Source organism: Lepeophtheirus salmonis, chromosome 1 (genome assembly GCF_016086655.4).
Source record: "Lepeophtheirus salmonis chromosome 1, UVic_Lsal_1.4, whole genome shotgun sequence".
Lineage (NCBI taxonomy): Eukaryota > Metazoa > Arthropoda > Copepoda > Siphonostomatoida > Caligidae > Lepeophtheirus > Lepeophtheirus salmonis.
Window position 1 is genome coordinate 6,951,085 of NC_052131.2, and position 72,089 is coordinate 7,023,173.

General features: G+C 30.3%; 5 protein-coding genes across 6 annotated transcripts; 1 reads left to right on the forward strand and 4 right to left on the reverse strand.

Moving 5' to 3' along the window:
- Nucleotides 1–18,948: 18,948 nt before the first annotated feature.
- On the reverse strand, nucleotides 18,949–22,276 carry LOC121115599 (cyclin-dependent kinase 9). Of its 2 annotated transcripts, none has more exons than XM_040709679.2 (3): nucleotides 19,675–22,276; nucleotides 19,378–19,605; nucleotides 18,949–19,317 (listed from the first exon to the last, which is right to left on the reverse strand). In XM_040709679.2, the coding sequence occupies exons 1-2, from the start codon at nucleotides 20,699–20,701 to the stop codon at nucleotides 19,451–19,453; spliced, it is 1,182 nt and encodes a 393-aa protein (XP_040565613.1). In that variant the 5' UTR covers nucleotides 20,702–22,276; the 3' UTR covers nucleotides 18,949–19,317; nucleotides 19,378–19,450. The 2 variants fall into 2 exon arrangements, with proteins under 2 accessions (XP_040565613.1, XP_071743716.1); XM_071887615.1 differs by having other exon boundaries at nucleotides 19,374–19,605; nucleotides 19,675–20,857.
- Nucleotides 20,701–22,686, reverse strand: LOC121115591 (cyclin-dependent kinase 9). The gene is made up of 2 exons (XM_040709671.2): nucleotides 22,346–22,686; nucleotides 20,701–22,276 (listed from the first exon to the last, which is right to left on the reverse strand). Exons 1-2 carry the CDS (start codon nucleotides 22,606–22,608, stop codon nucleotides 21,331–21,333), a joined length of 1,209 nt encoding a protein of 402 aa, XP_040565605.1. The 5' UTR covers nucleotides 22,609–22,686; the 3' UTR covers nucleotides 20,701–21,330.
- Nucleotides 22,687–27,304: 4,618 nt separating this feature from the next.
- LOC121115608 (cullin-1) lies at nucleotides 27,305–31,237 on the forward strand. Its single transcript, XM_071887616.1, is given in 12 exon segments — nucleotides 27,305–27,334; nucleotides 27,399–27,758; nucleotides 27,898–28,007; nucleotides 28,073–28,281; nucleotides 28,345–28,793; nucleotides 28,863–29,126; nucleotides 29,182–29,451; nucleotides 29,519–29,608; nucleotides 29,610–29,698; nucleotides 29,760–30,039; nucleotides 30,041–30,259; nucleotides 30,926–31,237. Coding segments are annotated over 12 exon segments (2,436 nt in total). The 5' UTR covers nucleotides 27,305–27,319; the 3' UTR covers nucleotides 31,007–31,237.
- A 4,190-nt stretch (nucleotides 31,238–35,427) lies between these two features.
- On the reverse strand, nucleotides 35,428–37,706 carry LOC121115617 (THAP domain-containing protein 1-like). The gene is given in 3 exon segments (XM_071887622.1): nucleotides 35,428–36,325; nucleotides 36,391–37,140; nucleotides 37,142–37,706. Coding segments are annotated over 2 exon segments (849 nt in total). The 5' UTR covers nucleotides 37,496–37,706; the 3' UTR covers nucleotides 35,428–36,325; nucleotides 36,391–36,645.
- Nucleotides 37,707–65,679: 27,973 nt separating this feature from the next.
- LOC121115622 (trypsin) lies at nucleotides 65,680–66,794 on the reverse strand. The gene is made up of 4 exons (XM_040709705.2): nucleotides 66,506–66,794; nucleotides 66,217–66,425; nucleotides 66,016–66,158; nucleotides 65,680–65,958 (listed from the first exon to the last, which is right to left on the reverse strand). Exons 1-4 carry the CDS (start codon nucleotides 66,698–66,700, stop codon nucleotides 65,732–65,734), a joined length of 774 nt encoding a protein of 257 aa, XP_040565639.1. The 5' UTR covers nucleotides 66,701–66,794; the 3' UTR covers nucleotides 65,680–65,731.
- Between the last annotated feature and the right edge of the window lie 5,295 nt (nucleotides 66,795–72,089).

Consider the following 72,089-nt stretch of genomic DNA (forward strand, 5'->3'; position numbering starts at 1 on the left):
ACTTTGGAATGTATGCGACCGTACAAGTCATACCGTGTCGAGGGGTTTCATAACGCTCTCAATAAATGTGTTGGATGCTCCCATCCCAATATTTGGAAACTGATAGATGTTGTGAAAAATGAAGAAATGCTATCAACATCCAAAATTATCCAACACCAAAGAGGTGACATTTTTAAAAAGAATAATAAGTATGCCAAAATTGACAGCAGGTTTTTAAAGATTTTTAATAGATATTCAACAATTCAAAATAAAATTTTATATTTAATGTCTTTGGCGTATAATTTACATTTATTTTAATAGTTACGCATCATCTTCAAGAAAATATTATTGTAAATAATTTACTTAAAGTGTATTATATATAGTACTTATATGAGGAACCCAGATAATAAAAATATAATATTTTTCAAAAACATAAATTTATTACCAAAATCGATAACTTCTATATCTATATAGGTTTAAACTAAAATACCACCTGTACATCCCTGAGGAGTTACAAAAATCGATTATAAAAATGAATAGAGAGATAATATAATGGAAATAGTCAACCAGGTTCTAGAAAAAATTTCTACAGGAAAAAATTGGTCACAACGGAAAAATTGCCTTCACCGAAAAATTATTAACGCCTTGATCTCGTCAAAACCATGAAGGAGATCATCACCCCTCTCGATGAAAGAAGAACCCCTCATATGGGAAAATGATTAAGATTGGGTCAGTCTTTCGATAATATTCCTGGCTAATACCAGAGGCGTGACAATGAATTTTAAAGATGGGGTCAGGAAAAATTTGGGGTGGTAAATTAAGGTTAGTTCATAACAAAGAAGTGTTTATTTTTCCATTGGTGAGGAGGGGAGGGGCAAGCAAATTTCAAGTATTCAGTATCTTAAAGGACTTCCTCATCATCAAAATAAGCAAGGCAATAGAGGAAACCAGAAGGTCATAATTTTTTTTCATCAAAATGTTCTTAACATATGGTGGCATCAGAAAGATTGAGCAAAAAGTTGGTCCGCAATAATTTGCAAATTAACACTCTTCCCCATAAAAAAAGACCTTTTTCCACTGAATAAAAAAAGACAAAATAATTCCAAATTCGAGGTATTAAATTTCGTAGCTTTTGGTAATAGACCGACGGTGTTGTAAATAAAGATCACTTATTAGGCACAAACAAAAATATAATTAGAATAAAAACAAATTTAATATATTTTTTGGAAGACAATGAAAATATAATTTAATACGAAATAAAAATACATGGAAATTAATTTTTTGATTTCAACATATATTGAAAGGTGCTGTGAGAAAGAAATTGTGTGGCTGAAGGATAGATATATAATACAAGGAGAAACAAGCTTCTGTATGTCTCTATTTCGATTGGAATAAAATATTTAACGCAAACTCAAAATACATTTTAGATAAATTTCCATAGCTCAATAGTTTGGCCTCAATACCATTATTTAATTGTAAATGAATAAAAAATTTAAATATTCTGGATTATATTTTGGAGGGTTCTTTGAAAGTATTTAGGTTTACATATTTGAGTAGGCTCTTGAAGATCTATTAATCGTCGTCGGCTGTATAGAGACACCTGTAGCCGTCGGCGGAACTCAAATGTAATGTTCGAAGGACTCCTTAGGAACCTTTGAAACGTCGGCAGGTTTTTGAACCTCTATCTTTTTGTTCAGTCACTGGCGGATCACGATTGTCTGGCTTATATTTATGGTTATTTAGTGGAGTTGTTAGGGGTCTACAAAGTGTAGGCAGTAAATTTTGGACCCCAATAACGCCCTATGGCCCCTGGGGGAGCCTGATTGTCTGAGGTATTTTAAGGGTTATTCAGAGGGACACTTGGGTGTCTCTAAAGTGTCGGCGGTGGGTGTTGAGTCCCAATATTGTTCAGCAGTCCCTTGCGGAGCCCCATTGTCTGTAGTATAATAAGGGTTATTCGGAGGGGTCTTTAGGGGCCTATGAAGCGTTGGAAGGGGTTTTTGAAACCAAATATTGCCGATTGTCTCAAAGGTGGTGAACGTAGTTTTTACCCTGCTCCAAGTATAATTTGCATTGAAGGCTTCCTTTTATGTATGTTTTATTATATATTTGGGGGCATATTTCCTGCGGGCAATTATCCTACAGGCACATTTCCACTGAGGCTAATTTTCCGGTAGGCAACTTTCCTCTGAGTGAAATTTTCCGAGGGCATCTTTCCGGAGAGCTTTTTTCCTGCAGGCAATTTTCCTTGTACCAAACCTACTATTTAGATAGTCGTTCTTAATAGTTTCTGTTTGTTTGATTTTTAAAAATTTGTTTTTTAATTTAGTAATGAGTATTTTTTATACTTTTATAATAAATTTTTTAAAAGTTGAGATATATAGTTGAAATTTCTTGTTGGTTATGTTTGATAGTTATTGTATAATACATATTTTTTTATAATTGAATTTTTATTATTATTATATAAAACAATACATAAATTACTACTTTCAAGATATTATAAAATTTTATAAGACCAGCATAGTTTTTAGTTATGAATAAAAATTGAGCTTCATTTTCTAACCAATTAACTTGAATTCCTTTTGCAACACAATTCAAATGTAACTATTCATTCAATTCAGATAAAGATAAAACATGATTATCGTCCAAAAAAATTCAAACATTCGATCAAGTTTATGAATTGTTTTCTTCCTTTGTACTTCAGCAAAAGAAAATTTTGGTGTTCTGCTAAATCATGGAAGTATTATGAAGATTGATTTACTAAACTACATCTTCTTTCAGCGAAAGTTTTTCGATAGATTTTTCCAAACATATATATTCTGAGCAAAAATATTCGTTTTTGAAATTAAGGGGACTAATAAGTTTCTTTTTACTATCAATTAATTTTACATCTAAAAATATTACAAAAATTGATGGTCTGAGGTATTTTAAGATGTATTTAAAAAAAATATTAGTAAAATATGATTTTTAAATCATTTTCTTAAAGCAAATAAGTTGTTTTTAAGTTCAAAGTCTAATAGAATTTCATTACAGTTCATATGTCTCTTGAATTTTAAGTGAAGTTATTTCAAGTAAATTTAGTTTTTTGAGTACAATTCGATTCTATATTTGAATGTAATTCTATTTATTAAAAAATTAAGAGAAGTATGAAAATATAATTAATAAGCATCTATGTAATTTTGAGGTATGATGTATGATGAGGAATAGAAAATTCATTCTTTAGAAACGAACAAGCTAAAAAATATATCAGATTTACATCGCTAATTACGTTCCTCAGGAGGGTTACAATATATTTAATAACATTTTTTTCACTGGATAAACAGTTTTTCACTTATAGTAATTTTTCTAATTAAATAAAAGAAAAAGGTTGAATGAGGATCATCTCATTGTGCCATATCGTTAACTTAAAGAATATCACCGATTGAAATGTAAGAAGTTCAATTAGTTAAATTGAATAGAATTTTCATTGTATTGTATTGTTGTGCTTAAGTATAGCTCCATTTAATATATTCAAAACCTAAGTATATATTATTTCGGATATTTGAATATATACATATAGGTATATACTTATATGCACATAACTATATAATACATACAAATTTTATTTACTTATTGTGGGAAATGGAATAAAATAGTAACCATAATAAGTATTAAACATTCAATTACTATTCAGTGTTTATCACTTTGAGAGTAAAATAAGTTTATTCTCTCGGAATGTATTTCTTCGTGAATTTAAAAATACCTCATTTATAATAATAACTAAGATGGGCGCGGCAAAACGTTTTTAAAAGTATAAAAGACCAAAACTATAAGCCAATTGGCCATAGTAACACTATTTTTTGTTATTTTGGAGCGTTGAATATGATTTACTCCGATTCTTTTATTGAATCACACAACCTTTCGTCTGATTGGAAACAGAAAAAAGACCTAAAATCAGTTTGTAGTCAGCCAATTCTTTCCAACTATATAATTATTATTCTATAATTGTTCACAGCTTAGTTAGGGCTTGATAGAATTAAACTAATCAACGTTCAGAACGCAGACTAGGGGAAAAGAATCAGAAACATAAACAGATTGCAACATAATACAGTGTTCTGCCTTTTGTTTGTAAAACCTATAAACTACGATGTTTTTCAGTTTTTCGCCTCGTCTCTACAGAATAAATGATGTTTCCCAGATTTGCTTGCTTCGATAAATTAGTCATGAAAAAAACAAAGTAACTTGACTTAATCCCCACTAACTATCTACTTAGTTAATTTAAATAGTTTTTACAATCACAAAGAACGGTGTTTGTTTACATGAAGATAATAGGTTCTACAAACAGAGTGTAGTGTTTAGTGATGAAAATCCTGTGTACAATGGCCATGTTAAAAAAACGAAAATCAACATTGTAACCCTGACAATTTGAAGAATGTTTTGGAGGAGAGAAAGAATAATGCACATCAAGGTATTAAACCAAATAGCACATCGAGGTCCAACATCATCGATAGCTGAAAAATATAATGTTCAAAATTTACTTTTTTTGTTGCCTAGAGGAATCCTTTTCTGTTCTCTCGTCAAGCAGTTAAGTCATTTATTTATATTTATTTCGTTATGTTATTTTGTATACTTTTTGTGAGAATAGTTATTTGACAATGTGCAAAGAAGAAAGCAACTAGAAGTTGTCCGATCCGGGGAAAAGCAATAAGTTAAGTCGGAACGATGGTGAAGGAGAAGTCTCCTGAAACAAGTACTTCCTCCTGAACCAGCCAAGCTAATTTGTTGCCCTTGCTCCTTCCTCTCGTACTTGAACAGCTGAAGTCATTATCGGAGAAACAAGGAGAAAAAATAATAGAGGTTTTCTTCCGTTAGAAGCACATTGGCGGGTTTGAAATCAGCAAAATTCTTCCTGAAAAAGGATTTTATCAAACTCTTTCAGGAATAAATGTTCTCTCTGGGGAATTTATTGTCTAATAACAACTTCAAACCATTCATAAGGACAAGCTCTATCTTGGCAAAGAGTCTCATGATGCCTTGTAGTAAATACAGAGTTTAGGAGACTAGAGCGATATTTTTTTTTGTTTGAGACCCTATCAAAAATTCAAAGAGCTAACAGGCTAAGTCTTTGACCTATCATGAGCATTAGAACTATTCAAAAATTTACTTTTTTTTTTTTTTTTTTAAGGTAAGTATATAATCTTTCGAAAATTATCATCTCTTTTCCGCAAAAGATGGCTAAATATAAGAGAAAATAACACTGATAGATGAGAGTATACAATTTTAGTACTGTGGTCTAGCGCACCCAGATGTTTCTCTTTACCTTAAAATAAAGTTATTATTATTTTGATACATTCCTATGTTTATTATTTATTTTATTAGTATTTCGATTAAACAAAGTTTTCACAAGAGAATTAGATATACCATTGTATATTCTTGTGCAACATTTCCGCCTCCAGGTTTTGGAGGAGTTCCATTCTTAATAGGAGGCCTTTAAGAAAGAGGAATTGAGTTTGGGCAATCCAATTGAGGATATATATTGTTAATTTAACTATGCTATCACTTAAGTTCAACAATTTAAATATTGAGCTTAGTTATTCCTTTTATTTAAGTGCCCTCACCTATCAGAAGAACGTATTTGTATTTCTGTCCAATGGTTGAGATAGTGGAACCTGGTTTACACTTTTTCTAATTTATATAATCTATGTATAAGCTTTGTATTTTCCCTTTTATAAATCTAACTGAAGGTTTCTCTGAAAGAGTGGGGCGAACTCTAACACTAGTCTCACAATTTTGATTAACCCAGTTATTTGTTGAAGGTCTCAGATCGACATCTCTTGTCTTTGGGGAATTTAGTGGCAAGATCTCGGATTATGAAACATTTTTACCCGCAATATACTTTCCTTCCGTTATTACTTAGCTCTTTTTTCATTGTGTGATAGTTTCTTTATCTGAGGTTATAATGCTATCTTGCTTTTTAATCTAGTGTAAGTAATTATGACAATCATTGTCCAAAGACTCAACTTGGACTGCTCTCATCATATCCAAATCCAAGTGAGTCATTGAAAGGCTACCAAATTCATTTCTTCTTCTGTTGCAAATTGAGCTTTCATGGCATAGGTATGATTAGTTTCCGTTTTAAACTCAGAGATTATCGTTGGAACAGCATCAGGCTTTCGAAGGTTTTTTGGCCTTTGATGATGTTCTAGGATTAAAAAAAAATTTAATCAAAATATATTCATATACAGAATGTTTAGCAGGTTTCCGATTAGGAAGATACATAAAGTTTGAAATACATTTTTTTTGGACTTCTTTTGGACTTTAGGGAATGGAAAAATTTAAAAAAAAGCTCGTTTTCTTCAAGTTTTTGGAAATTGGACTAGGTTCTATTTTTGCATCCTCGGACGCAACAATAACCTATTATTTGGCAGAGTAATATATTTGAAATTTGCTTTAATCAGGGTAGGGCAACAAAACGTGGACTGATAATTAATGTAATTTTTCTCATTACTATGAAAAGGAGTAGTGATTATGTTTTCATATTGTGTTTCCCCCGTCCTTTTTATATAGACAAACTTTACTAACCATTTAGTCATTTAATCATCATGAGCGAGCAAAAAGGCAGCGTATCTCGGATCTCCTTAATTGTGGAGTTGATGTGAAGAAGATTAAGGACATTGTCAAGGGTTCTAGGAGCCTGGCTTTGAATTGGCCAGGATGGAAAAAAAATGAAAAAACTTCCGAAAAAATATTAAAGATATTGACCATACTATTCCCTCAGGCTAACGGTCACGATGCACTACTTGGTTTAATGTTTTAATGCTCATGAAGTTTAATTAGATCAGCTATAATCAGTTGTGACAAGGGAGGAAGGAGAGAAAGGAATAAACTGAATTACACCAAGGTAAATCCTCAATTATAATCTGAGTCTAATAAGGACTTATATAACCCCGCAACAAATCCTAAGGGTTAGAAGGTTCCGTCTTTTATGAGCACACACTAATGTGCAATCAAGTTTTGAATATGATTTAATATAAATATTTAGGAACTACTCAGGAATTAAATAATAATAATAACTTCTAAGGAAAAGAAAAATCATTCTTTTAAAAAAAAAAACGAGCCAGCTAAAAAATTCACCGGATTTACATCAATACAAGTTTAACTGTTTGTGTTACTGAGGTAACGCCGCATACTCTCTAACGTACTAAGCAAACTCCATGAATTCACCCTTTTAACTGTTGTGACGTGACAAGGTGAAGTTCCACACCATAGAAAACTATGCAAAGAAGTGTATAAAATTGGTCCTAGAAAGCCTGAGCGGTTTTTTTTAGTTGTCAATTTATTTTATATTGCTGTAATCATTATTATTTAATTCTTGAAGACATAACTTGCTGACAATAATTACTTCATACAAAGACAACATGAGATCGGAACGACTTTATATCCTATAAAAAAGTATCACCACATTGTAATAATACTTTTCATTATAATGTATATATTATTGCAGGATTTGCAGAAATACTTCATAGCGAAGTATAAATTACCAGTTATGCTAATGATAGAAAATTTATTTTTTTTCTCCTTTTTCTAAATACTTTTTATTAATTTTAGCCTTTCTATTCATCAATGATTTTTCCCAAGCTGATACCAGCAAAAAAAGAGGCTCGAGTGTTTACATGTCCCTAAATAAGAAAAATTATGAATTAAAGAGTTTCCAAAAGAGCTCAAGAAAAAAAGAAAGATTAGCATTGAATAGTTTCATTGAAGTTGTGCATGAATTTTTAGGTAATACAAAAAAGGAAAACTATGTTGATCTTGTGAAGGCTATGTTGGCCAAGTACAAAAAGATGGGTTGTAAGATGACCCACAAGCTCCATATATTGGATTCTCATTTTGAAAATTTATAAAGAAAATATGATGATGTATTAATTTTTTTTTTTAAACCATATGGATTTCCCTGATTGTGTTCCAATAATTTTGCCATGGACATAACAAAATGAATCTGTGCACATTTTAGATGCCATGTTTATCTAGTATATAATTATTTACAGTGGGTGAATAGTAATCAATTAATTTGAATATGAATAAATCTATGAGCTTGTTTTAATCTCCTTGCATCTAAATTATTAATTATAGTTAGTTATAAACTCATAAGCAATTTACTTTTTTTCCCTAGAATATTATTTTAATCTATATTCAATACAACCTAACCAGCTTATTTTATTAAATTTCTTAATTAATATTTAAAAAAACTAAATTTACCAAAAATCGACCTTATTTAAAGGCTTTTTTAAATTGAAAAATAAGGTATATTCTATAACTTCAGCAATAATGTGAAGCACTTAAAGAAAAAATAAAAGATATTAGCTTTTAAGTAATTCTATGTACTGCATAAACTGAAGAGTAATTTCTTCACCAAATGTCCCAAAAAGATGGATATGGCCAAACAAGAAGTGGAAAGATGACTCTGAAGGTCTGAAAATGACCTTGAACTACCGGAGTGCAAAAAAGATATTTCAAATATACAATGTTGTGCTTCCCAGTAGTGCCAGCAGCGAGCGTTTGTTCTCCAAGCCCAAACAGATCCTGGGGGACAAGACAGAGGCTGAGAGACAACAACTTAGAGGAGCAGCTCCTGATAACGTCAAATAAAGAGCTAGAAGAAAAATAATTAATGTAGATATTTTATTATTCGGCGGCAGACTATATTTTAGTTTTTTTTACCATATATTTTATTATTTGCCTATATTTTAGTTTATTTTATACATATGTTTTATTATTCGCCTATATTTAGTTTTTTCTACATATACTATCTTTTATAATTATAATAAAATGTTGTAAATAAATACATTTGAAAAAGGTGTATAAATCGATAATGTAAGTTAAAAAGTTATATATATATGCAGGTACATATATAGGTTTAAAGAAATTTTATATTTGAATTTGATCGCAATTAAATTGATCGGATCGCTAATCACAAATGGCCCAGTAAATTTCTGATTGCAATTTTGGATGGGATCGCAATTTTTTTTCTGATCGCTCACAAGCCTCCCAAAATGACGGAGGTCGTATGAATAGAGAAAAAAATTCAATTTTATTCATCCTCCTCTTCTACATGGAGATTTGGATACACAGCTTCTTAAACTCATCCCTCTACCAGAGCTGCATTTAATGTTGGGAATGGATAATCAAATCTCTGATGGACTGAATCTTGATGGGGGTAACAATGAAGTATATAAATGGGATGCAAATCACAATATAGTTAGTACTGGATATCGAGGCCGTAGCATGGAATGGAACCAATGTAAGAAACTCTTGAACTGTTTGGATAAACTGCAAGAAGATTTACCTGTTACTTTGCATTCTTTTTCTCATACTCTTTATGTCTTTAATAATGTCAGAAAAGATTGTTTAAGGAAAGATTTCTCGTCCATTCCAGAGTCTGATATTGTAGAATATACGTGTTTTGTAAAAAATCGCCTGTTTTGCCCAGTAAGTCGGTTCAATACATCATATTGAAAATTCTAGCAAGCCCGATTACATGATGGTCTTGCCTTGTATTTCTATTAACCTTGATACAATACATACGTCTTACGTATATAGCTTCTTATCGAATTTGTAAACAAAATAGAGAATATAATCTACATGAAGTAAATACACTTTGAAGCTATGTATACTTTTAAATTAGATTTTTTAATGACTTATGAAACAAAAAATTGGTCAAATTATAAAAATGTCAATAATTCCTTTGGATATAGGTTTTGGATTTTAGTTTTTTTTAAATTTGGAACCCTAAAACTATAAAGATTTCATAAATACTAGCAGATTTTATGAAGATTTTTTTAACCTAATTTTCCTTTAAACGCACCATGTTAACCCTATAACAATTTTAATTAAAAAGGAGGATGTCATAATTTATAAAAAATCCCTGACGTTCAATAAAATTAAATAAACTATGATATTACCAATAATAATTATTCTATATTTTATTGCTCCTTTATTTATAAAAATAATAGAACCTTAACTGCAATATATTAAGGATACATGGAGAAATACATGTATTAGTAAGCAAACAATGGAAGGAGAACTGGATAATTATTTGGCCGTTTCATCATTAAATAGGTTATTCACAACATGTTTTAAAAGTTGAGAGGGTTTCAATCACTTTTTTTAAATGTGGCGAAGTCTACTATTGAAAGGGAAAATATAAATATATTGAAATTAAGAAATTGGGGGATCTATTTACAAGGTAGGAATATTCCACATATATATTGGGCTTCGATCATCTCTAGACTTGTCGAAACAGGATCAGCATTATCTGAAAGATGATAATTTTCTACGCTACAGTACTGAATGCATAAATTCTTCCGATATTTATCAAATGTCTTTCATTCTAAATTTGATTTTATGATTTCCTGAGACATTTTTTTTTTCTCATGGCCTTTAATCGGCATTCATATATTTTCAGATTTTAAACAAAAAAGAGAGAGAGAGACACACACAACATGAAAACATATAAATAAATAATGAGGAGGCACACTATCTTCTTTGTAATAATGACAACTATATGAAAAAAATACTAGGTATTATAAATATTTCAAAACACTCAGCTTTACGATGTTTAAAACTCTTCCAGTGGCTTTCTCTTTCCTTGACCTTAGGACGTACAAAATATACTGTGCTTTTGTATGGACAACATTAACTTTTTGATTGTATGTCTCACTAAAAAGGTAAATAAGTCATCACTCTAGAGCTTGCACCCGAAAGAGGCATCCAAATACGAAAGGACACCTCTATATATTATATTTAAAACATGACATTCCCACAAGAAATTATGGGTAGTCTCTATTAAACAGCAAAAAGGGCAATAAAAAAAATGCTTAAAAAAATATGCCAAAAATCTCGAGTCAGAAGATCACAAGAATTAATTAGACGTCTAAATACTTTGGAGAACATTGCTAATGAAGAAAGGTATATACATGAAGAAAAAAACTTGAAAAAGTTAAAAGAAAAATACTTATTTTACACAGAGTAAGGCTAAAACTTAACAACGTTGAGGACTAAGGCCAAGAAGACCCTTTTGATGCAATACTCTTTATTTTGTGCGTCGACCTTTTAGTACAAATTATCCATCAAAATGAAGAAAAAAAATCATTATTTTTAATTCAAATGTTTTTAATAAAAGAGTTTTAAGTCCATAGAAAGAACATTTTAAGACCACTGGAAAAATAAAACTGCATGGGTCATGGATAGGAGAAAAAAATGTTGAAATCAATCAGGATGACATCCTTTCTAAATTGATGAATGCTGTAAAGGTTTTTTAGTTCGTTTAATTCAAATATGTGGGATAAAGTAATAGCGAATGCCCATATTTTATACATATTTTACTTGTTACTCCTTTACAAGCTGATATTTTGAACGAAAATTTGTGATATTGAAAGTAATTTTTTTTTAATTAAGTAAAAAAAGAAATTTATCCACAAGAAGACTCCACAACTACCTACCATGGTACCTATGGTGGCCTATCAGTTATTCATTTTTCAGCTCTATGGAGGTCATTGAATCTCTATTGGTTCGGTCAACTTTGGAATAATGATCATTTATGGAGCATTCATGTCAAGAAGTTTCTTATGAAACAAGGCCAAAATTATGAAAGTAATCCCTGCAATGGAGTGTCCAAAATGTTGATGACACTCTATACTTACTCTTCAAGACTAGAAGGATTCTGCAAAGGCTCAAAAGAAATTATACGGCGATACGGGAGATGCCTATAGAAGTTAGACGCCATGATATGTGTATTGTTGCTGACGCTGCTAGATACCCATCTTTTGTAAACAAAATAGTTTTACGACACTATTATTCTATATTTCCCAAGAAAATTGAAGTTCAAAGACCAATTTTCCAATTCAGATTAAGGTTAACTATGATTTCAGTATTATTGTAAAAAAAAGTGTACTCAATCCCCTACACCAGTGGTTCTCAACCTTTTTCAGCCCATGGACCAATTTCTCATTAAAAAATTCCATGTACCAAAATTCTAAAAAGAATAACATTTTTTTGATCTACATCGCCACGTGCCGCCTACTGGTGTTGTGGTTTCTTTTATTATTAGAATATTATTTTTTAATTTACACAGAAAATACCCCCCTCCCTGTCATAGAGAGGTTTTATTTGGGCTTCTTTCCATTCATACAATTTTTTTATAAATCCCGGTGTATTTAAAAAATAAAAAGACTTTACTTTTTTTACTACCAGAGGAAGTATAATCGTTAACCCCTGAGACCAAATCACATTTATAATAAATATAGATAAAATGCACTAAATATATAGAAAAATTGTACAAAGATACAAAGAAATTTATTGATAAATATAATGAAGTTTTTAGATGATGAATAAAGAGTCAGATTCTAAACAGTAAACATTTTTCTTTTTAATTAATTAAAATTTAAAAAAAGTTGATTTGATTTAACTTATAAGGATTTTTAATCTTTTTAATGCATTTATTTAACTATAGGGGCACTGTAATACCATGTTTACAATGTTTATTAGTAATTACCATATCTGTGTATAATTTATCTATGCCGAAGACATGAATAAAAACCTGTAAATATAATATATATAAATGAAAAGTAAATGAAACTATTTCTAATAATTATAACACTGTTGTTTGACTATTTTTAAAAAGCCATTTTTTCAAACTGTAAGAATGTCAGAACGAACTCTTAAAAAGTTAAAAATGAAGAAATTCCAATGAAGATTTTATCATGTTTGGCTTAGTATCTGTAGACTCAAAACCTAAGTGCCTTGACTGTTGTGCCATCTTGACAAATGATTCAATGAAGAAAGTCAAGCTAGAGCACCACCAGAAATCAAAGCATCCATTTTCTGTTGGTAAAGATAGGGAATTTTTTGAGAATAAAAACAAGGTACAGCTAGTCAAACTATTTGACTTTGTAAAGAACATCAATAGTGTAAAAGGAAAGAAACTCAACCCTGGTTATTTTTCTCTGAAATTATTGCCAAGGTTGGAGCACCTCTGGTTCACGGTAAGAAGCTTGTCAAGCCTACTATACTAGCTTGTGTAAATTAAATTCTAGGAAAAGATGCAGCATCTACTCTGAGTAAAACTCCCCTTTCAAATGATACTATTACAAGAAGACAGGATGAAATGCTAATTATTAAGTTTGCCTGATACTACTCGTGGAGAAGATATATTGAATGATCATAAAAACATTCCATTGACTAATTTGATCCACATTGCTTCAGATGGGGCTGCTGCAATGACTGGAAAGGTGAAAAACTTTGTTTCAAGAATGAAGTAGGTTGCTCCTCACATCTTTCATATTAATTGTCTTAACCACATATAGCATTTGGTTGCTAATAATATTGGAGGAGACATGGAAGAACCACTCAATAATACCATACATGCAATTAACTTTGTCAAAGCAAATTCAGTTAATGATAGTTTATTGCGGAAATTCTGTGAAGATGAAAATTTCAAGACCCTATTGCTTCACACAGAAGTAAGATGGTTGTCAAAAGGCCTGAGCCTTGAAATACTAGTGAATTTGTGGAAACCAATAATCAACTTTCTCAATTTCAAGTCGGAAATGATTGATTTTAACTCCAAGAAGCTAGCAATTAAAGCTAAGACAATTTTGGAAGGCTCTCTATGTTCAAATCAATGATATTTTATCTCAGTGATATCTTTAAAACAGTAAATCAGCTTAATTTGAACCTACAAGGTAGAAGATCAGACTTAGTTGCTCAGAAGATAAAAGGATATATGGCAAAATTGAATTATTGGAAAAAAGAGTTTGTGAAAAAAAATCTTACATCATTTGAAAATTTCATCACCAGTACTCCTTCATCAGAATGCATTCCTGCATCATTTGCCCATCATGAAGGTCTTATTGTGGATTTTGAGAGAAGATACCATGACCTATTAAAGATGGATTATCCACTTTCGTTTGTAGTCTTAGAAAATTATGAGCCAGCAGATGAAAATGGCGAGTTGGCTGATATGTTGTTGGACTTAAAAGAGATTGTAAAACTCAAAAGAAGAGTTAACAAAGAAGGAGTCATTGACACACATATTAATAAAGGACTCGCACCCAAATGTTGTTTTTTTTCGGCATTTTTGGATATTTTTAGTAAAAAAAGAAATAAATTGGCAGAGGAACTATCAGACTATGCGACTGAATGAGTTCATCAAAATTGATTATGATATCTTGTGTCAGAAACACCAGGATCAAGGTAGTCACTAATCTCTCACCTACACTGGAAAATCAATAAATGAGTAAAATATAAATTTGTAAATATTATGTATGTATGTGATGTTAATGTTTATTGTGAAACAAAAATATTATAAACATTTACGTTATGATAGTGTTTTACCATGTTAAAATAAAAATGTGTTTTTTCTATTAAAAACTAATAAATGTAATTTATTCAGTTACCTTTTGAGAAAGAAATAAAAATCAATCAATTTAATTGTTTTATTACTTTCTTTATTTTGCATTAACTATAATTAAGTGTGTTATAGTAAATCTTTAAATGTAATTACGTTCTTATGATAGTAATAATGTTTATATATCCTTCTATTTATCAGTCTTTCAGAGTGAACTATTTGGTAATATGTACAATATGTTGTTTAGTTACACTTTTGTGAGATAGCACAAAATTATCTGTGGACCACAATAATTAATATTATTATTATTAAACCACGTTGAGAACCACTGACCTACACTAAATCCTTCTATTGAATATCTGAAACGAAGACAAACTAAAATGATTTACTGAGACAATGACTAAATGCGAGGTGTGACTATATAAAATTAATACGACAATATTGTTATTTCTCAAAATATGTTTATGATCCACATCAGAGAGCACTATATACAATGCGCCTTGTTAGTTATTTATCACAATTTAAATATTATAAAAGAAAATAGAAAAATGCAGTGAACAGAAATATTTGCCCCTATTAAAATAATCATTATAATATTAATTAATAATCAATCGCAAATCCTTTTTGGGTGAGCACAGCGTTAAGTCTCTTTATGAGTTGAAGCACCAGATGGGCACATGTATTCACAAAAAGGTATGGACCACTCCTCCTTTGCAAATGTTTCCAATTCAGTTAAATCTTTAGGGCTCCTAGCATGGACACGTAACTTCAATTATCTCCACATACTTTCAATAAGGTTCAGATCTGGATTATGTGCTGGCCAGTCCATGACCTTAACCCCATTGTCTTGGGACCCCTTTGTCACAATATTGGCCTTATGTTTTGGATTATTGTCTTGCGGGAATAACCAATGTGGACCAAGTTTAAGTTTGGTTGCACAATCCTTTAGATTGATGACCCTAATATTAATGTAATTTTTCTTTTTCGTGATCACATGTACTCCAGCGAGGTTGTCAGCGCCATTAGCAGAGAAGCATCCCCATAGCATAATGCTAACACCTCCATGCTTTACAGTATGCAAAGATATTTTTAGTTTAAATGCACCGAAGAATCATTTTCCTAAAGTCAGCACCCTTGTCTATGTGTTCTTTGGCATACTTCAAGCGAACCTTGACATGTCTGGTTCTCAATATTGATGTCTTTCTTAGCCGATAACCTCTTAATCCATTTTTGTGAAAGGTGCGCTTCAAAGTTGATCGACTGACGTTGACATCCAAACCTTCCAATTCTTACTAGGATTATTGATTATAGCCTTTACTACATTGCGTTCTAGTTTCGCAGAAATCCTGGACTTACAACCACGACCATCAACAGAATAATGAGCTTCATTCTTTGGAATAATGCTTCGGCAGTGCTTCTGGGCACATTAAATCTTTTTGAAATGCACTTTTACCCCAGCCCCGACTTGTGGGTCTCAACTATCCTTGTCCATAAATCCAAACTAAGTTCGTTGGATTTACCCATGAGCTAAGTAGCCTGTGATTATAGTGATATGATCTGCGAAAGATGTCATTCCTTTTAAAGGACAAAGAAAGTTCTAAAAAATTTCATACCATCCAATAACTCTCTTCCTCCTTAGTGAAGGTTCTAAAACGTTTTTAGAGTAATCATAAAGAAGGAATTATATTACTTTTTTTTTCAACATTCTTTATTTGCCTTATATATTATATAGAACATACATATAAATAAACTGGAGCAATATATATAAACCGGAGCAATTTTACTTTTAAGGGGGCCGAATAATTTTGAAAGATAATCTTTGGAAAATTGTTAAATATTTCTTAATGAAGCAAGCCAAAATGAGATATGCTCAATTATTAATTTTATTATCGTAAGAAATTCTATGAATTAGTTACTAAATAAATTACTATTGTGTACTCAAATATATTCCAAAAATACACGAAAAACTTTAAGGGGGCAAATAATTTTGTTCTTAACTGTATTTTTCTAAATTGATTCAAAATCAAAAAAGTTATAGGCAAAATAAGAAATAGGTGAAAAATGCAATTTCGTTATTTATTTTTTTCAGTTTAAAAAAAAATGTATTTCCAATACAAAAAAATTCATAAACAAAATGAAGGTTGTAGAAATTTGTCTGGAAATTCATTTGCATATAAATTTGACAAATAAAACAAGAATATTGGTAAACTGAAATATCTGTCAGTTTCTGAAAAAAATTCAATTTTTTCCTATTTGTTTCATTTTTTTCCATGAAGCGTCAATTTTCCCACTTAAAAATAAATGCCACAAAACGATGCATTTTGTACTTAATAGTATTTACTATATATTCCATACTGGTATTTTCAATTTCCAGAACATTTTATTACAAAATTTTTAGCAATATTTGCAAAAATGAACCAGTTATCGAGGCTTATTTTTTCGACGACATTATTCTGAATAAATTTTTATTTTTGAAAGTACGAACAAAATCTTGGTAGTTTTGTGTTTATCTTTACAATGCCAATAAATTCTAATAACTATTGTTTTACAAAAATAGTGCAAAACAGTATTTCGATTTGGAAATTTTTCGACAAAATAAAAGATGGACTTCTCTTCTAAACAAATTTTTTCATGCATATATGTTGGTACGTTATTTGAAGTTTATAACACATTATTAAAAAAAATCATAACAATAAATTTCATATAAATTCATAATATACAAGAGCTATATTATTATGCTCGTCCCCACTGAAGGGGTCTAAGCATAAAGAAGAAATGGAACGGCATAGCTCAATGGACAACACGTTCGAGAGAAGTATTTTGAACTCAATATGCATAGGTTCGCACCCCAGTCGTACCTAGAGAAGGAAATATACTTTTCAAGTATATGGACTTCAAAGAAGAATCCTTGGTCAAATGGAGTAAAGGTAATACTATAATGGTTACTTAAAGTTAATCAGTGCAACTCCGCCTGACCAATTAAATGAACATTAAAAAAAATGGCATTGACCATTGTCAATGTGATTTCCCACTACCTCCTTGGCCTGAGCAACCCTGGTTTGAACCCTTTGCTAGTAATATAAAAATTTCAAAGATATTTTTGCTTCAGTATCAATAAGAATACGTTTTTTGTATGTTATGAAGATGTTTTCAAATTTGCTGCACGGATCTTGTGTTCAAATAGACTAAAAAAACAAATAAGCATTGAAAGTGTGCCGATTGCATGTGAAAAAAAGGTGTACTTTTTTGCGAAAATAATTATCCCACGAATATCATAACAGTATAGCTTTTATTAAGTCATCAGATAAATTTTCTGATGTCCCTTAGATATGGAGTGATGCTAGGGGCAAACCCTGTAAAAATGATTATAACCATCCAAAATCATAAAGATATTTTTCATATTACCCTAGCAAACATAATAGTCAAGACTAGAATGAATTATTTTTAGGCATATTGAATCGCTTTTGCTAAGAATGACCCTAACAGTTAACTCTTAATTAACCACAAATAATTTTACTATCATAAAAATAGAAGAGTTTAAGAATTTAAGCTAATACAGACATGAGTTCAGAAGATTTTTTAATTAATTATTTCAATCTTCATAGACACAAGAGGACTCGTTCCATAACCGTAGTGAGTGAAGGATTCTAAAAAAACGAACATTCATTCGGAACAAATCCTTTTCTTTTTCTCTGTCTTTGTTTCTATCTCTTTTCTTCTTCTCTTCCTTTGTTTCTATCTCTTCTAGCTGGGGCATTCGAATACTTTATTTTATTCTTTTATTATGGAATCAATTCAAAAATGAGTTTTTTCCTTGAAATATTGTGACCTTATCTTAAATTGAAAACGTTATAGTGTTTTTGGGAATTTTCTTTTTTTTTAAATTAAAATTCATACTTTCAGCTATCGAATGCAATATTTTTAAACTTTTTGAATGTATTCGTCTGGAAGCTATGAGTCTCTTAATAAAAAGCACCTATTTTCCACTTTAAACAAAGATAACTCGAGTTAAAAGTATGATGCAGACATTTTAAAAATGGTTTTAGAATTTTTTAACATTCGGCTTTAAAATAATTTATCCCTATCTTCAACACCAAAGGCTTAAAACAGCTTTGAACCTTAAAAATAAAAAAAAATATTTGTCCTTTTTCTGAAGATAATAAGAGGATCAAACTCTATTAAATAGAACATATACTGTTTTTGTACCATTTTTGCTGCTGGATAGTGTTATTATCAAAATAATAATTCCAATTTTTTAACTACAATGAAATTATTATAATTTCTTAGTTATCACCTTTCAACAGAAATATTATCTCAGAATAAGGCAAGGTCCATAAATGCATTGCATGTTTTTAATTGTTTTTATTAACCTATATACGATAGGCGGAGTTTAAAATTTATACTAAGGGTAGGTGGTGAGGGGATTACTTTTATTTACCTATTATTAATATGCATATATAATCAATCTTGAGAATCAAAGGGAGAAAGGGATCCCTTGTCCCACTGTAAACATTGCCTATGCTTTTTTTCAAATATTAAATGTGTTATAGATCGATACGCTAGAATAAGAAAACAACTACTACTTAGACAACAAACATAAGTATATTTAACTTGTAAAATAAATCATTTACAAAGATATAATATCTTCTTCAATGGCTATGAATATATATATTTGTGAATAACTTATAAACTTATATGTTGTAAGGATGGGTTAGCCCCTCCTCTATTCCAAATTATTCATATCCTATACAAATGAGGTGAACTGTATCAACTCGTATGACAAATTTAGCAAATGTATTCATTATAATTAGATAATCAATATAATTTTAGAACGAAATATATGCGATTCATAAGTAGAACAAAATTTATGAAAAAATATTCAGCTTCGTATTTTTTTCCTATTTATATTACTTGTATTTTATTCCAATCTTTTCCGAATCATTTCGAAGGATCTGAAAAATAAATCGAGAATAAGCAAATTATAAGCTATATACTATTTTATTATTACATACTCTACTACAGATTGAATTTAATTTTTATTTATTAATATATTGCTCGCACGATAGAAGATAATTAACCTTAATATTAATAAACCATATCTTTATATCCTTCATTGTGAGGTGGTCTCTGAGCAGCAGCGGCCTGTTGCATTTGCTGAGCATGAATATTACCACCTCGACGAGGAGCTAGATATTCAAACATGGAAGACGAATGATTTGATAGTGTACGTTCCAGACTACCTATAAGTTAAAACCAAAATATAATATTAATATAAATAACCCATTTATAAAAAAGGCCAGCAATCTTACAAGGCATAGGATCTGTCCAAAAAAAATCATGATTTAACGCAGAGTCTGAATCAATTCTTAGGGACGGATCTAATCCAAGAAGTTTATCAATCAAATCGCATGCATAAGGATCCTTGACATAAGGTTTTAGCCTTTCTTTTACTCTTCTTTTAGAGCCCTTGGGAAGTTCCATTTTGTTATGTAGCTCTAAATTTTCGATCCCCCTCCAGACCTCAGGAGTCAAAGCGCCACAAAGTTGAGCAATGAGCGTCAATTGATGTTGTTCCGTATTACCTTGCATAATAGGAGATCGAGTCCACATTTCCGCCATAATACATCCAGCACCCCAAAGATCAACAGGAGGACCATAGTTCCTTTCCCCTAATAAAAGTTCTGGAGGTCTGTACCACAATGTAACAACTCTATTAGTGTAACGATTGGGTTGACCGTTTTTATTTATACTAATTGCTCTAGCGAGACCAAAATCTGCCAATTTCAAACATCCTTGACGAGTGATAAGAATATTGGCTGCTTTCATATCTCTATGAATAATTTTATTATTATGAATGTAGAAAAGTCCTTCAAAGATTTGTTGCATCACTTTTTTAATTTCACCAAGAGAGAATTGAACATTGACATTGGATAGGAGACCAGCAAGATCATGCTCACAAAATTCAAAAACAAGGTAGAATGTAGTTTTGTTATGGCGGCTGTACTGTCGACATATTTCATGAAGATTGACAATATTGTCATGTTTTAAAAGTTGGAGAATACGAATTTCCCGTAGGGCTGTTATAGGAAATCCTTCTTTTTCATTTTCCATGAGCACTTTTTTAAGAGCTACAATTTTACTCTTATCAGCTCGAAGTCTCGCTTTAAACACTTCACCAAAAGTACCTTGACCTATTTTAGTCATTTTTTCATATTTATCCACTTTGGTGCAATATGGAAAAACACAGTTCTCGATATAACGATCCTTATCAGCCGCACTTATTCCTTTTTGAGATGAATTTGGTGTATTCGATAAATTGTTCTGGATTGTCGTCATCTGAAATAAAAGCAAAAGGAGAGTTAAGATCAAGTTTCAATAAATTAATAAAATATAACTAAATATATATTACTAGAATTTTGTATTGTATAAATAAATATAAAGAGATAAAAAATTTGGTTTATAATGAAAGAGGAACGTAGGATCACAAACATTATATTATTTCTATTGAAGGATTATTTGAATGTAAAAAAGATGATAAATTACGTCAAACAGCTGCTTTGATTTTGGATTGAGTAAATACATTTTAAATGAAGTTTAAAAATAAAATTAGGATAAATATATATATGTGGGAACCTAAAAGTGTAGATGAGGTATATGTACGTAATATGATGATGAAAATATAATTTGAAATTATGAAAACAAAAGTAAAGTAATAATTTAAAGTTTAGTGATTAAATAGTGGTAAATTTGAGTGTTTGTACTTCAAAAAATAAAAATAAAATAGTATTTTTAATTTATGTAGTGAGGAAAAATTAAATCACAGAGTAGAAAATAAATAAATCTTTGTCAATGGCTATGGAAATTAATATTTTGTACATGTCAGGAAATAAAGATAAATAAATAAAGGGATAATCTATGAACACAATAATAAATAAAGTTGAAAAGAATAAATAGTGGTTTTGTTTTTAGAAAACTCTGTCCATGAATCCCTCCGGAGGTGGCTGATGGGAACGATTTCTATGCATTTGATTGTTGGGTGCTCCAGTGTTGTTAGAACCAGTTGTTCCAGAAGCTGTTTGAGGGTGTGGACCTCTATGAGTACCACTTAATCTTCTTGGTGCCAAAAACTCAAACATACTTTGATTGTGCTGACTTAGCATTTTTTCCAACTCTAAAGGCATAGGATCAGTCCAAAAGAAATCATGATTCAGAGCTGTGTCAGCATCAAGCCTTTTAGTAGGGCAAAGACATAATAATTTATCTAACAAATCCACTGCATATTGATCTTTTACATATGGCTTCAGTCTTTCCTTTACTCGCCTTTTTTGATTTTTTGGTATTTCTAACTTATTGTAAAGTTCAAGATTTTCGACACCTGGCCAAACATCTGGCGTAATAGCACCACATAACTGCGCTATAAGTGTTAACTGATGTTGTTCTGTATTGCCTTGCATTATGGGCGAACGTGTCCACATTTCAGCCATAATACATCCAGCTCCCCAGAGATCCACGGGAGGTCCATAATTTCTTTCGCCGAGAAGGAGCTCAGGAGGTCTATACCAGAGTGTTACAACACGATTGGTGTATCTATTAGGTCCTTTGTTGATACTTATAGCTCTTGCAAGTCCAAAATCAGCAAGTTTTAATTTTCCTTGCTTCGATATAAGAACATTGGCAGCCTTCATGTCTCGATGAATGATTTTATTACTATGAATGTAGTAAAGTCCATTTAGGAGCTGTTGCATCACTTTTTTAATTTCCCCTAAGGAGAACTTGACGTTAAAGTTGGACAAAAGACCCGCAAGATCGTGCTCACAAAAATCAAAGACTAGATAAAATGTAGATTTGTGCCTATTAAAGCTAGTTGCTCGGGATCGACAGATTTCAATGAGATTCACAATATTTTCATGTCTAGAAATTTAAAGAAAATAAACGTCTATAAATACGAGGATGCACACGCAAAAAACGGGATCAAATTACCTGAGAAGCTGTAATATCCGAATTTCCCGGAGAGCCGTGATTGGAAAACCTTCCTTTTCATTCTCCATGAGCACTTTTTTTAAAGCTACAAGTTTATTTTTTACTTTTTTGTCTCGGGCCTTGAAAACTTCTCCAAAAGTCCCTTGTCCAATCTTCGCGAGTTTCTCATACTTGGAAACCTCAGCACAATAAGGAAAATCATAGCTCTCAATATACACCAACGTTGGATCACCACCTCCTCGGGAGGAAGACGATGCAGACATTACAATTTGCTACTCCGTAGGGAATCTTTTTCCCAGATAGCCAAAGGTTTCGTTACTTTATTTACTATAAATAATAATAAAACAGTAATACCAACTCTCACCTTTATTCAATTTCCTTTGCTGCTAAGTGATGTGAAGATAAAACTGATCGAAATATTAGCTAGATAGATAATTATACTTTACTGGTCGTCAAATTAATTGTATGTTGCTCATTCCAGCAGATGCTACCCTTCCATCTATTAATCCTTTAATTAATTGGTAACTAGCTTACTATAATCAAGAGTTTGCTTATGATAATAGAATTCCATGGATAATTCAATAATAGGGATGTTTATTCCATTTTTTTAATCCCTTCATTCAATTATTCAATATAAATACATTACTATTAACTTTGGGTATCTTAACACAATACATATCAATTTATGATTTTCATCAAAATAATTAAAAATTACATAATTAACCTATTGACTATCCATGGAATATTTAATTTTTTGTACTATCCTCATCAAAAGTAGACTAAATTCTTCATCTCATTTTTGGTTGCAACTTGTAAAATTTGTCTATACATTTACAACTTGTACACGACATATACTTACTTACAAATTTAAAACTCTAGATAAATAAATTTTACTTATTCTCCGAGCAACACCTAGCTATTGTTACAACTGATAAAACTTCCAATAAAATAAGTTGTCATATGAGCTCATGAGTTAGAATCAAGATGATCAAATAGAGGGTATAAATTATAATATTCAATGGTATTTTTATTTAATCATATTTCATTGAAGACATTTTTTTTTTTGATTTGATATCTCTAATGTTTTTGTAAGCATTCGTGTTTCTTAGTAAGTGCGAATTATATAGTATCATATGTATTTAATAAATGATTAATGTTTCATTTTTTCTTTTTTTTTATTATAATAACTCCAAATTGTTTTATTATTGAAGACGTCAATATCATATTGTTATCAATTATCAATATTAATTATTATATGTATAAAATACTGTTATACTTCAAACATCCAAGTATACTAATTATAATTATATAATGTATCCCTAATCATCCATCGACAAGACTATCTTCCTAATATATATAGTTCATTGACTTTGTAGAAGTAGTATTTAATTACTAATTAACTATGTATTATATTTCAATTTATAGAATTCCTGGTTTTTCATCTTAGAAGCATGGGATATATATTTTGTCAATTTCAAAACTAAATTAAAAATATATATAATGATCATTGATCTTTAATATAATTTAATTTTCTTTAAAAAACAATTACATGAGTTTGTTAAATATAATTAAACATGTATATATAGAGTTACAGTCTCCTAGCTAGAGAAAAGTAAAAACCAAATATATCATCATACAGTGAAACAAAAAATAATACCTGTCAACTCAAAAAAAAAAAAAAAATGAAAGTATCGATTAAAGATTAGATAGCATCGTTTCTGACAAGTTTGGTAACCAATTAATATCATTGCTATAATAGATTTAGTCAATGAATACTTAAACAACAATTACCTTATTGATATCATTGATTTAGTAGATCTATTATTAAATAATCAATATTATTGTAGATCATCTACAATAATATTAATTAGTTAATAGGTTTTTTATAACCACAAAATAAGCCAATAAACTTTTTTGTAACAACAATCCAAGACTAGATAAGTGTAATTTTTTTTTCCTATTACAAAGTGAAATGCTTTCACACATTCTTTCTTCTCTCTAAATATACATTTATTTTGAAATTTGGGTATATATGAAAAAATAGTATGAGAACATCGCCTTATATATAATTAAACAATTTATATGATAATAAGGGATATATGTTAAGCAATAAATTCAATGTGAGACAAATATATATTAATAATGACGAATCAATATGTACAAATTTAAATGAATTGCAGTTGTACATGATGATTTAACAATAATGCCACGTGATACATATGTATAGAGGAACAGAGCTGCATTGATTGTACAATTAAAATAAGTAATAGTTGTACAAAAGTGATTTCTTCAGTGACTGATGCGCGTGACGAAGTAACGGAAGGAGATAGGCAGTAATCTTTTAAAGCCATACCAAGAGGAGCAGCTCGCTTATTTTGACTGAAGTACAAAATAATTTTCTCATATTTATAAAGTAAATTAAAACTTTAGCAGCTCATATCTTGCCCACTTTCAAAAATAATTAGATTTTTATTATTAGGAAGTTTAACCATAGAACAATTATCATTTCAATGACAAAGAATATGTATTTTTAATTTAACCCACTTTTATAATGAAACACATTTATTATTTTCAAAATACAATTATTGAAAATAAAGTGGAGCTCATTCCCAATTCAATCAAACTTTTGGGGAAAAAATAGCAGTTGAATAATTTTTTGAAGCACTTTTCCAATATTCATTTGAATGAAGTTGGCTTCTTTCAGAGACCTATTTTTTAGCTTCGATATTTAAATTTTTTAATGCAATTTGATTGAAAAAAGTGTTAAATAGGTAGTTGTTACTAAATGACGATTCTAGAAACTATATTAGTCCGATAGAAAATGGATTTCCTCTCTTTGATTTAAAAAAAATTGGCTTGGATACATTTTGTGCAATATTGTACATAATAATATATGTTTCATTAAAACAAAAAGTTAAAATTAAAAATTTATAATACATATATTCTGTCATTGAAATAGTTGATATTTTTTTAACTTTCTATAAAAATAAATTGAATTATTTTTTGATGTGGGCAAGATAAGATATGAGGTGTTGAAGTTTCAATTATCAACATTTAGTTTATTAAGTTGATAAATGTATTTTGCACTCCAGTCAAGTACAAAAAAAGAGCGCTTTCCCTATTCATTTCAGTGTTCCTTGATGAGTAGCTAGTAGCTGTAGTAGTCTAGTAGGTTAAATAAAAAGAGAAAAGGAAAAAAAGAGGAGGAGGATCGAAGATGGACCAAGAAGAAAGAAATAAAAAAGAGAAAGAAAGAATAAGGAACGAAACGAAAAAGGGAAAGAAAGGGAAAAAAGAAGTAAAGTAGTGATTACTGATTTGAGTCATTAGAGTCTGTGGATTCCCTTAATTTATATTTTATTTTGTTAACTAACCCATTTTACATGAAAAGTATTTAAGACTTTTTTTCGCGAGGATCTGGAAACTTTGCTCCTAGAGAGGAGTATCTTATCATTTATCCGTAAGATATTTCATTGTTCTTTATTATTACTAATTAACCTTCTTTTCCTCACATCATCATCCTTCATCAGAATTCATTCCTCGTTCTCTCTCTCTCTCTTTTTACAATCAGAAATTGTTCTTTCCAACACTTGGCCATATATTGTAATGACGGATATCGGAATCCAAATATGTAGAGAATTAACAAAGAGTTTTTAAGAGACCAGGATGAGGATTTTGGAATTATGTTACTCATTGGCTATTATACGCTGGCACTTTTATTCCTAATTATCGTGGGAAAAAAGCTTTTTCATGTGACGTTGAGATCCACTATTTTGAGGGCCTAAACAACCTAGTTTTATAACAATGAAAACACTTTTTTCATTAATATTGAAGGAAATAGTGAAATAGGATGTCCAAATGGGACCAAGAAATAAAAGGACTTAAAACTTTATACCTATAGCAAAAATATATCCCTCTAATACCTAGTTTTATTATATATCTGACCCTAAAATGTATTGAAATTATGATATTACATCGTTATACAATATTGTTTCTATAGAGTAGACAATCAATTAGCTATTAAAGTGGAAAGAATAAGATATTTTTCTATGATTAATCCTACTTTTATCATCCCTAATCGATAAAAAAAATCTTCTGATTTAGACATTTCATAGGAATTTTCAGTATATATTACTTTGATTAAATTTAAATATCACTTTTAATCATTGACATCAAGTAGTATTCAATGGAGCCTTTCTTTATTTTATTAATGTAATAAATCAAGATTTATAGAAAATTTGTCCATATTTTCTAATAAAAATATCAACTTGGAGCCCCAAGATCTTTCAATTATAATGTTAGTGAAAACGCTTTATATGAAATAAAATGAGAGAAGTCCCATGTGTGACAATTATCCGAGTTCTGTATATTTTTACTATGATACACTAAAACTTCCTATTTATTGTTCCATTGTTAAGAATGTTTCAAGTTAAACAAAAAAATTATAGTCTGCTTACTTGATATTGAATCATAGTTGGACTTTATTTAGGTATTATTATACACTATAATAATTAAGCTAATAGGACAGGAATCACTCCAAAATTTGTACAAAATAAGTTACAAATATATTAGTTTACTTCTTTTTTGTTGGTGATGTATTGATCTCATTTAGCAATTTTAGTTTTTTCTATCTACAATATTATTTACTCATAATCTTTAAACGTTTATGTTAATATTTCCTATTTTATATTACCCATTTGATTAATTTTATTGTTTATTACATCTAAATTGATTTGTTATACACACAAATAGGTTGATCCGTTTTTTTTTATTGCGAATTTCTGTGGATAAACTTTCTTTTTTGTTTCGCTGCATTTGTGTCCTTCATCTATTTAGAAATACATTATTATATCTGAAGGTTACAATTTGAATTTGTTATGAATCAATGCCACATTTTGTTCACAGGTGGATTTTTTTCTCGCATGAAAACTTATTGATTATGATTCACTTATTTATATAAAGGAGTGATTTGCTATGAATTTTTTAAATGTAACTTTTTTAACTTTTGTTTGGTTGATGAAATCATCTAATATTATTCTATTTTAACTTTAAGATCATGGCTTCTTCATCAAGGACACATGGAAGTGGCTCTAAACAGATTTATGACTTGGATCAAATTTGGGGAGATCTTCGTGCTGGAATCGAGCAAGTTTTTCAGAGAAAAGATATGAGTATGATGCGATATATGGAGCTCTATACGCATGTATATAACTATTGTACGAGTGTTCAACAAGGATCGAATTCTTCATCGGCCTCAGGATCACGGGGACCCTCTTCTTCTGGTGGGAGTAGTGGAAGTGGTACAAAAAACAAGAAATCTTATTCACAAGGAGGGGGAGCTCAGTTTGTTGGATTGGAGCTTTATAAGAGGCTTAAGGAATATTTGAAAGGATATCAAGTAGAACTACTGAAAGTGCGTTTTTTTAGTTTTTTTATGGTGATAGATTTATTTGGTGTAATTTTCAAAGCAGAATATCGTCATTCTTTATTTGAAACCATGCACTACCATAAAAGTATTCAATGATCATGCATTATTATCATTTTTATTTTAGAATGGAGTAGAGCTTATGGATGAGGCTGTGCTCAAATTTTACACTGCCCAATGGGAAGAATATCAGTACAGCGCGAAAGTATTAAACGGAGTATGTTCGTATCTAAACAGGTAAATACTTTAATAGTTATTATATATGAATGGTTGATTATTTTCGAATTTCTAATTTATTGCAGACATTGGGTTCATCGAGAATGTGAGGAAGGCCGGAAAGGAATATATCAAATCTATCAACTAGCTCTCGTTACATGGAGAGATAATTTATTTAACCATTTGCATCGTCAAGTTGCAAGTGCAGTTCTGAAATTAATTGAAAAAGAACGTAATGGTGAAACAATTAATACTCGGCTAGTCTCTGGTGTCATGAACAGTTCTGTTGAGTTAGGTAAATATTTATTAAAACTAGTGTTACTTATTCCTGAGGCTTTCATAAATATATTTTTTTAAGGTCTTAATGAGGAGGACCCTACAGCGAAGGGGCCAAATCTATCAGTATATAATGAATATTTTGAAAATCAATTTCTCGAAGACACTGAGCGTTTCTATCATCGAGAGTCAACAAATTTCCTTCGTCAAAATCCTGTAACAGAATATATGAAGAAAGCTGAAACGCGTATTAAGGAAGAAGAACGTAGGGTGCAAATATATCTCCACGAAACTACTTTGAACCGATTGCTTATTACATGTGATCGTGTTCTTATTGAGAAACATCTCGAAATATTCCACTTAGAATTTCAAAATCTCTTAAACGCAGAAAAAAACGACGATTTAGGACGTATGTATCAATTAGTCTCTCGAATTCCTTATGGACTTGGAGAACTTAAAAATCTTCTTGAAAATCATATTTATACACAAGGATTAAGTGCTATTGAAAAATTAGGAGCGGAGGCCCTTAATGTAAGTATTTTTAAAATACGCTATACTGTATGTTAAAATATTTATTATTGACTTTATTTATCCATATAGGATCCAAAACTCTATGTCAGTACTATTCTTGGAGTACATCATAAATATAACGCGTTAGTTTTAACCTCTTTCAATAACGATTCTGGTTTTGTTGCTTCATTGGATAAGGCCTGTGGTAAATTTATAAATAACAATTCTGTGACAAAAAGAACAAATTCAAGTAGCAAGTCGCCTGAACTACTTGCTAAGTACTGTGATCTATTACTGAAAAAGAGCAGCAAAAATCCAGAAGAGGCAGAATTAGAAGATACTCTCAATCAAGTGGTAAGGCTATTGAATGATAAAATGAACTCATATTTAGTTAAATTATTCTTTTTAGATGGTGGTTTTCAAATATATAGAAGATAAGGACGTTTTCCAAAAATTTTATAGCAAAATGTTGGCTAAGCGCCTGGTCCAACATATGTCAGCAAGTGATGATGCTGAAGCTTCTATGATCTCAAAGTTGAAGCAAGCTTGTGGCTTTGAATATACTAGTAAATTACAGCGTATGTTTCAAGATATAGGTGTGTCAAAGGACTTAAATGAACGGTTTAAGTGGCACCTATGCAAGTCAAATGAGCCCTTAGATATTGATTTCCAGATTCAGGTATAATATATATTTTTGAATGTTTGTCATAAGTTCAAAATGTTCACAACTTAATATCCTTTTCTAGGTTTTAACGAATGGCTCATGGCCATTTCAACAATCTTGCTCATTTTCATTGACCACAGAGTTAGAATCGTGTGTAACACGATTTACATCTTTTTTATGCAGGCCAACACTCTGGCAGAAAGTTGAGCTGGCTTTTTCAGATGTCAAAAGGAGAACTTGTCACTAATTGTTTTAAGAATCGGTGAGATCATACATAAGCTAGTTTTCAAGCAGATAATAGCTTATTTATATATTTTGTTTAGTTATACTCTTCAAGCATCGACATTTCAAATGGCAGTACTTCTTCAGTACAATGAATCTGATCGTTGGACTTTAGGTCAATTAGCTGTATCCACCCAAATTAAATTGGACATTTTGACTCAAGTTCTCCAAATATTGCTCAAATCCAAACTTTTAGTAATTGATAATGATGGAGGGGAACCCAGTACTGTAGTTAGTGGAGGTGGTGCAGGCGGAGAGGAAGACGGAGAGCTTGCTTTAGATGTTAAGACATCCATATCTTTATTTCATGGTTATAGAAATAAAAAAACTTAGAGTTAACATTAATATTCCTATGAAAACTGAACAAAGACAAGAGATGGAATTGACGCATAAGCATATCGAAGAGGATAGACGAATTCTCATTCAGGCTGCTATCGTGAGAATAATGAAAACTCGTAAAGTACTGAAGCATCAACAATTGATGACAGAAGTAATCAATCAACTCTCATCAAGATTCAGACCAAAGGTTCCGATCATCAAAGTAAGTTGCATCGTAAATATATTTGATTATTTGTTCAATAGTTGACTTATGAAAAATTATATTTCTTAAAAAAAGTCGATTTCCCATTCAACTTTGTAAATAGTCAATATAATCATAATATTAGATGAGCTATAAACCAAGTAGCGAAACGAACTCCACTTGATCAATTCACCCTTTTACCTGAATTAATAATAAGGCAAATTCTGCGAAGGGAAGATATTAAAGTGATAAAGTGACGTCATTAGTACTATCGTTAAATGCGACATCTTGCAGGGAGAAAAAGATACTAATGAGACCATGAATGTACTCAAGCTAACAGTCGCGTTTCGCCTCTTTGTTCTATAGCTTTGTTTATAACGATATGAAAATTTTCGAAATACTCGTGACCATACATTAAAAAAGGTATTTGTGCAACCTGCTTGATATTAGTGCTCATATTTACTATTTATCTCTATTATAAAAATTCAAACGTATTAGTGAGCAAGGAGCACCAGGTTTTATAGAAAATTCAGTCAGCAAATATTTCTACTATCAAACTTTCCAACATATACTTTCCTTTTTGATTTGCACTCACGTGGATTTAGTCAATTTTTACATCCCTTGTAAAACTAGACTTTTTTTTTTGAAATCATATTTATCTAATATATTTTACTCTTATTTTTTTAGAAATGCATTGATATGTTGATAGAGAAAGAATATTTAGAACGCCAAGACGGAAATAAAGATACATATAGCTATCTCGCTTAAAAAAAGTTTTACATCTATCTTGAGAAGTGAAGTCGAAGATATTAATGAAAATTAAATTTGCTGCCTTGCGCAGCATATTTTAGTTGCTAAAGTTATGCATTAAGAAGCATTCATTATATAAAACGGAAAAAAATCTTAGATGCTTTTTTTTGAACATATTCATTTTTATTTACTTACAATTATTACTATTTTTGTCATGACAATAAAGAAAATAACTATAGTTTCTTTTTATTTTATATGTTTTCTTCTCTTATTATGCTGTTATTTTTCTGAAAAATGTGTTATCTCTTGAAATGTTTTGGTTAAGTTTGTCTTATAAATACATAGTAATGACTATACAAGGTGGTCCAGAATTAGGTAATTTACTCGCAGATTATGATATATGTATGAAGAACTTTTTTAAAGGTTCAATATTGTTCTAAAATTGGCCAATATTTCATTTAATGTACTTTCTCTTGCCTCGTCAATGATGTGCAGATAGTATGTTCAACGTTGTCTGGATTATTTTGCCCATGCGGCTGCCGTCAAGGAGTTCCTGCCTTTGACCAATGCAGTTTTCAGGCTCATGAAAACTGCATTGGTGAAAGGCGTTTGGATCAGGTGAATTGGAAAACTACAAAATTTGACTCCAAAATTGTCTGAGCACCATTCATGTACTTCATTTGCAATGTTGGCATGAAATGTATTCAAGGCATCTGACTTGGTTAACGAAATATGTACCCACAATATTCTTAATTAAATGACGTTGTTAATGGGACTCTATATATATTATAACTTGATTATATGATTGTATCATCAATTTAATAAAACTGAAACCAGTAGCATTCATTCAATATGTATACACCCACTTATATTCGCCAATTTGTGACAAAAGTGTTTTTTTTTTGTTATGATCGATTGATTAATTATGTGATAATTTTGATAATGCAATGCAAATTGAACTATAGAGAACATGCTTATAATAGTAAACTATTTCCATTTTTTTAAATTATATTTAATGTTGTATATTTATTTTTACTATGGTCCGTCCAGAACGCTCCTTTAAATTAAACTTATAAAGTAATATTTACCTGTCAAAAGTGAAACCGGGGTTATAAATACATATATGTAGTTATGTTGATTTGTATCGTATCTTGTTTCTGCCTTAATTAGGATTACATGCGAGTTAACTTTATATGAATCATGGTTGATGTCGATTATTGATTTAAATTCGTTCTATATATTTGCTAAATGATATTTAATGAAATAATTAAGGAAGATTGGGTACAGTTGCAACTTTCTTTTTTTTGGGGGGGAGAAAGGGTCGCATATTATTTCGAAAAAAAGTCATTTCATATTAGAGTTGGAAAATGAGATGTCAGTCGGAAAATTTGAAAAATCCTATCGGCGGTCCCGGACAAAAACTACTTTGAAGTTGTTGATGAATTACAGCCCTGCAAACCGGACAAAAATAAGGGAAAATATACATCCATTGTTCGCCTGTAGAAGCCTCAAAATATAGACCCCTACACACGTCAAATTTTTAAGCAGCACAGTGTCAATAAGGAATCTTCCCTCCACTCTTAAATTTGTAGCGGCCCTGATTATTTTCAAAGTATAATATAAATAATAGTTTGTTAAAATTGTACCATTAGACTTTAAGATTAGTCATGACTCATGTGCGGAGATAGTACTGTACCTAAACTCAATATCGGTTTGAAGAGTTGTCAATGTATGTATTGCATTGTACCATATGACGCATTTAGGCTTATTTTTTTATCCTTACTTTTTTTTAAATATCTATATTTTATAAGAAAGATGGATATGACATCCTATTTCTCTCTTCATACATAAATATCAGCAATAGATTTTATATAGTGTTGAATCAGATAAATTGTAACATAGTAACACGTAGTAAATATATTTTATTTAAGGTAATAGAAAATATCACCTCTAAAGTAGGGCGGTTCATTTTGAGGAGGGGTTAGATTAATTTTTTCGAATTTTGAAATAAGGGTTTCAAGAAAAGTTGTGTATTGGTATAAAAATATTTTCTTTTGTAAAATATGACCTCGAAGGAGTGGGTTTCAGAGCTTCCCAATACATATAGTTACAATGTACATCTTCAAAATGTACACTTTTTCTTATATTTGATTTTTCCGTGAGGATGACTAAAACCTCATTCACTCAATCTATTTATATAAGGACGAATAATATATTAGTTATTGATGATTAAACTACTCAAGAAATTTGTTTCCTTATATTAAGTGTATGTGGCCTTGATTGCTATTATCATAATAAACATGAAAATAACCTTTATAACCCTAAATATCTGGTTTTGTGGCCTACAGAGAGTAATATAATATCAATAAACCTTGATAGATAAGTGCAAATATATTTTTTATAAACAAATATTAAATAACTTTTGAAATGTAAATTTTTTTTCAGGTGTTCCTTTTTTTTTAATATGAAGTTGTATGACTTACATTATTATTTGCAACAAACTATTTTTTTTTTTTTGTGGTTGAGATCAATAATAATGAATTTATTAGTTTATCAAAGAAAGAATTCATTTTTCGTTATTTTATTGTATTTACAAGATAGTTTCTCTGATTTGTTGTGGAGTTATAAGTATAATTCCTTATTCGCCTCGGAGTAGAATTGAGTATCAACATCGCTGTAATTCCTACGTATATTATTGCTAGATAGGGAGTGGTGTTTGCGTTTATTTCCTTTATCTCAAAGTTGCTAACAGCTAATTTAATGGGGGTTATGACAGTTAAGTTACTCCCGTCCCAAACATATTTCAAATTTTTTGGATGACCACGTTAATTTTTGGTTTCTTTTAAAAAAAAATATATTTGTGTTTGTTATTATTTTAATATCTGCAGATCAGCCATACTTTGAAGCGTGCTTTTTAGTCCTTTGTCCATAAAAACCGTCCTTGAAAGAAACGCAAACAGCTATAATATAGTTCTAAGAGAATTCGCCGTGTACGTATTTGCCTTGTGACGCTCTCGCTTTATGACGTTTTTGCCTTGTATTGTTTTGTGTTGAATGTTGTTTAAGGGAATACTTCTTCTTAGTTATATATTTGTTAGTTGAATTTTTACCGTTGTTTTCTAGCTTTGAGAAATTAAAAACAAAAAAGTAATCAAGTTAAACAATCACAATTCTTCAAACCTTAATAACCTAATAACTAGTTTTCAAAATTGGGGGATGATTTATAATAATTTATTGGCTCAAGTTTATTTGTATTCAACTCTCTATGTATAGGAGAAAGATAGAATAAAAAACAGCTGTTAATTTTATGAAAGTTTCCCTGATATAACCATTAAGGGTCTTTGAAATTGTATTTCATTATGATTAATCTAAGGAAATCTATAATACGTTTATGAACTTCTTATGGTTAGACATGATCAACTTGCTGTTCACGTCAAATCTCCAGACATATACCCCGTGTCGATGAAATCCTCCTATTAGTTAGATAATAAGCTAGAGCAAGGACTTTTACAATTCTGTATGAATTAATTGAAAGGTTGATAAGGAAGTTTCTAGAAGATCTCTAGGATTTATTGTGCTATAGAGGATCTTGTTTGATATTTATACTGTCCAACAGCAAAAATGGTATAAAAAGAGTATACGCTCTGAAAAAGGTCATACATTTTTTTAATTTTTAAGATTCAAGCAGTTTTAAGCCCTCGGTGTTGAAGATAGGGATAAATTATGTAAATATATTTTAAAGCCGGGTGTTAAAAAATTCTATGACTATTTTTAAAATGTATGTATCATACTTTTAACTTGAGTTATCTTTGTTAAAAGTAGATGCTTTTTATTCAGAGGCTCATAGCTTCAAGACGAATAGATTCAAAAAGTTTTAAAGTATTGCATTTGATAGCTGAAAGTATGGTCTTTAATTAAAAAAAAAAGAGCTTCTCCAAAAATACTCTATATCGTTGTCAATTTTAGATAAGACAATATTTCAAGCATAAAACTCATTTTTGAATTGATCTCATAATAAAAGTAAATAATTATTCGTATACTCCACCGACCTATATAATAGCTGGATACTCAATAGGCAAATAAAAGGAGAGTCAACAGCCATCTTAGGTATCTATAATTTGCATATGAAGATATATAGAAGAGCTCTCCCTCACTTAGAACATTGGATATTCTCGAAGCTGTACAAGGCTTAAGATTATGATAAGATTCAAGTTCTTCTCCTTGCCCTTTTAATCCAAATTCATTTATGTACTATGTCGTCTGTTATTGCCTATAATCAGAATCCTTCTTTTAGTTAAAGCACTCTTACACTTTCAACGTTCAGCGTCTACACTCACTTACATCTGGCTCCTTGACCATATCCTTCGCATTGATAACAAATGTTATACAATAAAGTCAGTATTCTTTGAGAAGCCATGTTGCATTATAAACTAGAATAATTTTATTACAACAATCTTTGCTACTATTTATTTTAGAAAATACAAATATAATATACACATGACATTGAAGACTTTAGAATCATTGATTCTTAAAAAGAATCTGTTTCGAAAGAGACTTTCGTATAAATTATTTTTTTAAATGCTCAGAAATGAGGCTGGCTTCATGATGAAGCCTAATTTTAGAATATTTAAAGATAATACGTTTTTGTAAATTAAGGATATGGTTATTTAATGGTGAGCTGTCAAGACTATGAGATTCAAGTTCCTTAAATATCTAGGATTTATAATTGTATATTTGTAAGACAAGGCTGGTATAGTGGTTTGTATCACAGAAGCTATGGTCTTGAGAATTCCTTGAATTTTGAGTCTCAAGAGACATTTTTCAGTTTCTATACATATTTCAAATACACTTTTTGATGGATGAAGGAGTCATTGTATTTCCTCAAAGTTAAAGAATTGCAGTAATTACATGGACTATGACAGTAAATAAGCTTCCAAGCACTCACGGCATACTAAGTACTTGGAAACTGAACTCACTACATATCCACTGATGTGAGCAACCACGAATTCTTTGAATTGTGTATGGGTTTGCACAAAAGAAGGCACATCGTAATAATAGTGGTCTTGGAAAAGTAAATGCTTTTCTTCCAGGCCATATTTCTTTATCAGGCATATCTTCATCATCCAGGTATGATATGACTTCTGATTCCGTCTTCTTGTTTCCCGATGAAATGAAGAGTGTAAGAGAATCATCGAGTCTTATGCAATTTCCACCGCCGTCGGAAACATAATGTGTGACTAACAGCCGCCTATAAATGGAGGAAAAAGTTGTTCAAGTTGAGCTATCATTATTCACTAAATGCGATCATATAGCAAAGAAAAATCATTCCATATGATCCTGAAAAAAATTAGAAATAATAGGGTTTAAAGTGAAATTAATATGTATACATGGAATGAACCGACCATTATGTATGTCGACCCTTCTACCATCTTTATCCACCATAACTTTGATAGATGCAAACGTATTTTTGACTAATTTTAGACAGTGACATGTGTCCGATACAACTTTTTGCTCGCGATCACAGGTGGTGAAAAAAAGTATGTCCGAAACTCTTTGCCTGGTTCCAAATTAGCCGCGATTTTTTAACATAGTTTGATGGCTACTAGGCACATTGCAAGTTAATGAAGTTACTTTTATATTGATTGAATGGAGCCATCTCACACATTATTTGACCAGTTTCGAATGGTACTGAGACTAGGTAGGCATAAATCAAAGGTCTTTCTTACATAATTATATGCTTTTGTCGAGTAGAATGACAATGTCAAAGCAAATGCTCGGAGCTCTGGAGAGTAGCTACTGCGACTTCCCTTTACACCACTTCCGAGTTGCATCCTTTTTAAAAGGTTCTTAGGAACATCAGACATTACATCAAGAATGGATAAAGCCTCTTCTGATAGCATTCTTTTGGATCTCAGGTCTTTGAGAACATCAACCATGTTTCCTAACTTCTTGGAGATTTTATTCCGTTGACATCTATATTTTTTAGAACGGTCTGCAAGCTCGGAAATCATATTCGTTTGCCATTGGAGCTTCTGCTTAATGACTTGAGCTGATGGAAGAGAATAAGGATGATCTAATTGTACATTTTCCTTAGCCTCAAAGAGGGAAAGATCTATCTTGGGGCCAGGAGTTGGTTTGACCTTTTTTAGGAGGAGAAGAGGACCTCCTTGTAGGAGACTTGCGTTTTCGACGAGTTCTTGCAACTTCTTCCTGAAGGCGAGGAGGGAATGCCTTGAATATAGTAGGCACAGCATTTTCTCTCAGCCTTACAACGTCCAGAGTCCGATTGAAGGATTCCGGAGTAAAATGTTCCGAACAAATTCTCGAAAACTTTTTGAGAGTAAAGTCATCTCGCTTGAGATTCCTTACCCATTGTCTGCACCTCTCTGGATCCTGGGTCGGAAAACGATGATATGAAATTGAATCGCCAGCAGCATACTTGCTTTTGCAACCAAATGCGACACAAGACATGGTAATCCTCGACTTGTATGCACCAATAATTAGCATTAACTTATTAATGAATAAGCAAAGTCACTTAAGAGTGTTTCGTACAAATAGGTACTCAAGATGGCTGCCAACAGCAGAAGTGTAACCCACTCATTTTCTCCTTTTTATTCTATAGGCTGTGCATCCAGTTATTTATTAAATTATTGCATAGGTTGGTGGTATACGGTACCCCAACTACAAGAGATAGAAACAAAGAGAGAGAAGAAAAAATGAGATAGAAACAAAAAGAGAGAAAAAGAAAATGGATTTGTTCCGAGTACTCCCTTTGGAATCCCTTACTCACTACGGGTATGCAAAGAGTCCTCTTGTGTCCATGAAGCTTGAAATAATTTATTTATACAGTTTTAGACATGAGGTTAATGTTATAAGTTCCAAAATATGGGCTTCAATAATATACTTTGTAAATAATAATATATCAACTTATAACAAATTGTATAATATATCTTTTCTTTTTCTCTCTTTTTGTTTCTATCTCATTTCTTCTTCTCTCTTTTTTATTCTATCTCTTGATATCTCATAGTCATATCAGTTATCACATATCAATATGGAATGCTTCATTTCGGTAGGGTCCTGAAACTATATGTAGTGTATTGCGAATACTACCCACAGACGGAAGTAACGGACCGTAGCAAAGGCAATAAGAAGACCTTTCGATTGGGGGTACAATCATACACTAATATATTTATTCTTTAAGGATTTAAAACTAAAAAGGGCGTACATAGCCAAAACTACTAAAATGTATTAACATGTTACATGTAAAATCTACTTAATAAAAAGGTACTATCTATTTAAAACAAATCCCTACGTCATTAGATAAAATCACATAAAGACAATACAAAACACTATACTTTTCTTCCATTCGTTAGAATTCAAAATCTTCACTGTAATAGGGAGATGATTATTGCCACATATAATCAAATACGCATAAGATATAAGCACACAAGATTACATTTTTTCTAATTTTGATTGAAATGTGCAACCTACTAGTAAAGAGGGCACCGTAGGACAATGAAATTGTATATTGATTATTTTCTTATCACTCATAAATTTTCAATTCTAGCCGTAATCGAAATTCGAAAAAAGTTGAAAATCCAAACCAACCTACGAGATAGGTATAAAATATACATAAATACAAGTTTCCTTAGTTTTATTTTTCAAATCTCTTATTACTACGTATGTAGAAATGAGAATTTCTTAATCTCCAGAGTACAGTTATAATTGAAATACTCACTATTGATATATCACATATATATTTCTAGGAGTATTAATGTCTTAGTTCGAGGAGATATTTCATAATACCTTCATGTACGTTGTGTGTACCTACTTACAGAATAAGAAAAAACTTTAATTTTAATTCCCAGAAGTCTTCCTCTTCAATATATTAGATCATTATACCAATTTACATAAGTACAACCAGGGGTGTCCGCAGGGGGCAGGCTGGAGGGGCTGTAGCCCCCTCCCCAAATTAAGGAAATTTGCTTCTTAATGGAAAATTTTATTTCCGAAATTAAAATTTAATGGTTGAAATTGAATTGAATTTTTGAATTTTTTTATCAAAAAACTAATTTTCTCTAAATAACCATGGATTTAATAAACTTTTCTCCAAAAATTTTATATTTGAATTATATAAAATTTAATCATTTAAATTTTTTCCCCAAAAGTATAATCTTTTAAGAATAGCTTTGGATTTATGAAATTTTTTTCGAAAAAAATTTATTTTCAAAAAATTTAATTTCTTGAATTTTTTCCCAAATTTTTTTGATTTTTTTCAAAAACATTCCAAAAATCTCTCCAAAAAGTAGTACTGCGGACGCCTTGACGAGTATATATGTCTATAATTCAATAAAATAAATAATTAAGTTCCTCTATTTGAATACTCTAGAAGAGTGGTTCTCAAATGGGGGTACGCGTACCTCTTGGAGGTACTCCAAGGGGTACTTGAGATTTTGAAATAATATTTTTAAAAGTGGTATTTAACTCAGAGGATTCCGCAGGGGGTAGACTGAAAGGGCTGTAGCTCCCCCAAATTAAGGAATTTTTGTTTATTACCAGAAAATTAAATATTTGAATTTTTTTTCCAAAAAATTTAATAATTGAAATGTAATTTTATCTTCTATGAATAGTAATGGATTTTTTCTATAAAAAAGATAATATTTGAAATTTAATTTTTTCTAAAAAATTTAATTTTTTGACAATAGATATGGATTTTTCAAATTAATTTTTTTTTAATTGTAAAGCATTTTTAATATTTTTTCTAAAAAATTTCATTTTTGAGAAGAGCTATTGATTAAAAAAAAAAAAAAAAAAATTAATTTTAAAATTTTTTTGATTTCTTTTTCAAAAAAAAAAAAAAAAATCCAAAAACCAAGCCTTCCTCCAAAATATAATCCTGCAGACGGCCCTGTAACTGAAGCTAAAAATACTCTGTGCAGGAAGTTGGTACTTGGGGGGTATATTTTACAAGTGGTACATCACTAAAAAAAGGTTGAGAATCCCTTCTCAACTCATAATCTTTTTACTTAGGCTTCATTTCGGTTCCAGATCCATTTTTTTTAAAGTTTGGTCAAGATATACATATAAAGACAGGGTATATCAAAGACACTGTTTTGATGAGAAAAAAATAAAGAAAAGCACAGTTCATTTTGTCTCGTAATCAGGGGTGTCGTCCATAGTGAGTAAACTAGAAGGGCTGTAGCCCCCTCCCAAATCAAGGAATTTTTGCCTTTTACCAGAATTTTTTTCCGTCAGGTTGAAAAAATGGAATATTTGAAATTTCATTCTTGAAATTTTTTTTTCCCAAAAATTTAATTTTTTGTGAATAGCTATATATTTTTTGGAGCAGCTTCTCTGCAGTTTTATTAGATTAGCTACTAACGACCTTGAGAGGAAGGAAATAAACACATTCCTTCTCTAATAAATACATAGACAGGAATTATTCCCATGCCAATCCTCAATTACACTCCGAGTCTAACAAGAGCTTACTCATAAAAGTCCTCCGCAAATCATCAGTATTACTCTTCATCATTCATGTATGGACGTACTTTCTTGGAAAATAAAAAAAAACACAATGTTAAGGTTCCAAATACAAAAAGACTCGCGCTCGGTGATATTTTTTACCACTCTATTTATAGAAATATATACATCGTACACTGTACTACTCCAACAACAGAAACATAAACAATTATTTTATGTAAAATATTTTTATATACCAGATTATCTGCGTATATTTTTATAGTTATTGCTTCGAAGTTGAAATGAAATTTATATGTAGGTATTGTACAGACATATTATTTAATATATGTACTAGGAATAATTTTACTTTAAGTAAAAATAAGTATTCCAATCTACCTATCTACATAGATATAAATAATGTGGATGTATACCTTACATATTATATGTATATAAAAAGTGGTAAAAATATTTTTTAAGAGATCCCCACTAATTTGATAAGGAATTTGTATGTGATAAATTTACTACATCTTTAACACAAGATCATTTTTTGAAAAAGTATGTTTTTGAGGATGGAAATTAATTACAGGCCTAATTAAATTGTATTTTCAATAACTAGTACTGTTGGGGTTCGATCAGGAAATCTTAAACCTGTCTGATGACTAATTTGGTTTTAAAAAAGTTTGGTTTACATCAGTCTCATCGAAAAATTATGTCTAGATCGGTCCAAAGGTAAGATTCGGAATATATTGATACAACAAAAAAACTCGGTTATATTTAATATTGTTATTTATTGGCGAAGCCAATTTATAAGTCGCCACCCAAAGGGCCTAGCAATTTTAGGTTTCCGTCTGGAATGCCTTTGACTTATTGATTAAAGTTAATTTAATTTTTAATAATATATATTGTATTTTCTTTATACATTCTATATAGGAGTAGAAACACAAGAACCGAGACCGATAAGTAAAGCTCAGTGCGTCATATTAAAAAAGAAAATAAAAGTAAAGTACATTCAGTTTATATCTTCTCTATAAAAATAAAAAAACAATGTTTGTCTGTTTGTTTTTTTATAACTAATAACTCCAAACAATATCGAGTATATGAATAAATTAGAAATACTTAAATACCAAACACATAAGCCTAATTTATTCATTCAATTCGATAAGTTGGTAAATGTCAAAACTATGTTCAATCATAAAATGGTGGTTTTCTTCTGTTTTTTGTGAAAACCGATTAACAAAAAATAAATGCACTTCAGATGATTGGTAAATGCATAAAATACAAACATAATAAAATAAACATGTTTGAATATTACTCGAGATTTAATTATTGGTACAGGGATGCAAACTGCAAAGCAATACTTTTGGTTGAGACATGGTGACTGTAGAATAGAGTGGGTCGAAAATAAGAAAGTAAAAAATCAATGATGGGGTGTACTGGGAAATTTGTAATGCTATGAGAGATGTCAAATTTCAGGTCGATTGAACGTATTTTGGAAGTTCCCCAACTCAGTTCAAACTTTCATTATACATAGTTAGTGGGCTATGTAATACTTTTTCCTTTTTTCCCATTTTGGTCAAATACTGTATTCTTGGAGAAACTTGACCCGTAATTTTAACAAATAATAGTCAAATGGTTCTAGTTTCGTTCTTATTGATAAAAGATAATAGCTTCCACAAATCAAACTTTGCTTTTTTCTGTTAAATATTGTGTTATTTTCATCCTTATGCGACAAGATAAATTTTTATTCTTTCTGACATAATAATGATTAGTAACACTAGTCATGGATACCAGAAAAATGGATGGACATGCTTTTTGAATTAAATACGCACTTCGGCCATTCCTTTTTACAAATGTAAGAATATCTTACTAGAAGGAGGACAGTGCAGATTGGTGCAGTCTTTTCATTGAACGAACTTACTATATTTTATAGCGTGTCAGAAGGATTCACCTTGAACATTTTTGCCTTGTACGTATTCGCCTCGTAAGTATTCGCCTTGTGATATATTATATATAGAGTGCTTACTCTCTAGAATGACGAGGACAATTTATTGAAGCACTCAGCTGATGAACGAGAAAGAAACGTAAGAATAAAATAAATTCAGTTATTATGTCAACATTAGCCTTTCAGTCATCAATAATAATTCTTAAAATCTTAATGAATTAATAATTAGTGATAAAATATCCTTCTCATTTTTACAAAAATAGTTAGGTATTAGGTAAAATTATCATAGTGGATATCATAGCAGCTTGATGCATTCTTTTTTTTTATTCGTAGAGTTCAATGCCTGCTTGTATTGTATTCAATTGTACTTCTAGAGCACCGACTTTTTCTAGATCCCTAGAGCACGATCTTGCTAGTCAATTGTGGAAGAAATGTGAACTTAACCACAATTATATGAATATAAGCTTTTTTCCATAAGTATTTTCATAACTTTATCATCATATGTTTTGGCATCCCTGTTAATTGTTACTTAATGTAATATTCCATATATATTATAACCTTCTATTTTCAGATGTCCTAAAAATCCAGCGCTTCTAAAGCAATGAATAGTAAAATGACGTCGCCAAGATTAGCAACAAACCAAATGGTCAATTATTTTTTTAAGCACGTCAAGGACTCTGACATCATCAAGCACAAAGTGAAGGGCACTCTTGTTAGTTGTTGATGGAACAGTGCCCCCCTTTTCAACTTTCCAATACACTTAAAAAATATGGATTCCCATCGACGAATGTTAAAGCGAAGAACTTATGAAGAAGACAGTACTAAAAAAATAAATTCTGATGATATGATTGAAAAAAAGGCCAACTGCAAATATAGTAATTACTCACATATATTCCCTACCTAGTAATATGAAATCCTTGGTGGGGGTGAAAAATAGAGCAAAAAGAGATATCCTGAAATCAAGATAGTAGGTATTTGATAGTTGCCATATCTTATTCAGTTTAAGAATCAATAATTTGAAAAATACCAATACTGGGTTGAAAAACTTTATTTTATTATTATTTAATATTTTTTAGAATAAATGATACTTCATTGATCACATGTTTATTTGTCTTAGATATGTATTCTAAAATATTTTTTATTAAAATAAGTATTTACGTGAACAAACGAGAATATTATGAATTTATTAGAAAAAATCAATTATGGAAATGTTTTTCATAAGGTTGTTATAGGCTTCATGCGATTAAAGGTAAATTTAAACACTAATCGTGGAGATTCCTTTAAGAGATCATACTCCTTCCTTTGAGTGAAAATTTAGATTGATGAATTATTATAACAAAAACAATGGATTATTTCGAATTTTACAGATTTCATATTTATACTTGCCATTTTGATAAGAAAAAAGAAGATAATTTGAACTAAGTTGAGTATCCTCATTATCCATTAGGCCCCTAAAAGCACGACGAAACAGCTGCTTACTATATAATATTTGAATTTTTTGATCCTTTTGTTGTTTGTATTCATCAGCTGCCTCTCCCTTCAATTTTTTCCTCAAGTAAGCACTCTATCTTTTTTATCTCTATGCTTGTGACACTTTACCCTTAAGACGTTCTCGCCTTATGACGTTTTCGACTTGTACTGTGGTGCCTTGTGACGTTTTCGCCTTGCGACTATTTTGCCTTGGATAATACTAAAGGAATATTACTTCTTCTTAGTTATATTAATATTTGATAGTTGAATTTTTACGGTTGTATTCCAGCTTTGATAAATTAGAAACAATATGGTGAACAAGCAATACAATAACAATTCTTCAAACCTTAATTATAGTATAAGAACTCATTGTTATAATACGTAGGCTTCAAATCATTGGAAAGGAATGACGGAAGGCTACTGCTACGTTCCGTTGCAAAGAATAATTGACATTCATATGCAGTGCATTACTTCATATGGATCAAGATGGATACCTCGTACATGAAAGTCTATATGTATTTGTAAATATGATATAATATATCAAAATACTTCTTTAACTTATCAGTTATCACAATCATAGATTTTTCTGTGCTCGCTTCGACCCTTCACTTGTGTCTCTCTCCCTGTGCCTCGGGAGTAAATTATCTAAATTTGCTGAGAGTGACGTTACTTTTGTTATTTCTGGTGTTTTAATTTTACACTGCTTTTTGATTGGAAAAAATACGAATCAAGCTAAGAAATGTCTTGATAAGTATTATGGAGGCTCGGAGGCTCGGCTCCATAAAACAAATAGTGAAAATAATAATTTAATTGGAGCCAATTTTGAACGAAAAAAAAAACAAGATTTCTTTTTTAAGCATGGGAGTTTTCAGCTAATGTATTATATAATTTTTTCTTCCCTTGGCAAAATTTACCATATTAATTTAATTAAAAATATGATTGAGATTGCGTAGCCATTTTTATAAAGAAGGTATATATTTAAAGAATAAACTATGTTTACCGATTTGAAAAGAATATTTTTTTCTTTTTATTCATCATTTAATAGGTTGTTGGGTGTTCACTTATACTTCTAAAAGAAGAATTCTCGCCTATCTTTGGAGTAAATTGATTTAAAAATGTATAATAATAAATGAATATATATGAATTTAAATATAATTACAATATCTCCCTATAACAGGCCGATGTCTTAATTCAGTAGTACCATATGTCTTGCTCCCGATTTTTTAGCTTTCTTATCCTATCTCTACTTATAGTGTATAGTGTAAGAAAAAGGTCAACTTGTGAGAGCATTAAACCTAGTTTATTTGATAAAATAAAAATGTTGAAGAATTTTATAGTCTATTTTACCGTGACGCATTATTGATGTCGGTCATTTTAAGAACCTTATCAAAAAAAAAAAAGTTATAAAAATAAAAACCCATTTTTTTTTTAAATTTAGAAAATATATGATAATACCCTGTACACATATCATTTAAAATTAAACTACAATATTTATCATAAAGTATCAAAAACAAACATTATTTAGTAGAGAAGTATACATATTTTCAAAGCTATATAATTCTCCTTCCAGGGATTATTAACATGCATGGCTCATCTTTTTTGAAATTTTGAAATAAATAGTTTATTTATGCTTGACATCAGACTGGAAAATATATAAATGAAACAGTGAAGGATGTTAATTTTGTGTCATACTCAGTAGGTACAGTCTAAATTGGTATATATAGATAAATTTATCTCGGTAATTTGATGAATAATTTGTATAAAAAATATTTTTTTTGCTTCCTTTTTTATACGTCAGATATTTGAGGGGGGTCACGTCATTGGGTGGCAAATTTTTTATATAACATAATGAAGCTGCAAGTACCACTTTTAATATCAGTACTTTTCATATCAAACAACATTATTAGGGATTTAATTTAAGTGATTTGAGGATAGAATGGCGAAATTTATATGGATATACTTAATTGACTTGTCAGCAACATCTCACAGCTAAGACAATTTGGGGATCAATTACAATGTTGTTTTATCTGAGCTCATTAACCTCATAATTATTTCGTTTTATACATAAATTACGAAACTAATTGGGTAATATATGAAAATTCTACATATGTGAGATGAAGGTAACTAAGAGTATTCATTTGTTTCAATTAGGTATTAGTTTATCCACGAGAAATAACAATAAAGTATTATTACACGATCATCAATTCAATAGTTACATGTATCAGTAAGGCTTTACCTAGAGCGTTTTTATATGACGTCAGTCTTACAAATTACAAATAATGACTTTTGCCTTTCCTTCTTACTATCAAAAAAATATATTTCCAATGTCTGTCTTTATTACGTATACATTATGCACGACAAAAAATGGCGAGTCATCAATGAAATATTGAACTATAGATAACTTTTTCATTAATCAATGTATTTCAATGAAACTTTTCAATAAAAGAACTCCTTGAATCAATCATAGTTTCAAACGATGTCGGAAACTATGACAGAACTTGACAATTCTTTAATCCCAATATGAGTTATTCTCCCTCGTGAATGCTACTTCAATGACTTTAATCTGAAATACACTCCAACAAAAATAGTTAAACGGATTCAAATTTTTCTGTGGAAATATAACTATTTTAAACCCAAAACCTCAGCTTCTTTGCTACTTTCTTGGTTCTTAACCTCTGTGTTTTTTTAATAAGCTATGCTTGTACTTCTTTCTAATGTATGACGTATAGTCCATTTTATCCAAATATATTTGAATTGTGTTCTGTGAAACGTCAATCTTACTTGCACTTTATTTAATTGCTTGCTCTTTTTTTTGGTTTCAATACGTTCAACAGTTCGAATTCCAACTCTAAAACCTTTCCAATTTCTTGTAATTAATTTGGGCATCAAGAAGAACATCCTTCTTTAACCCTTTTCCTTTTGACAAAGCCATTATTAAATCACTTTTCTATCCAAAGAAACAAAAAGAAACTAAATATACATCACTTTATTCAGTTTTTAAAATTCAACCTCGTATCGCTTAAAATAAAAGCGTAAACACACTTCTTGCAGCCTCTTGTTTTTGATTATGCATCTTGTAATTCTGACCCTTATATATATTGAAAATATGCCATTACATTTTAATTTACAAAGTTTAGACAATAAATGAACTGTTCTATTTGCAAAGAAAATATATTTTTCTCCAATTGTCCTATTTTTTTCGTACCTAACCGACAAACGTAATTGTAGAAATCTGGCCCCTTTTCATAGGAATTTTCAGTACATATTTAAACAGGTTCAATATCACTTTTTTTCTCTTTCATCAAGATTAATTCAATATGGTTGTTAGTTTATTTTTATTTCAATGGCATTATGACAAGTTTTTTTTTCTTTTTCATGAGATGTTGTTCAGTCCGTGACAGCTTTAAGGTTTTAAGGGAAGGGAGAATGATGTTGTTAACATTTTAATGGTTATAATATTTAGGAATAGATAATTATATTAATCAATGTTGATTTTTTTTTTTTTGGATTTAATAATAATAGTAATCTTCTTATTTTTAATTTGACGTTTTTTTTGTATCGAATGGAAATGGATTTATCCTACAGGAATCCGGACATTCCATGAGCTCATAAAAAGTTCTACACGCAATTATATTTGATACAACTTTACCTATTTTGGTACCAAAACCTTTTCAAAAATATTGGGGGTCACAAGTAACATTTTTTTAAATATAACTACAATCTCAAAAATAAATCAGTAGCATGAATTTTTCAACAAATTAAACGATTATTTTCTTTATTATGGTAAATGTATCATGCGCTGTGTACTTTGTACATAGGAGTATGTTACTTCAATGATTTTTTTTTGAAATATTGCTATACGTTGGAGAAAACTAATGATAAACCGTTTTCTTTCTACTCCAGCTCATTTATTTAATTTTTAACATTTTATTATATATTAGCTTTGATGATAGTCTTATATCATGTTTGTGCTAGGAAGCATATATTATGGTGTTTCCTGTTTTCCAGTGATCCAGTTTTTTATATTTCCTTTCTCTTTTCAAATTCCAGGCTTTCAAGTCTCACACAATTGACTCATTTCCACTCATGTTACTCTTTCATGTCAGAAATGGTATTTATCTAAAAATTGTACAGTTATCAGTCTTGTAACTAGATCTACATATATTATGTTGTGCATCAACATAAATACAATCCCAATTTATTTTTTTACTGCATATATCCTATAATGTACAACAATATTTATTAGGCATATTTGAGTCAATGTTGAGCTCTGTATTATAATTAGTAGGATAATTTAGATTATGGTTACGAACTTTAATTTGATAAAAGATACTTATAAGGGCCCGATATATCCTTTTTAATTAAAATCTTTGAATTTCTCTTTTTTTTATTATGACCATCAATTTTGGATACTATAAGTGCAATTTGCAATCCCCTTGCAATGGTTAATAAAAATAATTTGTTGTTTGGTATCGACGATAATGCATCGTAGAATATAAACATAATCAACTCAATTTGGAGAAAAATCATTCTAGCTAGCATTTGTGCAAGCGGTCACATATATCCAAGTAGGACACTCAAAATTATAGGAGAGACACCACCATTGACTGGCTTGAGAGGACTTCTTTATTATTATTTACAATGTAAAAAAGAATAACATTTTTTTATAATAAAAGCCAAAAAGGCGGGGAAAAAATCAAAAAAAAAAATCTTTAGCGTTTATGTTTGTATTTATAGTTTTGTAGGGAAAAGTGAAACATAATCTGTTATTAAGCAAAATAGTCTAAAATGGGGTCACAATTTTGCAGTTTTAGTAGAATAAAATTAAATTTTTGTTTATAATTATATGTAACCATCCTAATGCTTCTTTCTCTCCCACTTTGAATTATTTAAAATCCCAATGTTTCAAATAAAAGCAACCGGATTCATCCATAAAAGCCTCAAAATAAACGACATTGCCATTTTATTTTTTAAATAAAATCAAGAAATAATTTTGTTAGTATGCATTAATTAGGATAAAATGGAGTCTATTGGGTGTGTTTTTGAGTTTGAAGGCTTATCTCAAAAAATTGGGTGAACATTTCAGGTGTTTCCATTTTCCATGTTAGCATTACATTACTTAGCTATGAATTTGTAATTGAAAAATAATATAAAAATTTTTAATTAAAGAAAAAAGTCAGACACATCAATTTGACTGAATGGGTGTTGTCAAACTGATGCATTAGAGTTTTTCATGCAAAATTAAACAAATTTATACCCTTTGAAAAAAGAAACCCTACTGATATTTTGATACTATAGTTAATTATGCTGATGTTTACCGTTTCGTGTTTAAGTCCATTTAAAAAACGGAATGACTACATTTATATATTTATAAAAGATTTCTTGTGTTTCATTTTATAAAATATATTTCTTAGGTTTTATTCTATAAAATATATTTCTTGTGTTTTATTTTATATGATTTATAGTTTTTTTCTTTGAGTTTCAGAAATTTTATTTGGGTGATTTTGTCCGTTAATATATTTTATGCAATATATTGCAAAAAACATATAATCAATATTAATTATTTGATGAATCTTGTACAGTTTGGTAGTTCATAGTATGGACTTCATTTAAGTATTTAAAAAATATATATGTATAACTTTGGACACTGAATAGTTATGAACCATTCACATAAATTTTGACCCTATGCCCCATTTGACACCACCTACCTTAATAACTTATTTCAAAACTTGAGATCTCAGTTGAATGCCATCATAATAATGATGAAATTATACAAAAATATCGCTCTGAATTATTTTCAAAACCTGAGGACCCCGATGAATCTTAAATATTATGTTTGTATGAACTAATGTTGTGAAGATACCAATATTTTTGTACTGAAATTACTATAAAAATTGGTATTGATATTTTAATACATTTTTGAACAAAATATGAAACAAAATCTTTGTTAAGGACATACGCGTACGGGGATATCCGAAGAATTTCTTGTGTTTAGCCAGCTCAGAGACTTGTGTCTTTCTTTTGTTTTTAATTTTGTGTTTAAAATTGATTAAACAACACTCCCCCCCTCTACCCCCCACCCATAGCATTTTTTTTGTATTGATTTATAAATCCTAGGTACATGCAAGTCCATTGACGTCTTATTTTTTGCTTTTTTCCTCCACTTGAGTCATAGATTCTTCTTCTTAAAAATTTTTTACAAGCTTAGAGTGTTTAGTGCATAATTTGTATTTAGATACATTTTTCATTGGTAAATAATTTATTGGATTTTGGTTTCTTGATTAAAACTTCAATTGTTAAGATTAAAAGTTGTAAGAAAAATGTGAGGAAGACCAATCTTTGTTAAATTTTTTATCTTGACATTATAGAAATCTTTAATACAATATATTCTAGCTTCATTTTACTCTTATTTATTATTGTATACAGAGAAGAAAAAAATGACTCATATGGGAAAATACCCTTTTTTCCTTCCTGATTTGACCAACTAAGTGCAATTTTTTATATTCAATTTAGAGTTTAATATTTAAGAAATGAAACATTGAATAAAAAAAAAAACACAAACAAAAAAATAATTTTGTTGTCAATGTCTTAAAGAATTAAATAACTTTTTTAATAATCTATATATTTTATGTTATCAGAATAATAATTAATAAGTAGAAAATCCTTAAAATATTGATTACATTATATTTTTTATTTAATTCCCTCTTTCTTTTCATAACATTCTACAAATAGAAAAAATAGGCTTGAACATGGTTGGTCAAATATAGACAGGAAAAAAAAAATCAAACGAATTCCAAACAAAAAGAAATTGACTGATATGAGTAAAAGTAGTTGTTTGTTTTTCCAAGAAATGCTACTAACTAAACATAACCTCAATATTCGCAAGTAGTACAATCTCTCAGACTCTGTACGGGCTTTTTAAACAACCCTCGTATGTGGAAGTTCTTAAAATTTAAAAATTTACCCAACTCGAATTTTTTTGCCTCAAGTCAAACACAAGTAGTTAGAAGTTGCATACCTAAATTTCGTGTCTGTCATCAGAGAAGTATACATTTATTAAATTAAAAACTAATAAATCATCTAAAAGATTATCAATTTCTGTACTCATAATTCTTCTAAAAAAGTTGTTCTATTTTGATTTTTGAGTAAGCACAGAAATGAGTTAGAGTTTTGACAATTTATACGTCTTAATATTTTCCAATTCTTTACTTTTTACATAATCAGACTAAAAAAAGTTTGAGACTTATTTTCCTTCTACTTTTTATCCGTTGAAAGAAATAAGTTATATCTGCCTCTCTATACAATAAGATTGGTTTTATTTCCATAACTGTTTTATATAGGATAAAAAAAGAAATATGTCAAAAACATTTTTTGTTTTGTATTTCCAAAGCTTTATCTGGGGCCATGGAAGATGATATTTACTACAAATATTATTAAGTTCTTTGTAAGCTTTAATATTATATAAATTGAAATAGCCTTTCTTTTGATTGTTCCGTTTTAGAGGCTAAAATTTTTTGCTGTTTTCATTATGGAATTTTCTGTTGGAGACATATCAAAAAAAGCAATCTGGGAAATATAGAGTCCTTCATGTCGGTTTTGCTATCAAAAAAGTAGCATTTTTGAGTAAACATTTGGCCAATGTCAGACGTTTGGACGTATCTTCTTCATTTTTAATACGGGTTTACTCCATAAATTTGGAGATGAAGACGTAAGAATACCATTGGCTACGAGTAATTGATTACTCGCTCCACGCTCCTTTTTTTCATTTTGCTAATGAGTTTTGAATCTCAAAACCATATAAAACATCGGAAATAAACTGTAGGATGTGGGAAAGGATATAACACAATGGGGTAAAAATGGAAATAATCCCTCGGGAAGGATGATTAGATGCAGAATAGCGCCCATATTACATCTTATAGAAAAGTTAAAAATTCTATTTGGACAACTTTGAAATAATCTAGACAAAAGTTGTCCAAATAAATTTTTAACTTTTCTATGAGATGTGGGATGGGGCTCTATTTGGTCTCCCTCATTTCTAAATCTAAATCCCACTGATTGTCATTTTTGGGGTGTAATCAAGAGGAAGGCTAATCAAGTACATCACCCCAAAATTGACGCTCTCAAAGACTCCATTGAAGGTAATATTTTTTTATATTGCTTTATGTTATAGCTAAAACTAGAAAATAAACCTTATAAAAAAAGTTCGATTTTGATTGATTTTTTCAGTTTAATTTTTAATGTCCCGATGAAATATTTACTAAATAAGTAATGCAAGCTTTTGTGAAAAATGTTCAAAAACCAAGAATTATTTGACCATTTGTAATAAATAATTTTAATTGTTTAGAGGCAAGGAAATTAACTTAATTGGCTTAGTTATACATGATGAGTTAAGTTATTCAAAAAATGCATCCATCATTTATAATACGTAATTAACTGTTTAGAGGCAAGGAAATTAACTTAATTGACTTAATTATACATGATGAGTTAAGTTATTCAAAAAATTCATCTATCATTTATAATCTTTATTAGATTTAAGACACTTATATTACCCTTAATATACCCTCTATATTGCCTCATATATCCTTCTTGATAAAAGATGCGGATGTTTATCTAACCCATTGTTATATACTCGTATAGTAATATTATTTCATACATTTTATGGATAAATTAAATATTAATATAATATGAGACCACAAAGGATTGCCAATGAGAGAGTTGCTTGCGGCGAGGAACATCTGTCAAGGGCATATTCAAGATCTTTTCTGCTAAAACATAATATTAATTAATTAATTAAAGAAAAGATTACGGAAAAATCCAATAATTTAATACAAGATAATATCCTAATAATATTTGAATTTATAACTGAGCTGTTAATCACGATCTCAATGCATGGAATCCTATTTTCTTCCGTTCATACAGCTAAAACGGCTCAAAAATGGTTCAAAATAAAATATATTTTTGACCAACGTTGGTATAGCTTCAGGGGCGTCCGCAGGAATATATATTTTTGAGGCGGGGTTTGGGTTTAGGAATATTAAAAAAAAAAAAATCCAACAATTAAATTTCAAATATAAAACTTTTTTCGAAAAAAGTTTCAAAAATCCACAGGTATTCAGAAAAAATTTCACTTTTTGAAAAAAAAAAATTCAAAAATCCAACGGCTGTGTTCACATAAAATTAAATTAAAAAAAAAATTCAAAACTGTTTACAAAATTTAAATTAAAAAAAAAAAAATTCTAAAAAAAATTATAATTAAAAGCTAAAAGTCCTTTAAAAACCTTGTGATTAAGCCTTTATATGACCATATAATAAATATGCTGGTGATGAATATGTTGTATGAAATGTAGATTTACAACAATATTCCGTGAAAAAATTGAATCACTTATGACCAACTCTATAATTCATAATTTAGAGACTAGTTTATACATGTTTGAAGATACTTCTCATTTAATAAATTAATTTGTATTAGCCCAATATGAATAATTACATCAAACTTTCCTACGGAATATTATTGTATATTGAATATTTCACGCAATTAAAACAAGTTATTTTTTTAAATTTCTGAACAAATATTATAAAAATAAATTGACAAAAGTCAATCAAATTCGACTGTTTTTGTTAGACATTTAAAAAAAATATAAAGTATATTATTCTTTATAGTTAAAAAAATATATCTATATATTCTCAAAAACTAAAGTTATAGCATAAATATAATATACGCTATAACTTCAGTTAAGATGATATAAAGCACTTGAAGAAAACAAAAAGATATTAGTTTCTATGTAAGGACATTCATTTTAATCGATTTTCTGGAGGTTATGCACTAGTATTAACTTCACCAAGCCTGACGGGACGAAATCATTTCGTTAAGGAAACTTTTTTTCATGACGAAGACGAGACAAAGACGAAAATCTGACAAAAATAATGACAAAGACGAAACTGACGAAGACGAAATAAAAGATAACTACGACGAAACAATGACGATGTATGAAAAAGATGAAATTATGACACTGACAAAACTCTGACGAAAACTAATTAATTACTTGGTTGACTTATACAACCGGGTTGTTTTATAGTATATTATAAAGTGGTTCAAAAATGGGATAATTACCAATCACTTCCCTGAGTATCAAGGACCTCTTTTGATATCCTATAATACGGTTTGTGAAAAATAATCGGAGGTTCAAAAGGTGAATCATTACCCACCGCCACCGCTTCTCTAAGCATTAAAGATCCTTTTCAATATCCTATAATACACACCAGCTCCTAGGTTGTGTAAGTGAACGCTGGTCGAAAATGTGGGTCGTTATTCGCAGAGCTCTTGAACTTTAGTGGTGGTGTATGACCAGCATGCAGCTCCTCTACAGCCAGAGGTTCAGGTGTCTTTAATACTAAAATGTAAGCCAAAAAGGAGAGAAATTTGAATGGACGTGATAAAATTTTTGGCATATCAGGATAACTACAGCAACAAGTATAGATCTAATAAAAATTTACATTGAATTGTTGATGCTATTTCATAATATTCCAACTACCCAGCTATATATTTCATAAAATTTTTATTAGTTTGTTCAAAATATACATAACCAAAAAACTTATTTAAATATACTTTTCAACATATAATTTAATAATTTCAAAAAATCATCTTTTTGAACATACTTAAAATAACTAATGTTACCTAAATATATCCTAATCATAAACACCTTCACCAAATAATCTACTCTTGTAGCATGTTGTGCTATTATGGCATTTTCTATTACAAGGGTGTCCCTTTTTTCGCAGATGAACTTATTTGTTTTGTGCAATTGCACTACTTAAAGCCTTGTTCATTTGTATCCGATATAATTGATGCAGTCAGTCGCAATGTAACTTCCTTCTCCCTGGGAACTTCATCAACACTGAGGAATGACTCCTTGCAAGGCTCAAACTGCTTTCATACATTGAACTGTTTTAAGACATCCTTTTTTGTTCCTAATAAATAATATCCGTTCTTTGCTTCATGGATCACAACAACCAAGACGTAGTGGGGATTTATTTTTCCATACTTTTCGATACTTGGAACTTGGCATACTGAACAAACCGCTGTCCATAAGCCAACTTAATTGTACTCTTGTCACATCAAAAGAATGTCTGGAATGTTTCCATTTGCTCTCTTATATGATTTCTGAGATTGTTAGTCATGGGGATTTCCATACACAAGTTCACTTGCACAATCCGTGTCCTAGGGTTATAATATACTATTAGAGGGGATTCTTAATGATCAATGAAGCAATGGCGGTTGCTAATGACCCACTTTTTCGACCAGCAGTTCACTTGCACAACCCATGGGTGGGATATATTATAGGATATTGAAAGGGTTCCTTGATGTTCAGGGAAGCGGTGGCGGTGGTTAATGATCCAACTTTTGGACCAGTGGCTCACTTGTACAATCTGGCGTGTATTATAATATATTAAAAGGGATCCTTGATACTCAGCATAGTGGTGGCGATAGATTTTTATCACCCTTGTGGACAAGCGGTTCACTAGCGTTACCTGTGGGCCGGTGCGTATTATAATATATTCGAAAGGGGACCTTGATACTCAGGATAATAGCGGCGATAGGTTTTGAACCACCTTAGGGACCAGCTATCCATCTGCACAACCTGTGGGACGAGATATATTTTTAAAATAAAATTGAGTCTCCTGTGATAATTTCTTATCATACTATAATTTGATTGTCTGAATACAATATAAATTTCAATGAAAATACAGTAGATCAGAGATGTCTAACATTTTAATATAATGGGCCTCAGAACCTATTAAGTTAAAGTTCTTGAAAAATGTCTAAAAAAACAAACTATTAAATACAAATTTATTTCAATTGGAGACCAAACGTAAATGAAGGCCGAATCTAATTCTTCCAGGCCAAACTTCTTAAAAAAAGCGAATCTGGCAACCCTGTTAGAATCCCAAATAATATAAGATACCATCAAATATTTTTCAATGTTTGTACGTTTCATGTGTGTTCTGCTAGTTTTTTGATATTGCAAACATTTCGCTAAAACAATACTATTGGAAGTTTAGTTGAGTAGTGGGCTACAACTTAACATTAGGTGGGTTGCAATTCACAGGTTGAGCATCCTTGCACTGGATTATTAAATTGCTTCCAATGAAATTATACCTTCATAAAATCCTTAATGATAAAATTGGTGGCATTGAATTGTTTAATAATCAAATTACCTACAATCATTTTACCTGACTATATTATAATTTAATAGATTGCCCGAGCATTTTACAAAATGCTCGATTTTCCACATTACCTGTAACGATATGCATTTCATCAGCCCATTAGTTGTGCAAACTATCAGTATGGCCCAGAGTAGGTTGATAATCAACTAATTTACTCACTAGAGAAAATTTAAGTTTGAGTCTGCATCATGTATCTTTCATTTAAGTAAATAGAGACTCAATACCACTTCAACGTTTTTCTTATTTTGTAAGGAGGGGGGTGAAGGGATATGAATTTATAATTAGCAGGTCATAAAATGAAGTGAATATTTTAAATATTAAATTTTGTGAAATTTTTTTAAAAATCCATAGCTACACAGACAGAATTACATTTTTCGGGAAAAAATTGTAAATATTAAATTTTTTACTCCGCAACATAATTTGCCAGAATAACAAAGCCAAATTTTAATCCTTAATTTGAGTAAGGCTACGTACCCTCCATCCCACTCCTTGCAGACGCACTTGTGACCGATTGTGTAAACCTAGTAGGAAGTCAAATGGATCATATTATTAAAAAAAATTGATTATACTCTAGAAGTCACATAAAAAAACAGTGAATTGGCGTTGGGTTATGAGCCCACTAAGTGCCCTGCCAGTATATTGCACAACTTGTGGACAGAAAAAGTAAATAGAGTCTCAAATAAGGGTTTCCTTTGCTAATTACAATGATTTAGTTGTGGATTATGAACCTAGTCTGGGCAATATTGTCATATTTTTTTATACTTTAAAACCCTATTTTTCAAACGTTATTTATTACTAAGAAAGTATAAATCAAATTAAGAAATATTTTTTTTTATGCAGAGTAAACTCTGACAAAGACGAATCTATGACGAATACGAAAATCTGACAAAATCGAGACGAAGACGAAACTCTGAGAAAGACAAACTGTGACAAAGACGAAACTCTAACGCAAACAAAATTCTGACGAAGACGAAACGAAATCAAAGATAACTATGACGAAACAATTACGATGTCTGAGGAAGACAATATTATGACGCAGACGAAATTATGAGAAAGGCGAAAGCTGAGGAAGTTATGACGAAGAATAATGACTGAAAAAGACTATTGGCTGACGAAGACGAGACAAGACAAAACCATCTGAAAAATGTGCGAAGCACAACTTTTATTCATTATATGAACCCTCAAATCTAATAATTTCCTCAGTACGAGACCTAAATCCCTTTCAGAACTTTATTATGTAGTTTAACTTGAGCTTGGTCCACATTCATATTGATGAAATCCTCCAGAGGCAGGACACTCCTGTGAGGAGTAACAAACACCCTCTCCTCCAGACTCACTCAGATAGAGTAGTCTAAGGGGGTCACGTCTGGAGAGGAGGGTGGCCACATGTTGAAATCCCAAAAGCCCGGAAAGTTGTCTCTCAGGAAGGCCTGGTTCTTAGCAGTGTGATGACACGAAGTTCCGTCTTGAGTGGAAAAACATTTGTTCCTGAACTTTTCTCTAGCCCAAGGTAGCCCTTTCTTATCCAGAAGTTTGATGTAAGCATCTGCATTAAGCTGCTCCTTCTCGGGAGGATAGATTTTGCCTGCGCGGGCCACTGTATTTTTTGTTCTGAAGCCATGTCCACTGCAGCTGAGACATTGTCTGGATGGTCGATTGTGATATAATGACTGTTCTGCTTATTCAAAGTGGCATCAACGGCGAAATTTTTTCATTAGACAAGAGCTAAACATTGCCTGAATTTTGGTTGAACATGAGAAAATCTAGAATCTGCTTTGCTCTTTCCAACCGTCTCAACTTGTTCGGTTCAGCGATAAGATGTCATGTTGTCCTCCTCCGTGATTTTACACTAATGTAATTCCGGATTGAAAATAATAAAATGTCTACCACCAGAAAAGATCAACTCTGGTTAAGTAAATATTAGTGTATTACATTTACTCCATCTGACCTCGGAATTGTCTTCGAAGTCCATATACATTATGTATATTTATAGAAACACCCGAGACGCAAACCTACGCACATAGAGTTCAAGAAAATTATTTCTCCCGAGCACGTTGCCCATTGTGCTACGTCGTTGCTGTGATATTCTATATATCTCTATATTAACATACTAGTATATACATACAAAATAGGTTGGATGACATTGTACTAACATAACATTCCGATAATACAAATATAATATATTCATACATAAATATACTACATGCCCCTTTCCTTTTATGATAACAATTAATCCATTAACATTGAGATAAATTTGATCATACATCATTTCTATTTACATCAAAACTTACAAATCTATCAAGTTTAATAAACCTGGGGTTTCTTATAAGAATCTTGCCATATTTCAGCATTATCTTATAAGGTTTGACGTTGATTCTTTCAAAAACTATTCCAACCCAAGCAACAATTTAACATTGTATTAACGTAAGCCTTAAGATGTCTGAACGTCGTGTTAGTGTTAATTTTGGTTGCTCTATTGTTAATACATGTTTGTGAAGGAAAGTTGTATAAGCGTTGTATTAACGTTATCTAATTGTTAAAAACAACTTTCAAATAACGTTGATCCAACGTAATCATTTACTTGTGTAATGGTTGAGCTCAACTCCTTAATAACACTATTGTAATGAAAACACTTTCCAATGTACAGAATATTACATTTTATTAAATTAAAAATATTAACAACATATACATGTACATATAACACCAAGACTGAAATAATTATAACTTATGTATTCATAAAAGAATAACACATATATACATTAATATAATATAAATATGAAATAACAAGAAGATAATCAAGTGCCGAGTGTTTAATATGGTATTTCAAGGCCCAGTGTTGTAGAAAGTTCTTGACTGAGTTTTTTACTTCACTAACCTCAACGTTAGAGTCATTAGAGAACAAAATAGTATCTATATCTTCAATAATCCTCATTGTTAGAGTCCCTAATTCTGATAGATTCTTGTTGTTTCGGTTCAAGCTCTTCAACGTTGGGTACATTTTTTTCTTGTAGCAATTCCCTTCTCATACCATTTCACACAGATTCCATCTGTTGACAAACCTTTTCCCACTTCTTGCTGTAGGCTTGTCTGGCTAACCGCTCCTGACTCATTGCTGGAAAATTCGTTTAACTCAAAATAAATATTTAGCTTATAAATATAGTTATTCAAAAAAATATTTTTTGAATAACAGCGACATTAATCACACAAACAATAACGAGCCAAATACTGAAGGAAGTGGAGGGGTGGGGGGGGATTATAAAAAAAAGCAAGCCGAACAACCCTAGGTAATTTTTTGTCGAAAAAAAACGTGCTTCATTTTACATTCATTTCCCCTTATCTCTAGTCTTTTATGAAATTTGAAATATGAATGATGAGCCAAAGAATAGCTTCAAAGTGACAAATAAATAGTAAAGTTTTTGTGTACCAAATACATTTGTTCGTCTATTTGTCTGTGTGTTTTAATCAAAGAAAATAATATATTTAGGCAACAGTATGTTTTCCTGGAAAGAGGTTTAACCCGTTAAAAGCTATCCTGCACACATACAAACACTTATATATATATTTATAAACTTACAACCCGAGGTGGGGGGGTGCAGAAGTTTATTAAACCGATTATGATGATTTTAAGTTTATTTTGCTTATTATTAGAATTAAATATTATTTACTATGATTAAAATCTGTTAAAGAATTAACTTTGATAATTACGATTTCTTCTCCACAAATGAATGCTTTACATCCCGTATCTGAGATGACCTTAAAATCATATCTATTTGTAGAGTTTTTTACGTACTTCGACATTCAACATGATAGTAGTTGCTTTTTGTCTTGAATTCCCCACAGAATTCGACCTTATGTGACAAATTTTCACTTTCTTCGTCCCTTTTTCCTCCCTCTTGTGCTTGCACATCCGAGCGAAGTGTCCCAGCTTTCCACGATAAAACACTTTTGATTAAAAACCCTACATTTTTTTCCTCTATCATTGGCTTTTGGGCACATGGGCACCACATCTTCCACAATTCAGCTGTCTTGAATTTGATCGGGGCCTGAACTTGGATATCCTGACTTCTTTTTCACTATTGAAACGGATCTTCTGGATTTCAGAACTTCTTCATTGAGAATACAAAACTCTCTTCCCCTACAAACTTGAGTAATTTCCTCTCGAAAATATGACGCCTCGTGCTTTCATCTCGTAAATCTGCAACAATTCTCGAGACTAATCTGTCATTGACACAACTTTTGAAAAGCTCCGCTCTCTCAGGCAATTCTTGCAGCGACGTGAGAAAGTAATCAAATGACTCATTTTTGTGTTGATATCTATTTTTGAATTCGACAATGATAGAACGTTTGCCTCTGAGCTTTTTTTCTTATAGCATAGAGAATATCTTCAACAGATTTGCTTCCGTTTTTTGGGATTTGTAAATTGTATCGAACGTCTCGAGCCATACTGTTCGATAACAAGCTCCATAGAACAGTAAACTGCTGCTTCATAGGTTGAAGACTCGCTTTCATTGACACCATGTATTCCTCGTACTCCATACTATCCTCTTCTAGAGAACAAATAATTTCATCACTGAGTTTAGCTTCGCTCCCCAAAGCCTTCTGAGCAGTTCCTAGGGTAAATTCCATCCGATGGATACTCTCCTCTTCCTCCAATAAATCACGAATAAGTTTTTCATTTTTGAGATGATGGCATTGTAACCAGCTCCTTCCATTTAAAAAAAAACAACACTCATTAAAATTGAACTTAATACTTTGTTAAAATTAGGAACCCATCCAATTTTGTGGTGCGCTTCAAAGGTTTTTTGTTTGAGACAAAAAATGAGACTTGAACAATTTTTTTACAAGCAATTCAACTTTAGTGGAAAACATCTTAAATTGAAGCCTCGTACCTCGTATTATAACATAATCAAAAGTAATATGTTAAAACACTTTTATGATTTTAGGCATAGCCTTGCGCTCAACAGAGTGCCAATTCTATTTTATCCATATCTATTTTGTATTTTTTCCATTCTTACCAATTATGGGTATAAATTTAATTTCTGGTCAAATTTGACTTGTATTTTTAACTCATAATAATCGAATGGTTCAAATTTCGTTTTTAATAATGAAAAAAGTTAAAGATCCTACAAATCGAACTTTGTATTTTTTGTCAAATACACTGTTATTTTTATCTTTATGTATCAAGAGCAAAACAATAATATTTCATTTTTTTTATATCACTCAAATAGTTATTAATAATACTTATCAATATCTAATAAAGAGTTACTCTTCATAAAAATTAGTAAAGTAAGCTTTTCTGTACGATAGAGTGAATTGGTTTAGTAACCCTCACAAAATAAATCAATTATATGAAAAATGTATTTTTATCAGGGATCAGTCTCTATATTTTCACAAATTCTTTTTGTACCAACAACCAAATTCAAAACGACTTACCTTAATTTAAATGTACCTAATATGCTACAAAACTTTTAATTTTAATGATACTATAGACGTTAATCGTTAATTGGATATATAATCCTTAATACGCCCAAATAAACTTGTTTCATGTTAATATTTAATTAACAAACTCAAAATCAATATAAATAAGCATGTAGTTCATTCTTTTTTATTATATGAGATTGAAGGGAGATAAACAGTTAATACATTCATACAATCTTTATAAACAAGGTCTTATACTAAAGGTTATGTTATTAATTATTGAGGGATTTACTCACTATGGTATTACGAATATATTAGTATTCTAATATATCTAAGAGAATAATGCTCTTTATGAGCTTTACTTTGTAAATAATGTTTCAATTACTTGGGTAATATTCTTTGGAAGGAAGGAATACAGATTATATAATGTCTTGCTTCCTATTCTAATAAAAATATACCCTTTTTTTTTTAATAAAATATTTAAACTCTACCAAGTGTCTATATATAAAAATAAATAGACATGTAATTTCAAGAACATAAATAGGATTTCTCCTTTTGCAACTTTTTTTTACAATTATTCATAAATATTGATATTGGATATGTATAGTGCTGATACTTGGTCGATGACCGATCTCTTTTTTTAGTCCAATCCTAAGTTATTCTTTCTTAGACCAAAATTCCAACTGTAAACAGAAATGAACATCGTAGACCGAAATTTATTTTCTAAAAATGACGCAGAACCAGATGAAGACTGATTTTTTTGTAGACCCAACTAAAAAAAAAATGAAATAGTTGAGTATATGTCCAATTACATGAACCGAATTTTATTTTTTTCAATTGGTAAACCTTTTATTAACTTAACATAAAGCTATGAATCAAGGTGCGAAACGAAGACCAAATGATCCATGTTTGTACAATACATGGTCGTAGTGACAATTTTTTTGTCCACTAGGGACTTTAAATATTACTTAATAACTAACTACGATTTCGTTCTGGTTTAGTGGAGGTGAATAGTGTACCACAGACTGATAGGCTCGTTGTCGAAAATGTCGATAAAATGATGGAAAATATCCTTTTTATTTTGATGTCAACCTCATCAAAACTGATGGAACTCATTTGATTCCCACAGTTCCCATAAAATGTAATGAATATTGAAAAAAAGTTATTATGTTTTTACTATTGGAAAAACAAATTATATCTTGTTAAGGCCCAAAACTCATTTTGTTTATATTATATTAAAATAAGGAAACCCATCTTACTTAGGAAATATATTGAAATCAATTTACATATATAGGGTGAACCCTAAATGCAGTAAAAAATCTTAAGCTTATATAACTCGTACAGTTACTCATAGAGTAACCTTTGTGATAAATTATAGAAAAATGGTCAAATATCAGTTGATAGTTAGCAAATTCTTCTTCTCAACTGTGTAATTATATAATAGTACTCAAATTGTTCACAACAAAGCTAATTCAAATTCAACCAATCTACGTTCAGAACACTAATAGGGGGAGAAAAGCATAATAATCATAGCAAATAAGTAAAAAATATCAATCAAGTGGGAGAAAAAAGACTGCATGATCAATATTTGTCCAAATATAGTTGTCTACACAACAGCTTTTTTTCTACTAGAGGCGTTGAGTGTAATTGAAAATTAATCTAAAATTATCAACATAACCTAGATATAAGTTCATCCTTTTAATTGTGTTGGTACAAGGTGAATTTTGCAAAGAGAAGAAAAATCGTTAAGCTAAAAAAATCGTTTTGCTACATGTTTTTTATCTATGGAATAACACCGTAACCTATAATTGATATCTTTTATTTAAGAAATTTTATTTATTCAAGAAATTTATGTTACATTCTAAAAGTTATGAATTTATATTTTATTTTATAAAGGTCCTTGGTATTAATGTATAATCTCAGTTAATTCGAGGAATTATAAGGCCTTAAGTACTCACATAATTGCCATGGCAAGTCATAATAAACTTAGAGTACATCTGTAAGATAACGAAACAAATCTTTTATCTTAATTTTTACCAATCGCTACTTAATCTTTTTATGATATTCAATTAAACAAATGCGCACATTGTATATCATAAATCAATCAAACACATCATGTTAAATAAATTTTAATGATTTGTTTGTAAGAGGCGTCGTAAGTTCTTGAACAAGAAAGATAAGAAAAACGGTGATGAGATTATGATATTTTTCTATTTTGATCAATTTCTAACATTTTATATTTAGAGGAGTGATGTAATTTAATCAACATACTAGGATTTATCTCTCAGGATCCCTTTTTCTACAGATTTCACGGGGTTTTACATCTCCAAGAAACTCTACATTTAATTATTTCAATATATACGAGGAAGCTTAATTTAATTTGTTCATAATACATATATGTTACATTTAATTATATATAATCCATCAAAAATTAGCGTGTTTCTCACTTACTATTTAATTATTTTATTTGCAAATTGAATCAAATTAAAGAATTTCAAAGAATTGAAGTCACAGGCTTTAAAAAACAACAATCCGTGTACTATTAGGGGCAAAAAATATTTGACAATATATGGGTAGGATTAACTAATATATAAAAAGAAATATTTAAGTTTTGCAGTATTTATTATTTATTGACGGGATCACAATATTTCCTGGGGTTCCATTGTTAAAACTTTTTTTTTTTGGAAAAAGGAAACCTTAGTATGTAGATACATAGAATAGGGGTTAGTTAAATCGTGAGTAGAAGTGTACAATTAATTTAGTTGTGATTCAGCACTTTCGTAGAGTAACGACCTATTTTTACTGCATTATATAAGACTATTTGAAGATGGTGAGTATACCCCAATTCTAAACTCTGTCACATTTTCTAAGTTCATACCTTTAGATCAATTTTCTTCATATTAATTAATTTGTTTTTGAAATTCCATTATTATCACATCCTCTACTTATTTCATTAAAATATAGTTATTTAGGGTTGTCTTAAGAGTTAAATGGAGTTAATTGGTTAAGTATTTAAATGGAGTTAATTGGTTAAGTATTTAAATAGATATTAGTTTTTTAATTAAAAGGTTGCTGAAGGACAAAATGACAAATGCTTAGTGAGGCAACTTGACTAATAAAAAAAGAAATAAAACGTAAGAATATTTTCATTTATAATTTTTTGTGAGTAACGAACATCTCCTAAACTTTAAACGTTGTAATGCCTAGAAATGTTAAGAATATCTGGGATCAAATGATTTACATATATGTTTGGTTTAGTTAAATTTTTATTTCAATTATACCTTTAAAAAATAATATTTCCTATGATTAAATAATACTTTCTTAATGGGCCCGTAGTTGACTCAATTTGACCCTTTGGCTCGGACCACTTGACACAAAAACCACAAAACTCGATATAAATATATTCACTTTGTATAATAAGAAGGTGGTGGCAAAAGTTTTATACTTAGTATTATTGGCTACAAACGCATTTGAAGTGAAGGATTATACTAAATTGATATTGAAAGCTGATTTTTGCAGGTCAATTACGTTATAAAAAAATATTCCACAATCATGTTACAAATCTAATTTTTGAACTTAAAAATTGTCCATCATACAACATGGCATGAGTCAAAATTGTCTTTATTTTGTTATCGAACGATTAATTGACCTATTCCCCATCTATATCTCAAACAATTACTAATCATATTTGTGAATTTATTTTTGCGTATCTTTATTAAATGTGGCTTTTATATTCAATACTGCTATATGTAAAAAATTGTTTGCTATAATTGCAAAATCCTTTCCTCAAATGAAATTAATAATAAGGCCATATATTTTTATATATTAATCCATGACCTAAAAATGTAATCTATTAAGTAATGATTGTTTATTTTAATCTTGTCCTCAAGTTATTTTTTTAGCATTTATTTATCCCAACTATAAAAATAAATAAACAATTACTAAATTGATTGAAATAAAAGCAAGTAATTTATTTGAAATTTGTTTTTTGTGTCTCCAAGTTGATTGATTTACTTGACTAATATTCAATATATAGTTCTTTATAGTCCAAGAAATCAATCAAATAAATTCTAAAGATAATATGAGGAATATTATATAAGCTAAAAAAAAGTTAATCAATGCTTCACCTTAAAGGCTCTATTTATCTAATTAGCTTTTGAAAGAATGAAATGAGATATAATTTTTAAAATTTTATTGGATAGATTTTTTGTAAAATAAATATTTTATCTTTATAACTGTTCCTTGATCCAATCAATAAAATGACTCAGTTTTACATAAACACCAGGGTATTCCGGGGCTCCACAACGAATACCCCAAGATACAAGACCACATTGAACCCCTCCTTCACAAACAAGAGGTCCTCCAGAATCTCCATGACAAGAACCTTTCATCTCATCCACTCCATTAGCACAAATCATTGTTTCATCGAAATTATCCCCAAACAATTGATGGCATTCTATAACATGTATCATAATGGAAAATTATTAAGTGAATAATAATAACAATAACTCACTTTTACTGTCGAGGAGTGTAAGCTCAGCCTTAAAAAGCTTGAAAGATCCAGGAAACCCTTCAATACGTGATCCCCATCCTGATACAACGGCTTTTCCTTCAAATTCCTGATCTTGCTTAGGCAGTTTGACCTTATCCACTTTACTATAAATTAGAGTGAACACACAGTGCTTGTAAAATATAATTTTAAACTTTTTATTACTCGTTAAAAACAAAGGGTTCCTCCAAAATAAGAACACAAATATCATTATTTAATCCATTGGTTCCAAAGTCAGGATTAGTAATGACCTTCTTAATCTTTAAAATTTGTTCATTTTTAGATGGAAACAATTGATTGTGATCTCCAGCCACAACAGTAGTAATGTCAACATTTATTACTACGCAGCAATGGGCGGCTGTGATGGCAGTTGTCTAAATAAGCATGAATAATATATATTGTCCGCATTATATCTTTTGCCGAACGTTGTTTGTCGGAAATTACAAATACGAACCTCATCGTAAATAGATCCACCACAGAAATGGAATCCCCTGTTCTTGATGGACAGCTGATATGGGATAGAATTAGGTTCTACTACTTCTCCACCAATGACTTTTGGATTTTTGAAGATTTCCTTATTTGAATAGTCAAATCTTCTTCCTTGAGAAAAGGCCACAAGGGTCAATAGTGCAACAATTCCTTTCATCATTGTGACTGCTCTAATTCAGGCAGTTTAATATTTTTATATGTAATGAAATATCAAAGATAAGATTATATTCTTCTGCTTCACGCATGTAGAATGTACACACATATAAAATTATTATGACTTGCTGATAATATGTAAAATGTTTATTCAGTTTATTTTTAGCAGGACCCTAAAATAAACTTTTTTTTCTGAATTTGGAGGTTAATAAAATACGATTTTGAAAACAAAACTAATTTTCTTTTAGAAAAGAAGCAAAATGCGGAATCAACGTAGGTTATGGACAACGCCCTTGAGAGAGTCACACAAGATTCATAGATTAGATTGACTCCATCTAACCAATTAAAGGAACATTAAAAAAATGAAAATCTAAATTTACAAATTGTATTTTTTTTCAATTTTATAGTCATAATACGAATTTTGCTTGAGGGTTTTGACTGAAAGTATTTGTATTTTATCAAACAAATGATAACTAATGTGATAAACTTAGAAATTCTCCTAAAAAATGAAGAAAAAAAACAATTATTTTAAACAAAAACATATGTAGTTCCCCGAATCTTGAGTTCCATGGTACACTAACTAATATTGAAAAAGGGAAAAGAAAAATATATATTTATAAAAATATTATTTTGTCTAGTTAATTACATTTAAACCATTACTTAATCCTCATTATACTAAAAGTTTAAACTGTATACGGATGTTCTCAAATTCTTAACAGTTATTTTATAGTAATACCCTGATGATGTTGGGGATTGTAACATCAATTGGAGAAAAAATGTCTACAATTTGGTTTCCTGTTTGATACCGGTTACCCGCAGCCGAATACTTGATGGTGTTGAAGGAAAATATGGTCCCATAGATGAGCAAGACCGTGAAGAAGTCCAACAAGGCCACGTAAATATTTCATCAGGAAAGGAGTCTCCAGCCCATACTGCTAATATTGCACAAGAGTGGATGGTAGCAACATGAACTTCTGGTCCAAGAACCTTTGGCTCCCTCATAGGCCAGATTTGAATCCACTGGATTATTCCATTTGGTAGTTAATTGAGAAGAAGGCCTGCAAAGTCTGCCATCCGAATATTGATACCCTGAAGATCTCCCTTAACCAGCAGTGGAGGATCATGAAAAAGTACTACGTTGCCAATGTGTGCGAGGGGTTCCGGATGCAATAGGAGGCTGATGTTGAGACTGGTGGTGGGCAGATTTATAATTAATGTATATAATTAATTTTTATAGTAAAAATATTATAAAATAAAATTTTCTATGTACAACTTCTTCCTGATCAATTATGAGTATTTTAATGGCTACTTAGAGGCAGGTCTCATTACTTTTCTCCAACCAGTATTGTCTAATTATATCAAATAATTAAATTAAAGACACAAAATAGTGAATATAACTCTTCTAAGGCCTATCAAATGGACTTTATGGTGGCTGACATTTTTAAGCCAATCAGAAACGCGAAGGAAAAAATATTCTTCTTCTACTGGGTGCTCGCTTGAGTCCTCCAGGTAAGACTAGTTTAAATTCTATTCTTTCTTCTTAAAGTATACAAATAATTAATTACATTTCACAGAACATTATCATTACAAATAGGATTTCGAAATTTAAAATTATATTTCCCGGGTTCCCACTGATGAATTTATAAAACAAAGTCACCCGACAATTTCCCACGAAATGAGAAAACTTAGTGTCACACATGCCTAAGAATCTAATAAAAGTTTATTATTTTAATAATTTCATTTAAAAAAAAACAAAAAGTTAATTTCAGAACTACATTATGACGAAATTCCAACTTGAAACAAATTAAAAGCACAATTAAAAATATTTAATTAATCCGGCTTTTAACATTTTATCATGCTAATTCTGTGAAATTTTACTTTTAAAAAAGGGTTACAAAAAGGACCTATCTTTAATGGTTATACTTACAAGAACATTATTTTAATTATTTTTATAATTTTATTTTGCAACTTTCCAATTTATTTTTAAAATGTTGCTTTTGTAAATTAACTTTTTTTATAATACATAATTACGAATTAGCTTAACATTGTTAGCATTGTAGTAATAACCCGATGGGTTGAAATAGTTATAATGTAAAATTATTAGGTTTGTAATTGTACCTTTCATGGATATTTACTAAGAAACAAATGCAATCAAAATGCGTCAATATAAAAACAGTCTTGAACAAATAGCAAGAAAGGGAGAAAACCCCAATTTATGTCACGTACCGGGACAACCGTTATTATTTACCCATTTTAACACACAAAGTATTGAAGTCCATGCCAGTGGGTGAATTAGGAAACAAGTCTCTTAACTATTAATTGAAATCCAAATAACATGTTTTATTTATGTATCCGGGATGGACATGAGCTCCAGGTGGTGGCGGAAGCTGCTGTAGACCGTCTGGATGTAATAGGCGCTCATGTAGGCACAGGTCTTGTTGAAGGAGGTCTTGAGGGCACGGGTGCTGTTGTGGCATCTCCTGCAGGACTTTACTCCACGTGAACCTATAAATCTACATTTATATCAACTTCTACATAAAAAGAAAGGCAATTTTTCAATAATTTCTGTGTTTTCCTGTTAAATTTTACTTTTTTGAAAGACTATAATACAAACGTTGTGTTTACAGGGAACATATATAAATTTACGTTGTTTTATATGTGTCCTGACACAGTTTGAATTTGTCACAAGTAGTAATTTGTACAAATAAATTCTACAAGTTGCAACGGAAACTCTAAATTTTCGCTCATTTTCCCTTTTCTAATGATAAGATATCAAGATCCTTAACCGGCTCGAATTAAGCTGATTTCATCCTCATGCGGAAACGAAGCTAAAAGAAAGACAGTATCGGTTTAAAAGCGTTGCCATATTGAGTTAAGGAAAGGAATGAAAATAATGTTATTATTTTGTAGTTATAAATTCAATGGAGCTTTTATTTGATCAATTTCAGCATATCGATACAAATGAGGAAAGAAGTAATTTACTATAATGTATATTTGGCGTTTTTGTTATTGTTGTTGTATTAATAATGGCAAATATTATATGATTTGTATGCAACGCAAAAAAAAATCTTCTCCACAACGTTGGTAATTTTAATGACAATTTTATAAATAAGGAAAGAAACAATGGCCAGATTTGCAAGTTGTAAACAATAATTTACATGATATTGTAAAACGAACATATTACATACTCAATTATAGTTACTTACCAAATATTATCATAATATCGTCAACTAAGAACAAAGAGCTTTGAAATAGTTTCTAGATTTAGTCTAAAAATATCTGTCGTCTTAACAAAATCCCTGATCATTGCTTATGATAACTGAGGCCTCATCTTCTAACAAAATTGAAAAATTTAGATTTATAACTTTACGAGTATTTTCACTTAAGACTTACGTTACTTGATTTAAGGTTATATAATCTGAGAAATATATCAAGAGATATGTGCATATATATACCAAGTTTTGGATATTGATATATCCGACAATATAAAATACTACTCCATGATGGTGTTTAAAATCCTCTACAAGAACTGATATAGCGTGGAAATTTCCCCATAATGGTATAAATTACTATTGATCATCTTACTAGTATAAGCCTTAAGATCTTATCTTTTTTTCGTCTTTGTATAAATTAACTTGAAGACGTTAATTCTGTCAAATAAGGAACAAATTTATGTGAGAGTAGTATTCATAGGATATTTACTAAATCCAAAATTTTTCAATGTAGTAGAACTGAGTACACTTATTAGATTCCTATTGTTACAATGAGAATCACAGATTGATAAGACGATAAAGAATTCACTTTCAACTAATTTTTTTCCACTAGCTAGAATCATTTTGTTATTTTAGAGGCAGATGTCTTAAACTGATGTATGTACTATTCAAACTATTTTTGGTTGGCCATTACTGGTATCGTAAATCATAGAACCGTTTCAGAATTTTGTCTTTCACTTTCGTAGAATTTTCCATTGTAGTATTAGCAATGTTTGTGGTATTTATTCGGCAATAAATATCATACTATTCTTTGCTGCTATTGAAGACTATGAGAAGAATGTTTTAGAGTTAGAAGATCTTTCATTTCGATATTCTATAGATGGACTTAAACGAGGTGAATTGTATCTCTTTGCATGGCCAATAGATATTTAACCCGGTTTTTGGAGTCTTTTATGGGGAATCTGCAAAATCACATATCTGGATCTTGAAAAGAAGACTTAACCCTGCTTAGACCCAGGAGCAGAAAACTTGTCCACTATGTTGAATTACAGCTAAAAAATTAATTAACTATTGTAACCCACATCCCTTTTGATCCATATTTCCTTCTGTACAATTTAAAAAATTTTTAAAACATAGGATGAATGGCTACCTCTGTATGTCGAAAAAAAAGTGAGTACAATTTTAAGACGCACTTCCAGTTGTTTTAGTATTCCATCAAATACTTAAAACCTGAAAAATGGGGTATAATAACTGAGAAATTAATACAATGACATAATATAAGTTCAAAAGGCCATTTGTCAATCAGTTGTTATATTTTTTCGAAAAAAAAAGTATAAATAAGATTAAAATAGTCAAATATACAATGTGTGTTCAAAAAGTGAAATTACTTTTCAAATCACTTAAACCACTTTAAACATTTAGGGAGGATGGCTCTCGCTGAGCTTGTATAAAGCTTAACGACTGACCAGGGAATTTTCTAGACTAGACAAATTTGCGACAACTCTTTTTTTTATTTTTGTTTGTAATTCAAAACTGAAAACATACAATGTCCAAATAATAATTATATACTTAAAAATACAAATAAGTCAATTTAAGGATTTGAAATACTTTAATTACAATAATGAAGGAGGAAAAGAAAAAAGAAAAACCGTAGAGTAGATAACTAATTAGATAAAGAAGTGAGTTTCTCGAGCGAGTTCTGACAAGTAAACATTAGTAAACACTCTATATTAGTATGTTAAAATTGTATATAGTATTAGTATTACTTATTAGTTGTTAGTATCTCTCTTCAATGCTGAGGGAGTAGGGAATTAATATCGCTTCAGACACGTAAACACAAAGCCAAGAAGGGAGTTCCTGGTTCTTCAAATATTATACTTTGAAGATTAGCCCCTCAATTTTCCACCTATCCTTATACCGTGAGGACGTTACAATGAGCCAATCCGAGATACTCAATCTTGAATGGAAGTTTCTCAGACTTCTTCCTGCCCCCATCCTAAGGATCTGGGTATTTCTATGCATTGGTAGAATAAATGAAAAGAGGTCTCCAATTTTTTTTTGACAAAAATAACAAATTCTCTTCTCAGAATCTTTCCGGGACTTATTTGTAAAAATACAAGACGTCCCTAATCTGTACCTCAGCCATTTTTGACATATGTCAGTGAATAGGTTCTTCAAAATGAC

Coding starts and splice junctions, on each gene's coding strand:
- LOC121115599 (XM_040709679.2), bottom strand. CDS start 20,701: ATGACGACAATCCAGAACAATTTATCGAATACACCAAATTCATCTCAA. Junction 19,606..19,674: donor TTGGACAGATCCTATGCCTT/GTAAGATTGCTG, acceptor TTTAACTTATAG/GTAGTCTGGAACGTACACTA.
- LOC121115591 (XM_040709671.2), bottom strand. CDS start 22,608: ATGTCTGCATCGTCTTCCTCCCGAGGAGGTGGTGATCCAACGTTGGTG. Junction 22,277..22,345: donor CGGATATTACAGCTTCTCAG/GTAATTTGATCC, acceptor TTAAATTTCTAG/ACATGAAAATATTGTGAATC.
- LOC121115622 (XM_040709705.2), bottom strand. CDS start 66,700: ATGATGAAAGGAATTGTTGCACTATTGACCCTTGTGGCCTTTTCTCAA. Junction 66,426..66,505: donor GTGGATCTATTTACGATGAG/GTTCGTATTTGT, acceptor ATGCTTATTTAG/ACAACTGCCATCACAGCCGC. Junction 65,959..66,015: donor TACACTCCTCGACAGTAAAA/GTGAGTTATTGT, acceptor TACATGTTATAG/AATGCCATCAATTGTTTGGG.